The sequence below is a fragment of the Hylobates moloch genome, unplaced genomic scaffold, assembly GCF_009828535.3.
Source record: "Hylobates moloch isolate HMO894 unplaced genomic scaffold, HMol_V3 SCAFFOLD_14, whole genome shotgun sequence".
Lineage (NCBI taxonomy): Eukaryota > Metazoa > Chordata > Mammalia > Primates > Hylobatidae > Hylobates > Hylobates moloch.
In genome coordinates this window covers 4,761,715-4,832,731 of record NW_026652289.1, presented here as the reverse complement: position 1 = coordinate 4,832,731, position 71,017 = coordinate 4,761,715, and the positions used below count along the sequence as shown (strand labels likewise).

General features: G+C 48.9%; 2 protein-coding genes across 8 annotated transcripts in view; one reads left to right on the top strand and one right to left on the bottom strand.

The window, feature by feature from the left end:
• MX1 (MX dynamin like GTPase 1) overlaps positions 1-18,581 on the top strand; it is a 36,536-nt gene extending 17,955 nt beyond the window's left edge. For 6 of the 7 annotated variants that reach the window (XM_058427536.1, XM_032174258.2, XM_032174260.2 and 3 more), the window contains 7 exons: positions 635-713; positions 2,286-2,408; positions 2,836-2,977; positions 5,961-6,119; positions 8,010-8,086; positions 9,503-9,751; positions 17,898-18,581. In XM_058427536.1, coding sequence (XP_058283519.1) covers positions 635-713; positions 2,286-2,408; positions 2,836-2,977; positions 5,961-6,119; positions 8,010-8,086; positions 9,503-9,751; positions 17,898-18,128 — 1,060 coding nt within the window. In that variant the 3' untranslated portion in view covers positions 18,129-18,581. The remainder of the gene's footprint in view (positions 1-634; positions 714-2,285; positions 2,409-2,835; positions 2,978-5,960; positions 6,120-8,009; positions 8,087-9,502; positions 9,752-17,897) is intronic. The other variant, XM_058427538.1, reaches the window with a different exon arrangement.
• Positions 18,582-23,918: 5,337 nt separating this feature from the next.
• Positions 23,919-65,977, bottom strand: TMPRSS2 (transmembrane serine protease 2). The gene is made up of 14 exons (XM_032174256.2): positions 65,862-65,977; positions 56,033-56,103; positions 52,002-52,224; positions 47,173-47,259; positions 46,036-46,155; positions 38,106-38,232; positions 36,799-36,909; positions 34,212-34,255; positions 32,618-32,789; positions 31,182-31,357; positions 30,007-30,102; positions 27,766-27,908; positions 27,101-27,253; positions 23,919-25,519 (listed from the first exon to the last, which is right to left on the bottom strand). The coding sequence occupies exons 1-14, from the start codon at positions 65,914-65,916 to the stop codon at positions 25,508-25,510; spliced, it is 1,590 nt and encodes a 529-aa protein (XP_032030147.1). The 5' UTR covers positions 65,917-65,977; the 3' UTR covers positions 23,919-25,507.
• Positions 65,978-71,017: the final 5,040 nt, after the last annotated feature.

Here is a 71,017-nt window from a genome sequence, read left to right as displayed (position 1 = left end):
TTAGGTATGAGTATACTCTCACAAAAAGGCACAAAAACTCATGCTTCACTGCTGCCTTTATCCTAAAATGTCCTATAAAATGTGGGAAACCCTGTAATAACTCACTCTGTGAGCACAAATTTGGATCAAGTGAGAAGATGCTTGAATTCCTTCCTCCAGGCAGCCCATGGTTTAAGTTTTTATCTCGGACAAGATATCTTGTGTCTCTTCTCCTCAGTGTTCTGCTACCCATTTATCTCAATATGCTTCAATGTATTCGTATGAAGATAGGTCTCTATCCATTATGATTATCTACACATATTACACATAGAAGGGGGTATGTGTTATAAAAACATATCTATACATGTCTGTGTATTTTTGTGATGACCAAGTCTATAGTCAAACACCATGATACACATTTATTATATCAGCTGGAAGGGCTCATTCCATATCTTTGTTGAAATATCCTAGATTGCTAAAATTCAGTCATAATCCTATTCAGTCCAATTCTGAGTATTTGTTGGGTACCTATTGCAAGACATTCCATCCAGTTGTAAGCAACTGAAATTTGCCTTGACTTTCCCCAACAGCAAAAAGGCAGACATGCGTGTTCTGACTATATCAAGGTGGAAATTGGTCCTGTGTTCTCTTCTAGGGATCTGCTGGAGGAAGGAAAGGCCACGGTTCCCTGCCTGGCAGAAAAACTTACCAGCGAGCTCATCGCACACATCTGTGTAAGCACGGGCAGAGCTGTGGGTTCTCTAAAAAGAATACTACAAACACAGAGCTGAACCTTGCTGGCTTCTTAAACATCACTGTACACACAGATCTTCTGAGGATCTTGTTAAGATGCAGATTCAGATTCTGTGGGTCTGGAGTGGGGCCTAGAATTCTGCATTTCCAGCAAGCCCCCAGACAATGTGGATATTGTTTTTCAGGGGACCACAGTCTGGGGGGATGCTGATAGACTATATCTACTGGGCCAAAATAAAAATTAAAATCTTATGCACAAGCTACTAACTCTTCCTTTCTCGTTGACAACCACTATTATAATGTCTTAGTCATTCTAATGAACATATTTTTTAACTTCTAAAAGCTTTGTAAAAGCTCTCTGTGGTTCTTTTTAAAAATCTGCCTGAATGTAGTCTCTTCCTTTTTCAAATTTTCTTTTCTTTTCTTTTCTTTTCTTTTCTTTTTTTTTTTTGAGATAGAGTCTCACTCTGTTGCCCAGGCTGGAGTGCAGTGGCATGATCTCGGCTCACTGCAACCTCCGCCTCCTGGGTTCAAGCAATTCTCCTACCTCAGCCTCCTGAGCAGTTGGGATTACAGGTGCACACCACCATGCCTGGCTGATTTTTGTATTTTTAGTAGAGACAGGGTTTCACCATGTTGGCCAGACTGGCCTTTTTCAAATTTTCAACTTAGCACCAGAGTGCAAGGTCTTCCACGCAGTCCCCAGGAATGCAGGTGTAGAACGGGGTGGTTTCCAGCTGACCGTGATGAGCGTAGAGCTCTTTGGGGTCCCACTGTATGCAGAAAGGGGATGCTTCCTTATTAGATTCCCCACCTCGAGCAAGCCCATGGGGGTTGATTTTTTGCCTCTGCACCAAGTCAGGCTCATAGGTTCCCGTTCGAGTTTTCTTACCTAGACAGATGCCCTTGTGGCTGAGCCGGGCTCCACTGCTGCCTTCTCCTTGAGCCCCTGCCTGGCCACTATTACTGGGGCTGGCCTCTGACTGCCCCTCACTAACTTGTGAGTCCACCGATACATTTAAAGGTGCAGCTTTCACATGTCAGCCGGCATTTTTAGATGTTTGCCGTGGAAGGGTAAGCCAGCATACGGCGTCAACCGTATTGTTAAAAACACAAGTCTCTGATCACTTTTTATTGATTGCAAACAACATAAAATTTGTTGAATCTCAAATTGCTCCAAATGCCACTTTTTCAGAACCTACTAGACAAGTGGATCTCTCTAGTCTCCCTCCGGAGAGTTTACCTAATATGACCACAGAGGAACTGCTCCTGGGTCACTCTACCGGGGCCCAGGACCCATGCACAGTGGGTGCCTCAGTGTTGCTCATGAGGCTGCTGTCTCAGGAGTGGGGAAGGGGGAAGACCTGGGCAGAAAACAGTGTCCCTAGTGTGTGCCCCCCGCCCCCACCCCCGGGTCTGGAAAAGCTTCCTTTTAGAGGAAGCCAGGAAGTCAAATGGCCCACACAGCTCCTCTGCAGAGGGAGGCCCGGAACCTCCTTTTCATTCTCTGTTCATCTTTATAAATTTCCATTATTTCTCTCCATTTTCCTCAGAAATCTCTGCCCCTGTTAGAAAGTCAAATCAAGGAGAGTCACCAGACAATAACAGAGGAGCTACAAAAGTATGGTGTCGACATCCCGGAAGATGAAAATGAAAAAATGTTCTTCCTGATAGATGTGAGTGTTGCCAGCTGCATGGAGCTGGAGAAGCACTTGTCATGGTCAAAAAAGGGACCCTGGGCCTTATGCACTTCCTTCTTCACTCCCCTAAGGCTGGTCCAAAGACATCTGGCCCGTAGCACTCAAAGGGTGGACAGGGCTGAGGGAGGCAGGGCAGGGAGTGCGGGTGTGGGGGTGGAGTCAGCAGCGAGGGATGCTCAGGCTGCATTGTGCCCCCTCTGTCACAAGCATCACCCAGATCCCTAAGGCAGTAAGGGGTGGGATAGGATTTTCCGGTGCCAAAACCTCTTCTTTCCCCTGATCCACAGTGTCCCATAAGAAAGCAGAGTGACTCCCCACCCTCCACATAGGCACGGCCTCCAAATGACCTTGACACTTGGATTTGAAGTCTATCCACTTATACTGATGTTTTTCTTCTTGACAGAAAATTAATGCCTTTAATCAGGACATCACTGCTCTCATACAAGGAGAGGAAACTGTAGGAGAGGAAGACATTCGGCTGTTTACCAGACTCCGACATGAGTTCCACAAATGGAGTACAATAATTGAAAACAATTTTCAAGAAGGTGAGTGTCTTAGTCCCTTCTTTTGGGCTGCTACAACCGAATACCTGAGACTGGGTCATTTATAAACAATAGAAACTTACTGCTCATTGTTCTGGAGGCGAGAAATCTATTCTTAAGGAATCAGGAAATTTGGTGTCTGGTGAGAGCTTGTTCTCTGCTTCAAAGATGGCACCTTCTAGCTGTGTCCTCTCATGGGATAAGGGACGAACAAGCTTCCTCAGACCACTTTTTTACAGGGGTGCCACAGGCATACCTCAGAGATATTGTGGGTTCAGTTCCAGACAAAACGAATATTGCAATAATGCAAGTCACGTAAACTTTTTGGTTCCTGGTACATAAACAATTCATTTATGCCATACTGCAGTCTATTAAGTATGTAATAGCATTAGGCCTCAAAAATATGTACGTTCCTTAGTTTAAAACACCTTATTGCTAAAACATTGCTGATACAGAAACAAAAAGTGAGCATGTGCTACTGGAAAAAAATGGTGCTGATTTGCTTGACATGGGGTTGCCACAGACCTTCAATTTGTAAAAAATACGATATCTGTGAAGTGCAATAAAACAAGGTATGCCTGGAATCCCATTCATGAGGGCAGAGTGCTCATAACCCAATCCTTCCTAAAGGTCTCCTCTGTTGATACTATCACACCGGGGATTAAGTTTCAACATAGGAATTTTTAGGGGACGCCAACATGTAGACCATAGCAATGAGTCAATCGCCTGGTAAACCTGATACGTTGGCTTAAGACAGAGAAGAGTGGGGCAGTTGGGGAGGATGGTCAGGATAAGGACCTAGTGACAACTAAAGCCGTGTTTGCTCTTCTATATCACTGAACCCAAATGACCATCCGCTGATGAATCGATAAACCAACTGGCGTGTGTCTGTGTGTAGCAGTTGGCCTTGGCTGTCATAACAAAGTACCACAGATTTGTGGGGGCTTAAACAGTAGGAATTTATTTTCTTACAGTTCTGGAGGCTGGAAGTCCAAGATCAAGGTGTTGGTGGAGCTGGTTCCTTCTAAGGCCTCTCTCCTTGCCTTGCACGTGGCGTCTTCTCGCTGGGTCCTCATGTGGTTGTCCCTCTGTGTGTGTGTCCTCATCTCCTCCTGCAAGGACACTAGGCAGATGGCATGAGAGTGCACCCTAGTGACCTGATTTCAATTTAATTACCCCTTTGCCTGTCTCCAAACACAGTCAGATTCTGAGTTTCTGAGGGTTAGGACTTGAACGTAGGAATTTGAAGAGGTCACAACTCAAACTCAGCCCATAACACCAAGCCCTGGAATATTTCCAGCCACAGACAGGCACAGAGTGCTGGTCCACAGCACCCCATGGATGAACCTTGAAAATGTCATGCTGAGTGAAAGAGGCCAGCCACAAAGGCCACAGCCTATGATTCCATTGATAGAAAATGGCTAGAACGGGCAAACCCAGGCAGGCAGGAAGCAGAATAGTGGCTGCCAGGGGCTGGGGAGGGAAAAGTGGGAAGTGATCCCTGATGGGTGATGGGTGTGGGGTTTGGGAGTTATGTCTGGGGATGGTTGCACAACTTTGTGAATATATTAAAATTCACTCACTCATACACTTTTTTTTTCTTTTTCTTTGGAGACAGGGTCTCGCTCTGTTGCCCAGGCTGGGGTGCAGTGGCTCAGTCTCGGCTCACTGCACCCTCTGCCTCCCAGATTCAAGCGATTCTCCTGCTTCAGCCTCCACCTCCCTAGTAGCTGGAATTACAGGCACCTGGCTAATTTTTGTATTTTTAGTAGAGATGGGGTTTCACCATGTTGGCCAGGCTGGTCTCAACCTCCTGACCTCAGGTAATCCACTGGCCTCAGCCTCCCAGAGTGCTGGGATTATGGGCGTGAGCCACCGCACCTGGCCTGAACCATATATTTTTAATAGAGTGAATTTTATACTATGTAAATGACATCTCAGTTAGAAAAATCCTTATGGAAAAGTATTTCCTGACTAAAAAAGTGTTCTAGATTACCATTCAAAAAGGAACTCAAACCCTCTGGACTTATGATGGGGCTAACTCTCTATGGTGTGGACTGTTGGGAGTACAGATAATTCCAAAAGTTTAAAGAAAAATGCAGCATCTCACACAGTGAACAGTGCTACTGTATCACATTCATACAAGTTGATGTGCCTGGTTTACTCTGTTATCCCATTTGACTTGTAAACACTTTCTACACATGGCAACACTTTCGACGCATGAATATGTGATGTATTGTTAATTCCAGAAAGTGTTCATGCTCATTTCTAATGGGCGTGCAGTTGAGGGCAAGGAATGTATTATGGTACAGTTTCTTTGGTAAAACTAAAATTGGATTCACAAAACTTCATACTCGAGTACGTTTTTAAGAAGGGGTCTTGACCGGGCACGGTGGCTCACGCCTGTAATCCCAGCACTTTGGGCGGCCGAGGCGGGCAGATCATGAGGTCAGGAGATCGAGACCATCCTGGCTAACATGGTGAAACCCCGTCTCTACTAAAAATACAAAGAAATTAGCCGGGTGTGGTGGCGGGCACCTGTAGTCTCAGCTACTCGGGAGGCTGAGGCAGGAGAATGGCGTGAACCCGGGAGGTGGAGCTTGCAGTGAGCTGAGATCATGCCACTGCACTCCAGCCTGGGCGACAGAGCGAGACTCTGTCACAAACATACAAACAAATGAAAAAAAAGGGTCTTAGTCGAAGTTTCTGCATGTGCGGGTTCCTGGCATTGTACCTGGCTCTGCACTCTCCTTCCTTAGATGACTAAGGAAAATTATCTTGAGATCTGGCGTGTGTGTGTGTGTGTGTGTGTGTGTGTGTGTGTGTGCAATCCCTGGATATTTTTAGTTTACCAGTTAGATTTGTTTTGATACCACTTTTTCTTGCCATTTATATTTTCAGAAAATTTAGAATGCTATTGTGTTTAGAAAAATGTGCAAGATTATTTTTGTAAAATAATTTAGAGGTTTTTTTTTTCCTGCTATAGGCCATAAAATTTTGAGTAGAAAAATCCAGAAATTTGAAAATCAGTATCGTGGTAGAGAGCTGCCAGGCTTTGTGAATTTCAGGACATTTGAGACAATCATGAAACAGCAAATCAAGGCGCTGGAAGAGCCGGCTGTGGATATGCTACACACCGTGACGGGTGAGTGCTTAGTTTCACTTCTGAGCATTGATTTCTAAAGAAGGGAAAGGTTCGAACCAAAGCCAGCACCAAACTTCAGCACTTTCCTCCTGGGGTGCATCCCACACCAACGAGCAAACCTCTCATTCTCCAGATCCCAAGTTGGTGTTCAACAATTCAATTCAATTCTGGCACTAACTACCCTGAGTCAGTGTGGACCCCATAGCTTAAGGGCTCAGTCCCATAACACTGGCCCCAACTACAAATGCTGGTCACAAGCCCCAGACCTCCCATTCTTCTGACGGACTGTTTATAAATCAGGGTTCTTGTGATCCATTCCTCAGGTCAACCAAGAACTCTGGAACACACTTCACTGACATTTACTGGTCTATTAGAAAGGATTTGATAAGGGGCACAAATGAAGCTGTTGGAGAGGCACATAGTAGGGGCCTGAACACAGAAGCTTCTGTCCCCACGGGGGTGGGGGTACCACCCTCATGGCACAAGGATGTGGTCATCAACCAGGGAGCTCTTAGAACCTCACCACTGAGAAGGTTTTATGGAGGATTCATCATGAAGGCATGATGGAGGATTGACTCAATCTCCAGGCCCTCCCTCCTCTGTGGAGCTGGAAGTTCTAAGTTTCTAGCCAAGGCTTGGTCTTTCTAGTGCCTGGCCCCAATCCTGAAGCTATGTAGGGGCCCACCAGGCATCATCTCTTAAAAACACGAGATACTCCTAAGGCCGGACATTCCAAGAGATGTAGGGGCTGTGTGTTAGGAAATGGGGACAAAGACAAAATATTTCTATTTTTCCTGTCATACCACACCTCCACCCTGTTCCACTGCTCTGCTGGCTTCATACTCAAAATTCACACTCAAAATCGGCTGTTTATTTGAAGTCTCCGAGGAGTAAAGCCAATGGTGACATAACTGCACATGTAGACGTGTTTGGAGCCTTTTAGAGTGCTGTAGGAATCTAGGTGTGTCGCGGATAGGTAGGAAACTAGATCCTACTGTGCATCCACCCCCTTCTTGAAATGCTTTGCTTTCTTGATTTTCCAGATGTTATTGAATCTCTCTTCTTCATCCTCTCCTTGACTGACAGCGTCCTTACTCACACTTCAGCTGCCTCTTCTTAGCAGTAATTAATAACCACTCACGGATCCATGAACTAAGGAGCTGGAGATAGCCTCAGAACAGCTCATTCAGAGGTGTATTTCCAGTAAAATTGACCTTTTAGCCCTAATAATCATATACCAAAACCTGCAATCATGTTGTTTTGGTCCATTGTAGACTCTTAACTCATTCCAGAGGAAAGTTTGTAATACTTAGAGCCTTATAGTCATAAAAACCAATATAGATATACCTGTTTCTTTTTCAGAAATGTATGACATGGAGATCCATAAGAGGTTTTCAATCATAAAGATACTATACATTGTATTACAATAAAATTCTGTGAGGAAGTAGAATAGAAATGAGTTTCAAAAATAAAAGATAAATAATATAAATTTTTTAATCTAAATAAGAGCTTGTTCTTGTATGTTTTTCAAATGGATAATGTAGACATTCAAATTCCATTGATATACTTAAGAGTGATTTGACTTATATTGAGTTGTGTTATAAAATATTAATATTTATAATTTAACGGAAATTACATTCTTTGCAACTACTTAGGATAAAAAGTTTAAATATCAAATAAGTGTATGCCAGGGGTCATTTGCTTTTAAGATTCTCCCAGCAAATTATTAAGCAAAAAGACCACGCCTTCCTTTTTCATGGTAAAGCGAAGAAGGGAGCAGGGAGAGGGGAAACTTTACTTCATACCATTTGATCCTCGTATTTTTTTTGCATCTTAGGAAGACAACAAATGATCCTACCAACATTGAACTATTTTTCTCTCTTTGATTAGATATGGTCCGGCTTGCTTTCACAGATGTTTCGATAAAAAATTTTGAAGAATTTTTTAACCTCCACAGAACCGCCAAGGTAAAACCAACCATGTGTTATTTAAAAAAAAAAAAAAATTAAGCTTGACACTAGAAAACAGATTTCTTGGATGAGGATTATTTCAACTTTATTGTATACATTTAGAGCAGCAAATAACGTCACTCACTAGTGCTTCTTCTGATGTTACCAGTGATGTCTGGTTAAAAGCAATAAAGGAGGGATTGCTTAAACGCATAGAACAAGAGATCCACAGTTAGTGGAGAAGATTATCATATCTAAGAGCAATGGCTTCAAATCCAAAAACTCACTGAGGAAGCTACATATAAAAATAGAATCTTTCTGGCCCGAGTGGGCACAATAAGCCTGTAATCCCAGCACTTTGGGAGGCTGAGGCCGGTAGATGACTTCAAGCCAGGAGTTTGAGACCAGCCTGGCCAACATGGCAAAACCCCATCTCTACTAAAAATACAAAATAGTAGCTGGACGTGGTGGTGCATGCCTGTAGTCCCAGCTACTTGGGAGGCTGACACTTTAGAATCGATTGAGCCCAGGAGGCGGAAGTTGCAGTGAGCCGAGATTACACCACTGCACTCTAGCCTAGGTGATGGAGCGAGACCCTGTCTCAAAAAAAAAAAAAAAAAAAAAAAAAAAAAAAAAAAAAAAAAAAAAAAAAACAGTCTTCTTCCCATCCAGAGTGAGGAAAGAGCCTACAGGAAATGAGCCTGGGGGACAGACTGGGCCGAGAGACCAGACTTAGCCACTCTTAGAAACAGGTGTCCCCGGCACAGATGAGGAGCCTGACCCCATGATTCACCAGCTGGAGGCCTTGGGATGTGCCACTTCCAGGCTGTGCCCCTGACTCCTCATTCATAAAATGAGACTAATAAGGCCTTCCTCAGAAGGTCGAGATGGACGTGGAGTAAGGTGTTTAGGATGCACCTGCCACTGTGCACTGTGCCTCTCATCGAGGCCTGGAGGGTCCAGGGGTGAAGTTTCTCCTCCTCAGGTTTTGGCAACCAGTTTCTCTAAACCCCGGGAACATCAAACAGAATTTATCTGACTTAAACATGGCTCCCCTGCTCATCCCTGTGGATTATCTGATGGCTATGACAATCCTTGCCATCAGATATAGAAGCCCCTAAAAGAGAAAGGAAAGAAGCTGAGTTACGGGGCCTGAAAGCAAGCCTGTGCAGGTCCCCAGGCCCCGGGATGGGGGTCCGGCCCATCTGTGGCTCAAGCCTCCTGGGAAGCTCTGACCCTCAGCCAGGGCTAGAAACATGCCTTAGATACACCAGGGCGCGGCCCAGAGGGCTGTTCCAGGAAACGTGCTGTTTCACTCACAGTGGGTAACCTGGTATTTACAGACTTCTTACCTACTTTCCTGTGACTCAGGAATTTGTGTCTTGAGGGAAACTGAGTTGTGTTTTTTTTTTTTTTTTTTTTTTTTTACTGTAGTTCAAAATCGAAGACATTAGAGCAGAACAAGAGAGAGAAGGTGAGAAGCTGATCCGCCTCCACTTCCAGATGGAGCAGATTGTCTACTGCCAGGACCAGGTATACAGGGGTGCGTTGCAGAAGGTCAGAGAGAAGGAGATGGAAGAAGAAAAGAAGAAGAAACCCTGGGATTTGGGGGTTTTCCAGTCCAGCTCGACAACAGACGCTTCCATGGAGGAGCTCTTTCAGCACCTGATGGCCTATCACCAGGTACGTCTTCGCATGGTTCAGGATGGCAGCTTCCATTCTTTCCTTTTCTTCTGAATGCCTCTCTCTTTAGTCTTGCTCTCTCTGTAGGTGACGTTGGTCAGCTCTGTCGTTTACCTCCTTGTTAGCCTCCTGTATTAGTCCATTTTCATGCTACTGATAAAGACATACCTGAGACTGGGCAATTTACAAAAGAAAGGTTTAACAGACTTACAGTTCCACGTGGCTGGGGAGGCCTTCTACCATCATGGCAGAAGGCAAAGGGCACTTCTTACCTGGTGGCGGCGGCAAGAGAGAGAATGAGAGCCAAGTGAAAGGGGTTTCCCCTTATCAAACATCAGCTCTCATGAGACTTACTACCATGAGAACAGTATTGGAGAAACTGCCCCATGATTCAATTATCCCCCCCTGAGTCCCTCCCGCAACATGTGGGAATTATGGGCGTACAATTCAAGATGAGATTTGGGTGGGGACACAGCCAAACCATATCGCCTCCATAGAAGCAGCTCAACCTCAGACAGAGAGATGGTGGCTTAGAGCCACTGACATCTGCTTTTGATGGCTGTCTAGGTCTGGCCAAGTTACTTAACCTCTCTGAGCCTCAGCTTTCTTTGTAAAATGGTGTCTCCTCATAGATTCTAGTGCATATTCCAGGAGATGAGTGTGGATGATGATCACGGATTGCTAATGGAAAAACCAAACTCTGTTAAAATATTTGAAAGAGGTTTATTCTGAGCCAAATATGAGGGACTGTGGCTCTGGGAACAGTGTCAGGAGGTCCTGAGGAAGTGTGCCTGAGGCTGTCAGGATGCAGTTTGATTTTATACATTTTAGGGAGGCAGGAATTGTAGGTAAAATCATAATACATGGGAGGTGTACCTGCCCTCCCTAAAGAGGCAGGACACCTTGAAGGAGGGGGAGCTTACCAGTCATAGGTGTGTTCAGAGATTTTCTGGTTGGCATTTGCTTGAAAGAGTTAAACTTTGTCTACAGACTTGACATCAATAGAAAGAAATGCCTGAGTTAAGGGCAGTGTTGGAGGCCAAAGGTATGTAGATGAAGACTCTGGGTAGCAGCCTTCAGAGAGAATAAATGGTAAATGTTTCTTTTCAGGCCTTAGAGGCAGCAGCCTCTCAGTTAATCTCTCATAGATTCAGGGAAGGCCTAAAAGGGGAGAGGTCTGACTGCATTGATGGAGATTCTCTACAGGTGCGAATTCTCCCCCACAAAACATGGCAGGGCCATTTCGATCTGTCTGTCCTGGTACAGCTGTTTCAAAATATGTCCAAAAAATATATTTTTAGGTAAAATATTTGTATTTCCTTTAGGATCTGCAATCTGTCTTGTGATGCTATACCAGAGTCGGGTTGGAAAGTAAGCCACTTTACACTGAGTTCATGAAAACTCACCCAAGCAGATTTTATGGTTTGTGGGGTGTGTGTGACTTAACCCCTGCCTTGCATGACTTTATAATATGGTATCTTACTACCCCAGAGTCTTTTTGGCCAACTTATGATCTCAATTTCAACCTAAACTCCAAAAGGGCCTGGCTTCTCTTCCTGTTATGGCCAGGAATTCAGATTTTCAGGTTTCTCTGGGGTCCACTTGGCCAAGAGGGGGTCTGCTGAGTTGGCTGGAAGGCATAGGATTTTATTTTTGGTTTACAACAAGTTCCTTAGTGCAGCATTGGAATGCAATGGTAGCAGACTACATGGAAGCTATCTCGTAGACACATGCTTTGGTTGATACTGCACGATTCAGTTAACCTGAAGTACAATGTAATTCATCCTAGGGAAGGAGGCAGTGAACACAGGCACAACTCAGGTAGAGCCCTTGGGATGTGTAAACACCTGAGGAGGTAAAGCAAATTGTAATCTCTCGGTTTATCAGATGTCCCCATTGCCTTACTATTTGGATGCTTTAAAGCAGTGCCTCTCAAACTCCACCCAGCACAGAGGCCTCCTGGGATCTTGTGGAAATGCAGATGCTGATTGCAGCTCAGGATGAGGCTGAGATTCTGCCCTTCTTTTTTTTTTTTTTTGAAACCAAGTCTCACTCCATTACCTAGGCTGGAGTGCAGTGGCACAATCTCAGCTCACTGCAACCTCTACCTCCTGGGTTCAAGGAATTCACCTGCCTCAGCCTCCCAATTAGCTGGGATTACAGGCACCTTGCCACCATGCCTAGCTATTTTTTTCTATTTTTAGTAGAGATGGAGTTTCACCATGTTGGCCAGGCTGGTCTTGAACTCCCGACCTCAAGTGATCTGCCTGCCTCAGCCTCCCAAAGTGTTGGGATTACAGGCGTGAGCCACCACACCCGGCCTCTGCATTTCTAATGGGCTCTCAGGGGTCGCCATACTACTGGATGGAGACCACACTTTGAGCAGCAAGGCTCTAAACCGAGGCTCAACATCCATTCCTCCAGACACTGGGAGCTGCAGCACGTGCGTGAAGCCAGTGAAGGGGAAGACAGGCATGCACAGCAGCTTCTCCTGCAGCCAGGCTCACACCTGTCTGCTGCTTCCACTGCCTCCTAGAATGAACAGTTACCTTGAGAGTAGGTGAGGCATATACATGCACAGAATCCAAACAATAGGATGAGTGACAATGGCAAAGGAGTCTCCGAACCAAGCAGCTCCCTGGACAGAAGCAGCCCTTCTCCAGGTTCATTTCTGTCCTCCGAGGCTGACTCATGCACTCAAAAGCTCCCGTGCACATACATTTTATAATGGTTTTTACACAAAGGTTAGCAGAGGAGTGGACATGCTGCTCTTTACCCTGCCTCTTTTGCTATACCTGGGAGATTGTTCTGCCTCAGTTCTGGTGGGGCTGCCTTGTTCTTTTCAGTGGCTGCTGAGTATCCCATTTTATGGATGTGGTATATTGAGCCAGCTCCCTTTAAGCGGACAGTCTGTTTGCAGTCTTTTGCTAATGCAGGCGTGTTGCTGTGAATAGGCTTGTTTGTATATCATGTATCTGGAAGCATCAATTCCCAGAAATGAGATTCCTGGTATATTAGGATTGTGCAGGGAAACAGAACCACAGATATATGTATGTAAAGAAATATATTTCAGCCAGGCATGGTGGCTCACGCCTGTAATCCCAGCACTCTGGAAGGCTGAGGTGGTTGGATCTCTTGAGGCCAGGAGTTTGAGACCAGCCTGGCCAACATGGTGAAACCCGGTCTCTACTAAAAATACAAAAAAATTAACTGGGCGTGGTGGCCTATGCCTGTAGTCCCTGCTACTTGGGAAGCTGAGACATGAGAATTGCTTGAACCTGGGAGGCAGAGGTTGCAGTGAGCCAAGATCACACCACTGCTCTCCAGCCTGGGTGACAGAGCGAGACTCCATCTCAAAAAAAAACAAACAAACAAACAAACAAAAAAAACAGAAGGAAAGAAAGATACATATATATTTCAAGGAATTGGCTTCTGCCATTTTGGGAGCTGGCAAGTCCACAATCCCAGGGCAGGCCAGCAGGGAGAGCTGGCCAGAAATTGCAGCAGGAGCTAAGGCTGTGTCCATGGCAGAGTTTCTTCTTTTTAGGGAAACCTCATTTTTCTTCTTAAGACCCTCAACTGATTGGATGAGGCCCATCCACATCATTGAGAATGGTCTCCTTCACTTAAAGTCCATGGGTTACACATGTTACCCACATCTACGGAATACCTCCGCAGCAATACCCCCGCAGCAATGCCCCCGCAGCAATGCCCCCGCAGCAAGGCCCCCGCAGCAATGCCTCCGCAGCAATGCCTAGACTCTTGTTTGATGGAATCACTGGGGACTCAAGCCTAGCCGAGTTGATACATGAAACAGACCATCACAGCTGGGGAAAGGATGGCTTGTTTTAGACTGATAAAGATGACCCAGAGAAGGCCAGCTCCATCCACACTGGCCAGTTTAGTCTGCACTGAAGTTGGTTTTTTTCTTTTTTTTTTGGTGACAGAGTCTCACTCTGTCACCCAGGCTGGACTGCAGTGGTGCAATCTTGGCTCACTGCAACCTCTGCCTCCTGAGATCAAGCAAGTCTCCTGCCTCAGCCTCCTGAGTAGCTGGGACTACAGGCACGTGCCACCACACTCGGCTAATTTTTGTTTTTTCAGTAGAGACGGGGTTTCACCATATTGGCCAGGCTGGTCTTGAACGCCTGACCTTGTAATCCATCCACCTCGGTCTACCAAAGTGCTGGGTTTACAGGCGTGAGCCACCGCGCCCGGCCTTGTTGGGGTTTTTTGACAGCCTAATAGGTGAAAATGACATCTCATTACAATTTTAATTGGCATTCTCTTATGACAACAAGGTGGTGCATCTTTTTGTGTGTTGAGAGTTATTTCTGTTTCTTGCTCAGCAAACAGTTCATCCAGGAGGAGCTTCTCGGTGAGATAGTAGACCTCTGCGATTTCCGATGCAGACGATCTGAATTTTATCATTTGCTTTGTCATTTTTGTCTATGGTGGTTTTAGACTATGCTCAAGTTTTCTAGAGCAGAAAACTCGAGTTGGATTTGGGCCTCAGTGGTTTTCGTCATACTTTAAAAGGACTTTGTCTCCCTGAGATGATAAATGAGGTGGACAGTATTTTCTTTAAGTAATTTCTTATTTTAACTGTTGCATGATACCTTTGGTCCATTTGGAGTTCTTTGATGTCAAGAATGAGGCAGGATCCAGATGGCAGCAGAGGTCCCAGTCCCATCCTGGAAGGGTCATCTAGTTCCCGCTGGTACTCCACACGCCCGCTCAGGCACTCACTTCCCCTCTGCGTTGGGTCCTGTCTGCATCCTGTCTTCAGCCCTGTTTTCCTTCTTTTCATCCGTCAGTGTCACCAAGGTCTTACTGGTACATCACTCTCTAGTGCAGCCAGCACCCCCATATCACCCTCACTTTTTCTTTCTTTAAATTGTGCAGAAATATTCATCATGTCTATTTTGCCATCTTAACCATTTTGGGGTACATAGTTCAGTGGCATTAAGTACATTCATATTGCGCCAGCATCACCAGCAGCCACCTCCAGGACCCTATCGCCTTGCCATGCTGAAACTCTGTCCCCATTAAACACATTCCCCATTCCCCGCCCCCGAGTCCCTGACAGCTACCATCCTACTGTCTGTCTCTGTGAATTCAACTAACCTAAGTACCTCATAGGAGTTGTGACTGGCTTACTTCATGCGGCACCATGTCCTCATCTAGGTGGTAGCAAGTGTCAGAGTTTCACGCCTATTGATTTATTATTATGAGACAGAATCTTGCTCTGTCGCCCAGGCTGGAGTACAATGGTGTGATCTCAGCTCACTGCAGCCTCCCCCTGCCTGGGTTCAAACAATTCTCCTGCCTCAGCCTCCCGAGTAGCTGAGATTACAGGCGTGTGCCACCACGCCTGGCTGATTTTTGTATTTTTTGTAGAGACGGGGTTTCACCATGTTGGCCAGGCTGTTCTCGAATTCCTGACTTCGAGCGATCCACCCGCCTAGGCCTTCCAATTGTATCATTATTTTTAGAGACAGGGTCTCACTGTTATTGTCCAGGCTCGAGTGCAGTGGTGTGATCCTAGGTCACTGCTACCTCAATCTCCCAGGCTGAAGCCATCCACCAACCTCCGCTGCCCAAGTAGCTGGGACCACAGGCGTGCACCACCGCACCCGGGTAATTTTTTAATTTTTTGTAGAGACGGGGTGTCCCTGTGTTGCTCAGGTTGGTCTTTGAACTCGACTTTGACAGCTCAAGCAGTCCTCCCACCTCAGCCTCCCAAAGTGCTGGGATTACAGGTTCACTCCTTTTTATTGAAGGCAGAATACTGTTGCGTTGATAGATACACCACATTATTTTTACCCATTTATTTTATCCGTGGATACTTGGCTTGTTCACCTTTTGGCTGTTGTAAATAGTGCTGCTAAGAACATGGGTGTCCAGTTACCTGAGTTCCCACTTGGTTTTATGTAGAGATGTTCTGCCTCTTTGTGTTTGTTCAGTTTCAATATGAATTTCAGAATTAGTGTATCCAGTTTCTCATGAACGAGGAGAACTGCTGCTATATGTACTGGGTTTGCATTCACTGCATAGCCCTCTGTGGGGAGAGCTGACGTCTTGCTGACACCATGTCTTTTTCCAAGAACATCTTCAGCCTTTCCGGTTTTTTATTGAATTTTTTTTTTTTTTTTGAGACAGAGTCTCGCTCTGTCACCCAGTCTGGAGTGCAGTGGCTCGATCTCGGCTCACTGCAACCCCCATCTCCCAGGTTCCAGCAATTCTCCAGCCTCAGCCTCCCAAGGAGCTGGGAACTACAGTTGCGCACCACCATGCCCTGCTAAGTTTTGTTGTTGTTGTGGTGGTGGTGGTGGTGGTGGTGGTGGTGGTGGTTTTATTGTAGAGATGGGGTTTCACCATATTGGCCAGGCTAATCTCGAACTCCTGACCTCAAGTGATTCACCGGCCTCAGCCTCCCAAAGTGCTGGGATTACAGGTGTGAGCCACCATGCCCAGCCCTAGTCTTTCCGGTTTTTGTTTTGTTTGGTTTGGTTTGGTTTTTTTTTGAGACAGAGTCTCGCTCTGTCACCCAGGCTGGAGTGCAGTGGCCTGATCTCGGCTCACTGCAAGCTCCGCCTCCCAGGTTCACGTCATTCTCCTGCCTCAGCCTCCTGAGTAGCTGGGACGACAGGTGCCCGCCAACACGCTCGGCTAATCTTTTGTATTTTTAGTAGAGACGGGGTTTCACCGTGTTAGCCAGGATGGTCCCGATCTCCTGACCTCGTGATCCACCCGTCTCGGCCTCCCAAGTCTTTCCGTTTTTAAGGCTTCCTTTTGCCGGGGCCTTAGGAGTATTTTAAAGTTTTCTTTGTATAAGGTGCACATCTCCGAGGTTTATGCCTACGTGTTCTCATCGTTGTGTACTGTAAAGGGGTTTTTCTCCCTCTGTGTCTCCTGTTTGGTGGTGGTAGATGTGATTTTGGTGTGTGAGCTTTAGATGTATCGGTGCCACACCTCACACCCCTGCTGACTCTTACTGTCTGTAGCAGTTTTGCAGCTGATTCTCATCAGTTCTCCTGGTGAGTACTCACACTGTCTGCCCCCATCTGGGGCTCTAGCATTGCCCTGAACGCCTGCCTTCGGCCTGGTCCTGTCTCCTTACCCCCATGTCCAGGTGGTGACCACCCCGCCTCTCGGTCACTCTGGTCACAGAACACGGATTGGGAGTTCCGCCTCAGTCTCACCAATACTGAGTACTTATTAACATGCCTGGCATCTTTCTAAACTTGCATCTTTTAACTCCTTTAATCTTTTTAACCACCCCATGAGACCAGTGCCTCACATTAGCCCTGTTTTATAGAGAAGATACCAGAACCTTGCTGAGGGACCAGTACACTGCAACTTCCTGAGAGATCCACCCATCCTGGGAAAGAAAAAAGTTTTGCTAATAGGTGGGACTTGGGGAGGGAGAAAGGAAGAGGTGGAAAACGTCTACATGCATATAACTCAGACAGCTCCATTCTGTGGCTTTTGAAAGCCCAATGTCTTTTCCGCTGAGTCATTTGAGTGTTGATTAAAAAGAAGAAGAAACCTTCAAATCTCTTTGGCAGGCTTGTAAATAATTTGGAAATGCAGTTTTTTTCTTTTTTCTTTTTTTTTTTTTGAGACGGAGTCCTGCTCTGTCGCCCAGGCTGGAGTGCAGTGATGCAATCTCAGCTCACTGCAACCTCCGCCTCCGGGATTCAAGTGATTCTCCTGCCTCAGCCTCCTGAGTAGCTGGAACTACAGACGCATGCCACCACACCTGGCTACTTTTTGTATTTTTAGTAGAGACGCGGTTTCACCACGTTGACCAGGCTGGTCTGGAAATGCAGTTTTTGCACTGTCTGCATGCTTACCTTTATAGAGCATATTTTGCCTTCTTCCATCAGAAGTACCCATTTAATGGTCAGGAAAAGCTGGTGGGAATATGACTCATAGCTGGGACATTCTCTGCACTGTGCAGAGTTCCTCTCTGCCACCACCATGGAGGAGATTGATGGGTTTGAAACCCAGGGGAAGGTCCTTGCCCTGGGAGGGTCTCCCTCATTGAGAATCTGGATATCCTCATGTGCACATGGTGAGGTCAGAGTCCCCTCCTCACAGTGTCCCCTCCACCCTCCTGTGAACTGTTCTTTCCTTCCAGGAGGCCAGCAAGCGCATCTCCAGCCACATCCCTTTGATCATCCAGTTCTTCATGCTGCAGACGTACGGCCAGCAGCTTCAGAAGGCCATGCTGCAGCTCCTGCAGGACAAGGACACCTACAGCTGGCTTCTGAAGGAGCGGAGCGACACCAGCGACAAGCGGAAGTTCCTGAAGGAGCGGCTTGCACGGCTGACGCAGGCTCGGCGCCGGCTCGCCCAGTTCCCCGGTTAACCACGCTCTCTGTCCAGCCCCGTAGATGTGCACTCACACCGTCTGCCCCCATTCCCGGGTAGCCACTGGACAGACTACTTGAGTGCTCAGTAGTCAGACTTGCTAGTCAGTCTCTGCTTATCCATTAGCCATGGCGATTTAGCAAGAAGCTGTGAGAGCAGTTTGGTTTCCGGCATGAAGACAGCCCCACCCTCAGATGCACATGAGCTGGCGGGGATGAAGGTGCTGGCTTCGTACTGGAAAAGGGATTTTCAGCCCTCAGAACCGCTCCACCTTGCAGCTCTCCCCTTCTCTGTGTTCTTAGAAACTGACACGTGCTGAGCATCACAGCTTATTTTTTGGTTTTTATAATGTCTCTTCACAAACCCAGTGTTTCAGGAGCATGAGTGTCATGTGTGTGAGTCCTGTTGGAGCCCTGTCTCCTCTGTTTGTAATAAACTCATTTCTAGCAGACACTGCTCTGCCATGTTTTGTATTTTGGCGAGAAGCCTGAAACTAGCAGGTAGGGTGCAATGGAGCAGTCGGCGCTAAAGCTGCCCTCTGGCGGGGCCAGGTAGGAGCGAGCAAAAGAACAGGGTCTGATGATTTCCTAGAGACTGGAGGGAAATGGGGGAACACACTTTAAAAAATGAAACAGAATATGAAGCCAACGGTGCTAACTCTTAATAATGTGCATTGATCAAATGTCCAATCTGTTGAGTCACTGGGTACCTGGCATGGAGTTGAAAAGCACAAGGCCCAGTCAAGAAGTGGTTGCCAGGCCAGGTGCGATGGCTCACGCTGTAATCCCGGTACTTTGGGAGGCCGAGGCGCGTGGATCACCTGAGGTCAGGAGTTCGGGACCAGCCTGACTAATGTGGTGAAACCCTGTCTCTACTAAAAATACAAAAATTAGCTGGGTGTGTTGGCGTGTGCCCATAGTCCCAGCTACTCGGGAGGCTGAGACAGGAGAATTGCTTGAACCCGGGAGGTGGATGTTGCAGTGAGCCCAGATTGTGCCACTGCACTCCAGCCTGGGCTACAGAGCAAGACTCCATCTCAGAAAAAAAAACGGTTTCCCAGTGGGACTTACCTGCAGAGGCTGTGGCTGGGGGAGTGGTCTGGGAAGCAGAGAAGGCAGAACACTAACCTTGGAGGAGAACCCGACGGAAGGTCTCTTTGGTCTAGCCTGGTGGGGGGAGACTCGAGCCACGCTCCTACGCCCTGACTCTGACAACCATGGCTCCCAATCGGTGCTGCTGCTGGGCCTCCTCACCATGAGGCCAGGGCAGGCTCAAGGGCAGGAAATTGAACAGTGGACTAGATGGATTCTATTTTGCTGTTGTTAGAATTTTGCTAGTGATAACCAGACGGATGGGACAGGAGAGGACCAGACACTCTGTCCCTTAAGGGGAGAGTTGAAGGATCAGGATTGCCCGAGCCTAGGAAAGAGAAGGCCAAAAGGCAACAAGAGAGATGAAGCGTGAGCACCAAGGTGTGACATCCTCTGGGGAGGTATGTTCTAGACGATCAGTGTGGGGAATGGGGATACTTTCTACAGAGGGGCCCCCGGATGCCATGGCTTCCTCAAGAGCTGTGAGGTCCCAGGCAGTGGGGGCATCAGGCCAAGCTGCACAGCTGCTTGTCAGGTTGGGGGTGGGGGCTGGACCAGCAACACCATCCTCTCCCCTCTGGACCGCCCCCCTATCCCAGATCTCTTCTGACTCTTGGGACTGTATAATTCTCAATTCTTCGGGAAGTTTGAGAATTCATTTATAAGAGAGGACGTCCGGAGAGCAGTGGACATTTCACAAGCCCAGATCAGCAGCTGCCACTGGACAGTAGCTTTATGGCTCCCCCAGGTGCTGAAGTGCACCTGCAGGTTGACTTGATCTACTGTTAGCAGAGGCTGATCAGTTTGACTCAGGCTTAAGGGAGAGACAACACCAACACACACACACAGGTTTGCAAGAGTAAGGCTGGGCGGATCCAAGCATTCTTAATTGAATACTAGGCACGGGTTCTCGCAGCGAACATGGCCCAGGTCCTCTGGCTGTGTTGGTGCGTCAGACAGGCCGGCCCTTCCATAAGGGGGGTGCCCTCTCGTGGCAGGCCTGGGAAACTTCTCCACTATAAGACGTCCCTTCCTTCCACCACCACCCAAGTCAGTCTTCCACCCGCCTTAAGTTTCTGCTGCGCGGGAAACAGAGTCAGAGTTGTCAAAGTGTTGCACAGGATTCTATTTTGCTGTTGTTAGAAATTTGCTAGTGATAACCAGAGACGACGGAGGAAGAAAGTTGACAGTATGTGTCCCAGAGAAGAGCAATTTCAATTTCCCCAGCAGAGTGAACCTGCTGGGGATGCCCCAAGGTGCCCGCAAGGACGTTCCTTTCAGACAAAATGAACATGTGTGGTGATCCCCCAGGCCTGTCCTAACTAGTCATCCAGAGCAGAGAGGGGAGAGGCCCCAGTGGCCAGAGCTCGGAGAGAGCCCTGGAGACCACTTTGTGTGACTCCTTCCTGCACTTAGAGGGGCCCTGGGCTCAGGCAAGTGATGGACCTGCCCCTCCCTACCCACCCCTCCATTCCCACCCATGATGGGCAGCGCCGGGATCAAAGCCTGCTCTCCGGCTTCTGTGGCCTGCCCTGTGAGGCAGGAAAATCGGATCTGGAGGCAGGAATGGAAGGCTGATTCACACTTCAATTCTAACAGGAACTATCCCCTCCACAGGGTGTATGCCGAGTAAATGACTTTGTAACTTTACTTTATCCTCTTCATTTACATAGGGCCCCCAAAGTAACCAGTGGAAACCTCTAGAGGGTATTTAAACCCCAAAAAAACTGTAATGGAGCCATTGAGCCCCTAGGCCCGGGCCCATTCCCACCCTGTGGTGTGTACTTTATTTTCAATACATCTCTGCTTTTGTTGCTTCATTTTCTTCTTGCTTTGTTTGTGCGTTCTGCCTAATTCTTTGTTCAAGACACCAAGAACCTGGACACTCACCACTAGTAACATAAGCACTGGCTCAATGCTCCATTGGCCTGTGCAGAACAGACAGGATCATAATGATGTCTGCTCAGGCACCTTCGCTCCAGGCGCGTCTGGGGCTCAGGGGACCCATAGGATGGGGTTGAGTTAGGAGCAGAGCAATGACAGGGCCAGGAGTGTATTGAAAAAACCGAAGCAGAAAGCTCCAGTTTTCTGGAACCCAGGGTCTGTCATGCTGCAGGTGCTTAATAAATGCTGTGGTGCCATCCATGTGAGATGTGACTTGCTCCTCCTTGCCTTCCACCATGATTGTGAGGCCTCCCCAGCCATGTGAAACTGCAAGTTCAATAAACCTCTTTCTTTTGTAAATTGCCCAGTCTCAGGTATGTCTTTATCAGCAGCACAGAAATGGACTAATACAGTAAACTGGTACCAGTAGAGTGGGGCACTGCTGTAAAGATACCTGAAAATGTGGAAGCGACTTTGGAACTGGGTAACAGGCAGAGGCTGGAACAGTCTGGAGGGCTCAGAAGAAAACAAGAAAATGTGAGCAAGTTTAGAGCTCCCTAGAGACTTGTTGAATGTCCATTTTTTTTTTTTTTATTAATTAGATAGAGTCTCGTTCTGTTGCCTAGGCTGGAGTGCACTGACACAATCTCAGCTCACTGGAACCTCCACCTCCCGGGTTCAAGCGATTCTCCTGCCTCAGCCTCCTGAGTAGCTTACAGTAGATTATGGGCACCTACCATCATGCCTGGCTACTTTTTGTATTTTTGTAGAGATGGGGTTTCACCATGTTGGCCAGGCTGGTCTTGAACTTTTGACCTCAGGTGATCTGCCTGCCTTGGCCTCCCAAAATGCTGGGAGTACAGGGGTGAGCCACCATGCCTGGCCTTTTGAATGGCTTTGACAAAAATGCTGATAATGATATGGACAATGAAATTCAGGCTGAGGTGGTCTCAGATAGAGATGAGGAACTTGTTGGTAACTGGAGCAAAGGTTACTCTTGTTATGTTTTAGCAAAGAGACTGGTGGCATTTTGCTCCTGCCCTAGAGATTTGTGGAACTTTGAACTTGAGAGAGATGGTTTAGGGTATTTGGCGTAAGAAATTTCTAAGCAGCAAATCATTCAAGTAGAGACTTGGGTGCTGTTAAAGGCATTCAGTTTCAAAAGGGAAACAGCCTAAAAGTTTGGAAAATTTGCAGCCTGACAATGCAATAGAAAAGAAAATCCCATTTTCTGAGTAGAAATTCAAGTCAGCTGCAGAAATTTGCATAAGTAATGAGGAGCCGAATGTTAATCCCCAAGACAATGGAGAAAGTGTCTCCAGGGCATGTCAGAGGTTTTCACGGAAGCCTCTCCGTGGTTTCATGGGCCAGGCCCAGGGTCCTTGTGCTGTGTGCAGCCTAGAGACTTGATGCTCTGCATCCTAGCCGCTGCAGCCATGGCTGAAAGGGGCCAACATAGAGCTTGGGCTGTGGCTTCAGAGGTTGCAAGCCTTAAGCCTTGGCAGCTTCCATGTGATGTTGAGCCTGCCAGTGCACCGAAGTCAAGGATTGAGGTTTGGGAACTTCTGCCTAGATTTCAGAAGATGTATGGAAACGCATGGATGCCCAGGCAGATGTTTGCTGCAGGGTGGGGCCCTTATGGAGAACCTCTGCCAGGGCAGTGCAGAAGGGAAATGTGGGGTTGGAGTGCCTACACAGTCCCTACTGGGGCACTGCCTAGTGGAGCTGTGAGAAGAGGGTCACCATCCTCCAGACCCCAGAATGGTAGATCCACTGACAGCTTGAACCATGTGCCTGGAAAAGCCACAGACACTCAACACCAGCCCATGATGCAGCCAGGAAGGAGGCTATACCTTGCAAAGTCACAGAGGTGGAGCTGCCCAAGACCATGGGAACCCACCTCTTGCATCAGCATGACCTGGATATGACAGATAGAGTCAAAGGAGGTCATTTGGTGCTTTAAGATTGGACTGCCCTGCTGGATTTTGGACTTGCAAGGGGCCTGCAGCCCCTTTATTTTGGCCAATTTCTCCCATTTGGAATGGCTGTATTTACCCAACGCCTGTACCTCCATTGTATCTAGGAAGTAATTAACTTGCTCTTGATTTCACAGGCTCATAGGTGGAAGCAACTTGCCTTGTGTTGGATGAGACTTTGGACTGTGGAGTTTTGAATTAATGCTGAAATGAGTTAAGATTTTGGGGGACTGTTGGGAAGGCCTGATTGGTTTTGAAATGTAAAGATTTGGGGGGTGCAGGGGCAGAATTATATGGTTTGGATCTCTCCCACCCAAATCTCATCTTGTAGCTCCCATAATTCCCATGTGTTGTGGGAGGGACCTGATAGGAGATGATTGAATCATGGGGCGGGTCTTTCCCATGCTGTTCTTGTGATAGTGAATGGGTCTCACGAGATCTGATGGTTTAAAAAATGGGAGTTTCTGTGCACAAGCTCTTTGTATCCTGCCATCCATGTAAGATGTGACTTGCTCCTCCTTGCTTTCTGCCATGATTGTGAGGCCTCCCCAGCCATGTGGAATTGTAAATCCAATAAACTTCTTTCTTTTGTAAATTGCAGTCTTGGGTATGTCTTTATTAGGAGCATGGAAACAGACTAACAGAATAACAATAAGGAGTCATTCGAGGGACCTCTCCAACAGGACAGGCTGCAGGAACTGAGGGCACCAACCAGAGGAGCACCAAGTCTGGCCTTGCCTCACCTTTGGTCCTCTGACCAGCAGCCTCAGCATCACCCCCTTACAAGGAAATGGAAGCTGGTCCTACTCACCAGGCAGAACTTCAAAGATGCAGTAATTACTTTGAAAAAAATTTGCATAATTTATTTGCATGATATTCATTTTCACAATTGAACTTTACAGTTTAAAAAAGATACAAAAAAAGACAAACCGTTGCTCACATAAATAAAAAGGGGCAATAAAGAAGGAAGACGTTTTCACCATTACAACACCTTTTAGGATGTGTCTTGGGGAACAGGCACCTTACAGTGCCACCTGTTTCCCAGGTCCCTGGGAATGCTGCTCTCTACAGAGGCATGTGCACAGACGGATCCTGCAAATGGGATTGCATGACTTTCCATTTCAAGGTTAAGTCCTAGCAGTAGAATCATTCATTTCGTTCTTGCAAACCAGCCTGCTTGGCCAGGAGGCAGAACCATGGTAGAGTAGTGCTCATGGTTATGGCACTTGGCAATGCAAAAGGGACCCTTCCCCTGGTTGGCAACCCACAGCATTGGAAGGGACCACAGAGAGTCCAAAACAAAACACATCTTTCTCTTCTTCACCGCCACCATGGGCACTTTCCTTCAGCACATTCATTTATAGAACGTTAAGTCAGGAGCCAGTCATTTTGTCAAAGCAGCTCAAATAGGCCACCACTCTTACTTGGCAAAGATGATACAGTTTCAAAGAGTTAAATGAAGGTGGACTACTTGGAGACTTCAAAAGCTAAGATTCCAGGAGCACTGAGGTAGCAATGTGTAGAAACATAACATGGAAACAGTGTACCTTAAACTGAGCATCCTTGATTTCCCCCATGGACCTCAATTTCCAGTGACTAGCAGGCCTGAAGAGGCCAACATGGTGCCAGGCTTGGCGCCTGCCAGGGCCAAGGGGCATGTGCAATCTCCAGGGTGCTGGGAGCAGGGTCGGGGAGGATGAGGAGGAAGGCTGAGTCTCCCTCCCAGGAGCCCCACTCGATGTGCAGGTGGAGACCTGCACCAGGAGTGCTCAGGGCAAGTTCCTTTGCAATTGCTTCCCTCGCACCAAGGGCACTGTCTACATTCTCACCCCATAAGAACAAAAATGTTTCTGTTCCCCTTACAAGTGACTACCACGTCACCACCCATGAAGGGCTGGCCCCTTTATTTCCGGCCACCATCCAGGGCTGCTAAGGCTCTAAGAACAAATCAGCAAAAACCCCTTGTGGAGAGCTAGGCTGGGGACACTACCAAGTGGCCCCAGAAGGCAGCCACTGCAGGTGCCACCTGCCTGTCTCCCTTTCCATGTCTCTCCTTTTTCATCTCAAGCCGTCCAGCAGCTGAGAAGCGACAGCTCCGTGCTCATCCAAAATTGGCCCCTGGAAAGGACTCAGAAGGAAGATCTCAATGGGGCAGCCTCCACCCCTCTCCTCCACACTTGACCGCCAGTGTCCATAACCAGCCGGCCATCACCCCTTGTGGACAAGGGGTTAGGGAGAGCAGGCTGGGCAGGGGAGCCACTGCAGCCTGCACAGAATGGCAGAGAGTGCCAAAGCCAGACAAGTTCACTGTTTAATAAAAATGAAGTGACCTCTGAATCATCTCTAAGAGTAAATCGTGCACGGGGAAGCAAAACCAGCCCCTTTGTTTTCTTGTAGAACGACGTCAAGGACAAAGACCATGCGGATTAGCCGTTTGCCTGTTCAAATAGGAAAAAAAAAAAAGTGTGTTATTTTCTTAAGACAAACAAAGGTGGAAAATAGTTTTTTCCTCTAGGTTCGCATGAAGCACTTAGAAACCAAATAAGCAAGCTTAATAGCACAAAGGGATCATTTTTCTCTCCGACGTGTTGGTCAGAGTCAGGCTGAGCATGGCGGGGCAGGAGCTCCAGGAGGAGCGGGCAGCGGATGTGGAGGCCGGCGCCAGGGGCATCTCTTCAGCAGAGTCTGGGCCTCCCCCGGCTGCTCTCCTGCCACGCAGCCCTTCCCTCCCTGCACAGCCACGCGGACCCACCTGCAGCCGCCAAACACACCCGGCTCATTCGCTAGCCCCATCCTGGCTCGAGTCCGCCCCTCAGCCTGGCTGACCGTCCCAGCCCTGCCAGCTTCCCTCCTGCCCTGCCTCCCCCTGGGGTCATCTGTTTCCAGCACTGGGCCTTATGCCAGGCGAGGTCCAGCTGGGCCCCATGGTCATGGGAAGGCCCTGAGTCCCGCATGTCATTTGAAGGAGACACAGGTCGGGCCCTAGCGGGAAATGCCCCCTGGTTCTGCTGCTCCTTCAACAGACTGGGCATCTGGGAGACTCGAGAGAAGACAGAATAGAGTGCTTTCTTCCGCTAGCTGCCCAGCCCCAGAAAGCACAGAAATCTGAGAAAACTATAGGTCTGAGGTCCTGGAGATGAGAAGATCTGGTTCTCACCCACTATCTGGACAATGCCCAAAGCCAGGGCTCCGCTAAGCAGAGACGTCCATGAGGCTCACAGGGAACCCTTGAGACCTTCCCTCATGCTTGAGTCTGGGGCATCAGAGGACCCTGGCTGCTCCTGCACTTCCTAACCTTGGGGGCTGCCCAGGGGCCACTCAATAGCCCCAGAAAAGGATGGACACAGTCAGCTCTTCCCTCTGCTCTCTATAAGTCAAAAGTTTCATGTGGGGCCGGGCACCGTGGTTCACGCTTGTAATCCCAGCACTTTGGGAGGCTGAGGTGGGTGGATGCCCTGAGGTCAGGGCTTTGAGACCAGCCTGGCCAACATGGAGAAACCCCATCTCTACTAAAAATACAAAAAGTAGCCGGGCGCGGTGGTGCATGCCTGTAATCCCAGCTACTTGGGAGGCTGAGGCAGGAGAATCGCTTGAACCCGGGAGGCAAAGGTTGCAGTGGGCCGAGATCGTGCCACTGCACTCCAGCCTGGGCGACAGAGTGAGACTCCATCTCAAAAAAGAAAAAAAAAAGGTTTGATGTGAGGTGGCCTGAGTGGAACAACTGAGTCAGCTGAGCCAGAACTAAGTGTGGTCAGCAGAGCACCAAGGAATTTCACACAAGCCGAGCTCCAGCGCTTTTCATCCAAGCACCAGGAGAAACATGCAAGTGAAGCCAGTGAGAGGCAATGGGCAATGGGTGGACACCAGGGGGATGGGGCTGTGGCTGGAGGAAGCAGGGTTTGCTTCATGTTGACCAGTGGTCAGCAGTGAGCTTCCAGCAGCAGAACCATGCTTAACAGATGTCTGGCTTTGGCTCGAGGAATCAGAGAACACGGTCAGAAGGAGGACAGGATAGTTACCCTCATTTGGCGATAAATCCAGTCCGTGAATACCGTCACATTCCCGTATACTCCTGGTCTGTAAGCTTTGGCACAGCCAGAACCCCAGCTTGTATCCCCGATCAGCCACCAGACATTGTCTTTCGAAGTGACCAGAGGCCCTCCACTGTCACCCTGTGGGACACAGCAAGGTACAGAGAGCAGAAAATCAAGTCACAATCTGCCACACACCACTGACCAGGCCTAGAGGAGGTGGCGGTGGCGGGGGTGGGTGTCGCAGTGTGAGTTACAAGTGACTGTGTGGGCTTCGAATCTCCACCATCAAGGGGTGATGGTAACAGAGATGCAACCCCCAAAGAGACAGCCCCCATCCTGAATTTAATCTGTTCAAGCTAATAGTTACTAAATAAATTGGCGTTCATAATTTAAAATTGTCTAAATACTTGTTTCTGTTCCACTGGCACTTTTACCAAATATCAGTTTTTCAGAGGCCGTGTGTGATTTGTCGATTGTACTTCTGCCACCAGAAGCGTTCGCACTGTTTGTGGCCATCGCTTCCCATGACTGCCCCGAGCTGGCTCCGTGTCACTGAGGAGGCTCTGCTGACCCCAAGAATACCCTCTCTCTCATGGGGGGTTCAGTAGGATCTGGTAAGGGCCAAAGGTAGAATAAAAGTGTTGAATTACCTGGCAAGAATCGACGGTCCCCTGCAGGAAGCCGGCACAGATCATGGCTGGGGTGATCAGGTTGTCATAGACGTATCTGCTGTTGCATCTCTGCGTCTCAATGAGACGCACCATGGCAGCGTTCAGCACGTCCGAGGTCTTCCCTAAGGACAGGGAGACTTGTTGAGCTCCCAGTGTTGCCAGCAGCTCTCGCAGAGAGAGCACGCTTCGCTCCCTGAGACCTCCACACACACTACACAGAGGGTCACAGCCCCGTTCTCCAGCCCTGCCCCCGTCAGCTCATCCCAGCACCAAGCCCTCTACTTGGGAAACCTGGATTCTCCTTATAACTGGCAGTGCCTGTGCTGAATGCAGCTCTGGAGTTCAGCTTCAGGGAAAGAGCTTCCCAGCTCTGAAACTATAGGGCTCTATCAGTGCCATGGAATCCCTGTCTTATTCACCCAGTGGCTTGGTTCTGCTGAACCAATTTCCCACTCCTCACTGAACCCTACCCAGGACACACAGGCTCCTGTTTCCCCTCTGGCATGCACGCACGCTTCTGGAGCACACACGACCCTCCCTAGGCCGCCCGCTTCTCAGCTCCCCTGCACATTAGAGCTTCTCAAGACAGGGCCTGCACTTGCCGTCTCTGCATTTGCCACTCTCGCCTTGCTGCCTCCCCTCGGGTATCTTCTGGGCACTGTGGGCTTAATGTGCAAAACCAGAACCCTCCATCACACCTTCTCCCACCCCAAATTCTCACCAACCAATATTTCCTGGCTTGAAAAATGGCACCACCTGCCACCCTGGGGCTTCAGTCACAGAGTGGAAAGCCATCGTCCCTGACTTCTCACTCTCTCTCCCACAGACATGCAACCCATCAGTAAGTCTGGTGGCTCTAGCCCAAATGTACCCTCATCTCTCCACATCCACGCCCGCACTCTGCTGTGAGCTGCCTTCCCGTCTCAGGGAACCACAGCAATGGACTCGTCACCATCATCCTCGTCTCCATCCATTCATCCCCACTCCCCACACAGCTGCCAGGTCATGGCACTCCCCGGCTCATGATCTCCCTACCTCGAGCAGACGAGAAGCTGGTGTCTTCACCATAATCCACAAGGACCTATGCAATCTGGCCCCAGCCCACCTCCCTGGCTCCTTGACCGCATCTTAAGATACGTGCGCTAGCCTTTTTGATGTATACACATTTCTGCCATTTGAGTCTCAGCTCAAATGCCACCTCTTCCGAGAAGCCTTTCCTGACCACCCTGTCAAAGTAGCTGGGACCTTGCGATCCCCACCCTCAGATATTTGGAATCAGTTGTTTGTCTCCCATCTGTCTGACCACACCTGCCCCACCCCCACCACCCAAATCCACAAGAGAGGTAAAGCTCCTGACAGCAGAGACGTTTGTCTTACTCTGTTCACTTCTGCATTCCCGGCACCCAAGTAGCACCCAGCCTGATATAGGTTCAGGTGCGCACAAGTATTTGTTGATATTCCCTTCATCTTGGATTCCATGAGGTCTTTTGCCCAGCCTGTGGCTCCACTGTAGTAAGTTTCTGCTGATGAGGAGCCAGGATGCCCCCCACTACCTTCCCTGACGCTCCCCACAAATCACCCAACCTTTGTACTTTTCCCCTTGTTTGAAAGGATTTGTTGTCTGTATGGCCCAGATGCTTTTGAGAAGGATGTAAACAATATGTAAAATGAACCTTTGTGCCTGCCACTAAGCACTTCCAACCCTCCATAAAAATGAAGCAGCCAGGCTCCCTTCATTTGAAAGACTGTCAGAGAGAAACGCAGATTGCAACTGAAGGGGGTGGAGAGAGCCTCTCTCTGCGGTTATCAGGGCAGAGGACAGGCTTAGATGTGGCCACCACTGGTCCAGGACGCCCGTCCTCACCAAGCCCCCTGTCACTCAGCCCTGCAGGCCTTGGTGGGATCTCCAGGGCAGCTTTAAACTCACAATGAGTGCAACACAGGAGATCCTGCACCTCTAAACTCGTGTGGCCCAGATACTTCAAAAGCCATTCCACATGCTGCTCTGTGTGATCATAATAAGAACACGGTGTATTAGGTAGGCTGGGCAGGATTTCCCCCACTTAGCAGATGGAGAAACTGAGGCACAAGGACTGGGGGAATCAACCAAAGTCATCCAATCATTGAGTAGTAGAACTGGGATTAAAACCTGGACCTCCCACTTCCGAACCCAATGCTCCATCTGTGGGCCCTGCAGTCCTGCGTGCCAAGGAGCCTCACCTTTCTCCTCGGTGGCCCCCCACCCGGAAATCCAGCAGTGCTGTTCTGGCTCCAGCATCAGGCCTGGGTTGGGCAGACACACTGGTTTCACAAAATCTGTTTCAAGAAGAGAAAACACAGTAAGCCAGGCTGTTATCACCCAAGGCCTCGGGCTACGTCTCCACCTGGCCTTCCCACATGCAGGCCACTGGGCCTGGCACCCGGCCGCCCTGCCCAGAGGACCCTGCATCCCAACAAGTCCCACATTCTCACTTTCTCCCCCTGCCAGACCCCTCCTTCTGGCAGGCAAGAAGTTATGCTACCTATAAGTAGAATTATTTGCTAGCTCTGCTTATAAAAGGAATTATTTGCTGGCTCTGCTTCTAAAATTACATATCTCCAGGTGACCAAGATGGGAAAGACACACAGGAGGCAACAGCCAAAAAGCCGATGGAGTCAATGGAGTCAGCTTTCGCCCCAGAGGCACCACGCCGTTGCTCATGCGTTCACTCTTCTGTATGTGAACCATTTCCCAATGTGAATACAGACATGTTGTAGGGAGCACCAAGGTTTTGCTTCTTCTGTATCCACGTGGGGCTAGAACATTCCAGACCCTTGGATGGACCAGAGTGGGACCAAATAAGATGCTAAGAGAAAGTATGTTTGTCCTGAATTAAGTAACTTGGTTTTAGAATGCATCTTTAAAAATCAAGGCTCTTTACACATTTTAGGCCAGTAGTTCTCAACTGGAAGTGACTTTGCCTCAAAGGGGATGTTTGGCAATGTCGGCAGACAGACAACATTGGTTGTCACAGCTTGGTAGCTACTGGCCTCCAGTGGGTAGAGGCTGGGGACACTGCTAAACATCCTACAAGGCACAAGAGAGCCCTACAACAGAGAACCACTCCAGATGTCAAGAGTGCTGCAGTGGGAAAGCCCTGTTCTAGCCTTTTCCATGCCTGGCTTGAATCACCACCACTCAGTACAGTACAGAACAGACATGGTGGCTGCTGCCTCCCCCAAAATGTGGCAGGTGCTCTTAGCCTCTGTGAGCCTCTCCCATTGGCCACCCGCTGCACACCACCCTCGCTCAACGCAAATTCCTCCCTTCCATTTGGCATAGCACAAGTGTCATTTCCAATCAACATCTCTTTAAGATTCTGCCAACTTGCTTGCCAAGCCTGAGCCACGCGTACCATTGAAAGTCAGAGGCGTCTGGAGCTTCATCAGCGCAATGTCATTGTTCTTGGTCTTGGAGTCATAATTTGGATGAGAAATCACTTTTTCTACTTGGTGTCCGCTTTCATAGAACATGAAAGATTGTCTCAAAATCCCCGCAAATGCCGTCCAATGCCATGGATTGTTAAGAGGTCTGGGAGAGAAGGAGGACTCAGTATCTCAGAGTCGTAAACACAGAGCTCTTCTCAGTGGATGAACTTCCAACATCGGAAGCTGGAGGCAAGACACCCAGAGGCGGGATGGTTCACCAGAAACCACACAGGGAGATCGTGGAAGAGGGGCTCGGCCTCCTTCTCCCTCACACTCCCCCCACCCCGACTCCCTGCCTCAGCACCCCACATCGTCCCTCTTTCTGGCTCTTGCATCACCTTCAAGGAATCTGCAGCACCCACAATGGGCCGACATCCCTCCCTGGGGTTTCAAGGCCATTTCTAGCAGGACTGGCCCTTATTTTCCTTTGTACGCCAAAGCATTTCCTGGCACATGGTAGGTGCTTAATAAACAGATACTGATGAACAGACTTGAAGTCCAATATCAATCAAACCATTTACTTTATCCAAGAGTTTCCCTCTTAAGAGAATCCCAGCTCCTAGTGGGCCCAGTGCACCCGGGGCTGTGAAGAGGGGGAGAGAAGGGGGCACCCTTGGGTAACAGACCTTGCTTCCTTGACCTTCATAACAGCCCGAGAGGAGAAGGGCATGCCCATCTTATAGTTGTACACGCCATGGATCAGAGACGTTGAGTGAATCGTCTAAGGCCACGCAGCCAGAGAGGGCTGGGCCAAGAGTCAAACCCAGCTCAGCCTCTCTCTAAGGCAGAAAAATACATCCGCCAAGTGAGGCCTCCTCCAAAGCAGCATGTGATCAAAAGCACTATGTGTTTAAGGAAAAGGTGAGGGGGTGCTAGCTTCCATAAATGCTAACACTGTCACAGCTAGCCTCACCCCTACCTAACCCTCTGGATGAGCAATGCTGTGGCCAAGAGCACTTAACCCCAGGGACCTTCCAGCAGGGCAGTCTGAAGTCTGTCTGAGTGTGCCCTCTCCTGGGACTAGCATCCCAGAGACAGGATACCTCAGGGGGCGGGGGCTTTGCTCAAGGGCAGAACAGAGCTCAGAGGACAGTGGCTGGAAGGAACGCTGATCATGGTGACATCGTGGAGAATGTTCCACCTGCACCCTGTGCCCCTCGTGCAGGCGACACTCAGTGCATACAGCCATGCGCTGCCTGGCATGAGCGCACTTGGTGCCTCACAACCCTAGGAAGCAGGTGCAATACTCTCCCCATTTAAACACAAGGACGCCGGGGCTGCAAGGGTTGTGACCTGCTCAAGGTCACAGGGTGGCTGCAGGCCAGCCCGGAGCCCCCACCCAGCCCGCGCCGCCCCGGCATACTTTTCCACGCAGTGGGCGGCTGTCACGATCCACTCGGGGGTGATGATGGAGCCTCCGCACACATGGACGTTCTGGACATGCAGGCTGACCTGCCAGGGCCAGGCCCCCAGGCGCGCGCTCCCGCCGCCCACGATCCTGCTCTGGCGGCTTGAGTTCAAGTTGACCCCGCAGGCTGAGGACAACAAACAGGAGGCCAGTGGGGTGAGACCAGCAGAAGCTGCCCAGCCACCCAGCGCCCTCCCCTCCCAAGGGTCTCCCAGGCTGCAAGGACAGGGCAGGAGCACCACTGCTGGGGATGGACTCAGGGGGCTCCTGGGGGTCTCAGGGAAGGGAGGACGCCCCTCCAGCCCACCCAGACCCAGGAAGCACCACTTCCCTGAACACTCCTGTGATCCCATGGGGTCTCCCAGGACCCAGGTGGGGGTGTTCTCGACAACGAGGCCCTGGGGACTCCTTGAGTCTTGGAGGGACTGACACCACTCAGGGACCCCAGATTCTCACACAAAGAAAAGGAAGATGGGAGGGGCAGGGCTGGAAGTGAGTGAGGGGGTGAGGAGACGAGGAGGTGAGTGAGAGGGTGAAGGGGTGAGTGAGTGAGGGGGTGAGTAGAGGGTGAGTGAGGGGGTGAGGGGGTGAGTGAGTGAGGGGGTGAGTGGGGGGGGGGGGGGGGGGGAGGGGGGGAGTGGGGGGTGAGTGAGGGGGTGAGGAGGTGAGTAGTGGGTGAGTGAGAGGTTGAGGGGTTGAGTAGGGGGTGAGTGAGGGGGTGAGGGGTGAGTGAGGCCTGCTGCCTTCCCTGCTTCCTGTGTGTGAGCGTCTTCTCCACCAGGAGGTGAGTGCATGGGCAGAGGGCAAGATGGGTGCCACGCGCCCTTGGGGCTGTGCTGGACCCCCACTCAGGACATAAAGAAGACCTGAGCCAGCCCTGCCGGGATATGACTGTGTCAGCACCTTCCACCTCTTCAAATGAAAAGCTGAGCTCAGGACCACGGCCCCACGACAGCACTGGGCCATCCCGGAGGAGAGGGACAGTGGCTTCCACATTTGCAAACAGTTTGGAAACTGTAAGCACTCCAAACACAGAGATGGGGACACCCAAGTCTAAGCCACCGTCCAAACTTCAGGAGAGAAGAGGCAAGAGCGCTGTTGTTCTCCGGGCTTGTCCCTCCTCCCGGGTCCCACTGGCTGATGAGCACCTGGTGGCCACACCGTGGTGCTGGACCACAGCCCTGCAGATGCTCCAAGTCCACGTTAGGTGACTGCCAGGGCTCACTAATGCCACCCCCCTTTGCTTTCTGGAGAAAGAGACCTGCCGGACCTCCAGCTCATGGGTGGCATAAAGCATAGGGCTTTGTCAGCTTCCTGAGCCTGCCTGATCTCAGGGGGTGTCCCTTGGACCCAAGGCTGAAGGTGTCTACAGACCATGGAAATCAAAACCAGGACTCCTTGGAAAGAGTGAGACGCTGCTGGACACATCCCAACCCGTGACCCCACCTTCTTCCTTCCCACGCCCCCAGAGACACGGGGAGTAATGTTCTGAAAGCAGAGAGCTTTTCCTAGTTAGAAGCATCAAAAGGGGGACTCTAGATGAACTTACCTATACAGCGTAAAGAAACCACTGCTTTTGAAGAACAGGCATCACTACAAAAAGAACAGGGGAAATTCTGGTCACGACAGTGAGGAGTCACCTGCCTCTCACAAGCTTAGAAATCAGTCGTCTCTTCCGATGTTCCCTCTCCTGTCTTCTGAGACATAGAAGGGTCTGCTACTTACAACTCCAGTAAGGTAAGTAAATCCATATAGGGACAGTGGCAAAGACCAGACACTGAGCCAAGGCACGCGGCTCACATCCCCACGGTGTGACCTTGGGCAAGTTACTTAACCTCTCTTAAAACTGTACCAGCTCCTAGGGTGGTTGTGAGGGTAGGCATACAATAATGCTAGTTTTTCTTTTTCCTCTTGGAATTTAAAATCATCTTCTAATTTTGTAAGGAAGCCATTTGGAAACCTCTGGGCTCCTATGACTGCTTTACATCTGTAGTGTTGAAAGCAATATAACCGATAATTTCCCTAGGATTAGAAGAAACATAAGAGTTACTCATTTGGGAGTCAAACATCCCAGGTTATGGATGAAGAGAAAGTAATTGATGCATTTTGTCCTACAGTGAATTTCCCAGGCTATGCTGAGAAGGAAAGACGCAGCCCCTGGCATGCAGAGCTGGCCCGCCCCGACAGCTGGGCCATGTGCTCTGCAGAACCTGAATTATTTCACTGAATATCAATATCGGACTAGGCCCCTCCATGCCCGAGATGGGGCAAGAGACAAGGAGCCTCCTCTGAAATGATGTCTGAACAGACAGAACAGGAACCTTGTGGTCGCAACCACAAAATCACGACCTGATGTCTCCTCCTGTCCTGGCTAACTTGAGCGACGGACGTTTCTTTACCAATCATAGCTTTAGCCTAGCCTCATTCCAACCTCCTCCTAGAAAAAAAATAATAAAGCAGCCTCACAGAATTACCCCTGCTTCCTGACAGCATCCAATCCAGGGCAAATCTCTGCTGCCTCCAACGGCCCCCAAACCACCTTGCAGGAGCCCAGGCCCTACAATAATAGGTCCTTCCTGCCACCCTCTTACTGAGGCACCCCCCCCCCAGGTTCCCAGTGGCTACAGGTGCATTCCAGGTGGACTCTGGCTCTGGGGCACTGACATGGCCAAGCAAAGACATGTCCCCTTTAAGAGAAGACATTTCCTAAGAATCCTAAGGTCGGTAGGGATAGCCCTGTGTGGTCACAGCGCCAGGGCACATGTGGTTATTCACAGAAGCCCGACAGAAAACAACCAGAACTCAGGCATCAAAGGGCAACTGCTGCACAGAAAGAGGAAAAGAAGTGCGCTTCCCCCTACCGTCACCACCGAGACAGAATAGAGCCTACCAGACAATGGCCTTCTCTTCTTTCTTCCAAGCCCTCCAGCCTCCTTGTGGGTTCCCAAGGCTCTTGCCAAGGGAGGGCAGCACCTCCTCCCCTCCCCCCGCCCCTGCCCGGCTGGACTTGGCTCCTAACCCAGGAAGACAAAGAACCACTCAGCATCTACAAAGCGCCCAGGCAGCTGTGTTTAGCTTCTCCACAGGGACAAACCGCAGCCCTGCTGTTTTGATGGGTGCACCTGGCCGTGGACAGCCCTCCCCACTGGGCTTGCCCCGCCACATTCCCCAGGACAGCAGGCTGCGGTGGAAGTCAGGCCCCCAGACACCTCCGCCAGCGGCCACCAGGAATGCAAACCTGCCCCAGGCTCCCGCTCAGAGGAAAGGTGGCGCGGGGTGATTAGTTCATCCTCCCCCGAAATGCAGCACCTGGCACCTGGCGGGCAGAGAGGTGATGCCTAGACACCAGGCATAAGCCCTGGGGACCTGGGAGGCAAGGAGAGCTCATGAGCAAAGGACACTGTGTATCTTTCACATCGGAAAACACTCACATAACAGCAACAATCATCGCAAGTCTGCAAACATCCTAAATATGCGCAAAGCAAAAGGAATAGCCCAAGTCCATCCCCTCTTCCGCCCTCCCAGCCAGGTCAGCCACTCATCACGTGACCCGTGGCTTGTGCCCACTTCTACCCCCTGGACACACCATGACTCATTCCCAGGCCGCCAGAATGCTGCCCATCCCTCACAGAGCACCCTCTGGCACTGCTGTCCCAGGGTTGGGGCTAAGGGGACCAGCCAGCCCAGCTGCTGGAATGGAGCAGGACTTTCCTTGCTCAAGCCAGTGAAGTCCCTGGCAAACTGGGATGAGCCGGTCACCCCGGCTGGGACACTGAGATATTATCTTGGATTCCTAGAACCGTGCCCTGACAAAATAGGTACATCTCTAAATGTCTGAAGAGGAAAGAAAACTAAATAGAGTTGAATGTCAACGTTGCAGTGTGAGACGCTACCAACAAGGGCAGACGGTAGAGGCTGAAAATGAAATAGCAGAGAAACCTCAGCCACTTCCTACGAATAAACCAAGGGCTGCTTAGAGTAACCAGGCCTGGTCAGACTCTAATCTCCTCCCAATGCAAAACCCATCCAGACCGAGTATTGCAGCTCAGAGAAATCAGACGCAGGACAGCGATTCCCCGTGGTGTCTCCTAGTTGATTTCATTCCAAAATTTTTCAAAGAAGAAATTGCTGCATACCTGTGGTACAGTTTTTTATAGATATCGACATTGCGGGCACTTGTGTTCAGTTTCATAAAGCTGGTGGCTCCGCTGTCATCCACTATTCCTTGGCTAGAGTAAAAACTATTCCTAAAAAAGACAGAAAACCTTATTTATGATAATGGTTAAGGCATAAGCAAATACAAATCCTATGCTATGTCATAATATCTCTCATATGACGTTCAGAATAAGAGGGAAAAACCTTAGCATTTAGGAAAAAAAATCACACGTTCTAACCAAGTGCTATAATATTGTAACGAGTTTTCGTTTCAATAACCCTAAAGTGTCAGATAAAATTTCTTCATTGGTCATGTTTCTTATCCAGGTTAGGATCAAGAAACTATGAGAAGGACATAGGATTGCATAATCATACATACTTTTAATCTAATAAAAGGTACAGATGTTAAAATGGCCCCAGTTATCAATTCCACCAGGTTCCTGGACTGCGATGGGGGCTTTGCTGTGTAATTCACCCCTGCTGTTTAGGGATGTCATAGTGACTAGCTAAGATGCCAATTTTCTCATCAAGTGGTCATGCATTCTGAAAACTGGCATATTGAATATCCTAAAGTTGCATATAAATCACCTGGGGGCCCTTCCATGGAAAACAAAGTGGCAGTAGCATCCTACCACCCTCTTCCCCGATGCCTGAGGGCTGCCGCGTCTCCCCAGGCAGTGCTGATAAGTGGTAACCACCCCCCGCCCCCGTTAGGAATCACTGGCAAAGGACACACACCCCCTTAAGCCTTCCCACCTTCCCTCAGAGCTACAAGCAGGAATGACATTTTTTAAGTATAAATCTGATTGATTGATTGATTATCTCCCCAGCTCAAAAGTCTTCCATGGCTCCCAAAAGCAGTGAAACTGGCACAGGATTTGTCCCTGCTGCTCTCTCCAGTCCAACCCCCCTCGCTGGCTGTTCTGGCCCAACCTCTACCCAGGGAGGTGAATGGACCCTGGCTGAGAGGCACCTTGGAAAAAGAGGCACCTAATGCCCTCAGCCTGCCCCTTTGACCAGATGACCACAGCACTGGGCACTCCCGAGCAACAGGAGTCTATAGAGGCCAAGGAGGAGGCAGGGCAAGGTGGCAGGGAGCCAAGGTCTGTGTGCCGGGCACAGCCCTAGCAGGACAAGTCACACCTGCTGGTTATAGGGCTCAGCTTTTGGAAGGTGACAATTGTCCCCAGCACTCATGTGCCGGTGCTTTCACAGGGAGACAGAGAGAGGGTCTTCTCGTGTTTCTGCTGTCTGTTCCCGTCACACGGTGGTGCTGCCCCATACTCACTTATAACCCATGTCCCTGCAGGCCGCCCGCCCATAGTTCTCGTTCCAGTCGTCTTGGCACACAGGGTGCCAGGACTTCCTCTGAGATGAGTACACCTGAAGGATGAAGTTTGGTCCGTAGAGGCGAACTGCATGAGAAGGAGGATTATCCATGAGTTTCTTTCTTTTTTTTTTGAGACGGAGTCTCGCTCTGTCACCTAGGCTGAAGTGCAGTGGTCTGATCTCCACTCTCTGCAGCCTCCGCCTTCCAGGTTCAAGCAATTCTCCTGCCTTAGCCTCCCAAGTAGCTGGGATTACAGGCGTCCACCACCCCGTCCAGCTAATTTTTCTATTTTATTAGAGATGGGGTTTCACCATGTTGGCCAGGCTGGTCTCGAACTCCTGACCTCAGGTGATCCCCCTGCCTCGGTCTCCCAAAGTGCTGGAATTACAGGCGTGAACCATTGCACCCGGCCTTGTCCCAACTCGTATTGTCCTAGCTGCTACCCGAGCCCCACGCTCCCCGTGGCTCCGGAGGTGACAGCACAGAGTTTACTCTTCTCAAGGCACTGCCCACACACAAAGGGAGGCCACAAATCTATTCTTTTTCTGCTAAAAAGTGCTCTCTACACAAGAGAATTGAAAACAGGCATTGGGTCCAAAACTTGTACAAATGTTCACTGCAGCCCTCTTAAAACAGCCGAAAGGTGAAAACACTCCAAACACCCACCAATGGCTGGGTGAGCAGAATAGGATATGTCCAAGATACACAATGGAATACGATTCAGCCAGAAGAGGGAATGAAATTCAGACACAGGCTGCAACCTGGATGAGTGCTGAAGACCTTATGCTCAGTGAAAGGAGCCACACATACTACATGAGCCCACTCACGTGGAATGCCGCTCATATTGCGTGAGCCCACATATTGCATGATCCCGCCCACATGGAATGCCTAGAGTAGGAAATCTATAGACACCAAGTAGATTAGTGGTGGCTTAGAAGTAGGAGGGATGGGCTGGGAGGAGGGGTATGGAGTGACAGCTCAAGGGCTTGGGGTTTCTTTATGAGCTGATGAAAATATGCTAAAATTGACTGTGGTGATAGGTGCACATATTCGTGAATATATAAAAGCCAGTGAATGATACATTTAAATTTTATGGTACATACATTACATATCAATAAGCTGTTTTATATAAAAAATTATATATCAATAAGCTATTACATATATATGTTTTACATATAAAAGCACTGAATTATATGCTTGAATTTTATGGTACATAAATTAGATCTCAATAAGCTGTTTTTAAAAATAAATAAGATAGGCCAGGCATAGTGGCTCACACCTGTAATACCAGCACTTTGGGAGGCCAAGGCAGGCAGATCACCTGAGGTCAGGAGTTTGAGACCAGCCTGGCCAACATGGGGAAACCCCATCTCTACTAAAATGCAAAAATTAGCCAGGTGTGGTGGCAGGCACCTGTAATCCCAGCTACTTGGGAGGCTGAGGCAGGGGAATTGCTTGAACCCAGGAGGTAAAGGTTGCAGTGAGCTGAGATCACACCACTCCACTCCAGCCCGGGTGACAGAGCAAAACTCTGTCTCAATAAATAAGTAATAAAAGGTTTTTTTTTTTTAAATTGCTCTTTAAGAGAGCACTTTGAGCAACAAATTGTCCAGGAGACTCTAAATCAACATTCTGCTGAAATGATCTCAGCTCTTTTATTTAAAGAAACAAAACATTATAAACACCGTTGAAGTCGCTCCCTATTCCCAATCTCCTCTCCCTCCCTACAGGTAACCACCATCCAGAGTTTTGGGGACTTTTCGCTGGGCAAGATAATACGTGGGATGGGCATATTCACAGAACAGAATCCCATGCAGCTTAAGGGTTAAGCAGAGCATCATGAACAGGAAGAAGCTTGAAAACAGCGCTGCGGGAAAGAGAGCAAGTGCTAAATGATGCTTTCAGTATCGCGTTATTCATGCAAAGCTGAAAGCATGGAAACAATGCCGTGTGGTTTGGGAGAAATATACATGGGCTTAAAGTATGAAGTGAGGACCTGGCTATGCTCTGGCCTCTCTTCTTACTTCCTACGACTCACTGGACAGTCTGGTACCTGTGGGCTTGTTCCCCCATGAAATGACTTGGGTCTGATTATTTTCTAATGCCTCTGTGGTGAGTGATTCCACATCCTACCTGTGAGTTGGTCACAGGTTACATGAATGGATAAACATTGTGCTACATCTGGACAACGGAATATTATTTGGTGCTAAAAAGAAATGAGCTATCAAGCCATGAAAAGACATGGAGGAAACTTGAATGCATATTACTAAGCGAAGGAAGCCGACAAAGTGAAGGAAGGTGTATGTGGTGAAGGCTACATACTCCATGATTCCAATGCTACAACATCCTGAAAAGGCCAAAACTTTGGAGGCACTAAAAAGATCAGATAGCTGGGGTGAGAGGGGAGAGAGAAACAGGTGCAGCACAAGAGGTTTTAGGGCAGGAGAACTACTCTGGATGATACTATCTTGTGGCTGTACAGCATTATGCATTTGTCAAATCCCACAGAACTATACAAGAGAAAGGGTGAAGTCCAGGACTTTAGTTCATCATAATGTATGCATCAGGTTCATCAGTGTTAATGAACGCACAGCACTGATGTGGGATGTTCATAACAGGGCAACTGTGTGCTGGAGAGGAGTACAAGGAGCTCGCTGCACTGTCTGTTTCATTTTCTGTAAACCTAAAACTGCTCTAAAAAATAAAGTCTGTTCCCTTTTTAAAAAGTAACTGAAATGAAATACACTTCTTCTTCTTCTTTTTCTTTCTTTTTTTTTTTTTTCTTGTTGCCCAGGCTGGAGTGCAATGGCACGATCTCAGCTCACTGCAACCTCCGCCTCCTGGGTTCAAGAGATTCTCCTGACTCAGCCTCCTGAGTAGCTGGGATTACAGGCGTGCACCACCACGCTGGCTAATTTTGTATTTTTAGTAGAGACGGGGTTTCTCCATGTTGGTCAGGCTGGTCTCGAACTCCTGACCTCAGGCGATCCCCCACTCCCCGCTGCCCTCCGCCTCGGCCTCCCAAAGTGTGGGGATTGCAGGCGTGAGCCAGGACACCTGGCTCGAAATACACTTCTATGATTAAAAACAAAACTGCCACTGTGGCTCAAAGGGAGACACTTCATTCTTGACTTGTGGGTAATTTTAGGGAATTTCTTTCCCTTCCAGCTATCTGCATCCGGAAGAGACGGCAGCTGAGAAGCCTGAGAGCTGGAAAAGCTCTCAAGCTAGTCCTTTTTTTTTTTTTTTTAAATATTAGGATTTTTTTTCTCAGCTTTGTCAAAGTATAGTTGACAAATAAAAATTTTACATGTAGGCCCAGTGCTGTGGCTCATGCCTGTAATCTCAGCACTTTGGAAGGGCAAGGCGGGAGGATCACTTGAGCCCAGAGTTCGAGACCAGCCTGGGCAACATGGCAAGACCCCATCTCCACCAAAAAATATAAATATATATGCATTAGCCTGGCATGATGGTACATGCCTGTGGCCCCAGCTTTTCGGGAGGATGAGGGCGAAGGATGGATTGAGCCCAGGAGGTCGAGACTGCAGTGAGCCATGACTGAGCCACTGCACTCCAGACTGAGTGACAGAAGGAGACCTTGTCTCAAAGAAACACCAATTGTACATGGTTAACGTGTACAGCGTGATGACTGGATATCCGCTGTGAAATGCTCACCGTAATAAAGCTAGTGAACACGTCCACCACCTCACATAATTACCATTTTCTTTTCTCTTTTCTGTGGTGAGAATACTTAAAATCTGCCCTTTTAGCAAATTCCAGGTATAGAGTACAGCATTGTTAACTAGAGTGAACAATTTCATTTCTTTTCTGAGATTCTGAGACTCACAGAAAGGATAGCAACAGAAGTAGAAAGTGAATTAATGTTAAAATATGCACACACACACTCTTGGGAAGAAAGCGCTACACACATTTTTTAATGTTTTCCATGGGACGGGTCGTATTCTTCAGCATCCTAAGTTGTGCATTTCAGCAAAAACAATTTCTACTCTATGAAATGGACAAATTAAAAGTGCACCCTATGCCTGTTCTGGTCTAAGAGAGAATACATACACAGCGTTATGTTTGTCTGTTTCGTTTTATATGAATAATCAATATGGAAACTGGATAAAACCAAACTGAAGCCGGTCTAGGTCTGTCAGGTTACAGATCCACACACCCTCTGACCTAGCAATTCTATTCCTGGAAGGGTTTCCTACTGATATGCTCACACACTTGGAGCAGTGTGTGTTGCAGCAAAAGGTGGAAAAAACCTTAAGGTCCACCAAGAAGAGACAGGGGCAATAATGGTGCATCCATGCAAAGGACCAACTGTGCCATGGTGGGAAAAAACAGGGGGCTCATTTCCCTAAGAAATGCTGTCCAGGATGGTATCCAGTGCAGGAGAGTCAACCGGCTAGGAACCACTGGGAAACGGGGTCATGGTAACGCAGAAATACATGTGCTTCTTTATGCAAAAACTCTCTGGAAAGAGAAGCAACTCAGATGAGTTGCCTCAAGAAATGTGATTGGCTGATAAACAGGTGGGCATGTATGTGAGTGATGTGTGTGTGTGTGTGTGTGTGTGTGTGTGTCTGGGGTGTCTGGGGGGCATGGGCGGTAGGTAAGTAAGCAGAGCAAGGAAGAAGAGATTTTTCACAGCATACCCTTTTGTACTTCCTTGATTTTGACCTAATAATACTTTAACAGTTGTACACTATTATGTATTTTTACACTTTAGTGTACAACTATTAAAGTATTTAAACTAATACGACTTAAATATTAAGAAGAGAGCAACTCTTCAGGTAACATAAGGACTTTGTTGGTGTTTATTCACCCACACGTGCACATAGGAGAACACCAAAAGCCATTCCAGGCCAGGCGCAGTGGTTCACGCCTGTAATCCCAGCAGTCTGGGAGGCTGAGGCAGGAGAATTGCTTGAGGTCAGGAGTTCGAGACCAGTCTGGACAACATCGACGAAACCCCATTTCTACAAAAAATACAAAAATCAGCCGGGCATGGTGGTGAGCACCTGTAGTCTCAGCCACTTGGGGGGCTGAGGCTGGGGGATCGCTTAACCCCAGGAGGTTGAAGTTGCAGTGAGCCGTGATCACGCCTCTGCACTCCAGCCTGGGCAACAGAGTGAAACCCTGTCTCCAGGAAAAAAAAAAAAAAAACAAAAGAAAAGAAAAAGCCAATCCACGTGCTATCTTAACCTCACGCTACTCAATCTCAAAAACTCCCCACTTAATTTAAGAAACTAAATAAAGCAAAAGAACTATGTTCAATCAGCATATGCATCATTTTCAAGCGTAAACCCTTTCCTGGGAAGCAAGGCTGTGCTGGAGGAAAGGTATCAAGAACACGGAACACTTGGGCCAGCTCAAGGCCAGCACAAGGGCCGAGCTCCACGGGCCAGTGCCCCTCACCAGGAAATTCCACAGCCGGGACTGACGGTGAGGGCGTAACAGGAAACCAGTCCCCACCAAGGATGGCCCTTAGGAGAGGGGGGATTACTTTAGCACGGAAAATTCTTTGTCTAGAATTCTCGGCCAGCTCTGAGGTTTGTGGTTTCTACAGAAAACTCCAGGAGGTTAGGACAGCACTTGAGGGAGGGGAGGAGAACTACCTAAGAGATTGCTGGTAAGTCCTCTGACTCTACAATTCTGAAATTTCTATTTCTAGAAAAAAAAAAAATGGTTCTAGTGTAAACTTGTCAGAGTGTGCTTAGCAGGAACTAAGATATGAGAGCACACACCACCACCAACGCTGATCCGCAAGCCTGGAATACATGGCTGTGCTTGGGAAAAACTTCTTTTTTTTGAGATGGAGTCTCACTCGGTTGCCCAGGCTGGAGTGCAGTGGCGCAATCTCGGCTCACTGCAACCCCCTCCTCCCAGGTTCAAGTGATTATCCTGCCTCAGCCTCCCGAGTAGCTGGGACTACAGGCCCGCACCACCACGTCTGGCTAGTTTTTGTATTTTTAGTAGAGATGGGGTTTCACCACGTTGGCCAGGCTGGTCTGGAATTCCTGACCTTGTGATCCGCCCACCTCGGCCTCCCAAAGTGCTGGGATTACAGGCGTGAGCCACCACGCCCGGCTGGGAAATAAGTTTTAAAGGAAGAGGAAGAAAAGTAAAAGGCAGCTCTTAAAGAGAAACGAGCCAGCTCCCTGCCAGCTGCACAGCCCCGTTCCGTACGCAGCGGGCAGGAGGGGGATGATTAGCACAAGCCTCATACCTAGGCTCGTTTCCCTGTTCCAGCCACTCATTACCCTTGAAATCACCCTCAAAAATTCATGGAGAATACAAATAAAAATGCAAATGAAAACCCCAATGAGGTATCATCTCATACCTCTTCGAACGGCTACTATCAAAAAGATGGAACAACACGAGTTGGTGAGGATGTAGAAGGGAAATGGAGCCTTTGCACCCTGGGGGTGGGGGTGGAAGTTGCCATGGCCATTATGGAAAACAGCATGGAGTTTCCTCAAAAAGTTAGAAAACAGAACTGCCATGTGACCCAGCAATCTCACTGCTGGGTTTATATCCAAAGGAAAAGAAATCCGTGTGTCAAAGAGGGACCTGCACGCCCACGCTCACTGCGGCATTTTTCACAATAGCCAAGATACGACATCAACCTAAGTGTCCATCAGTGAATGAAGGGATAAAGAAAATGTGGTGTATATGCACAATGCAATACTATTCAGCCACAGGAAGGAAGGAAATCCTGTCACCTCCAACAACATAGATGAAGCTGGAGGACATTACGCTAAGTGAACAAGCCAGACACAGATACAAACACTGCATGAGGCCACTTACATGTGGAATGTAAAAACAAACTCACAGAAGCAGAGAGTAGAAATGCAGCTACCAGAGGCTGGGGGCGGGGGGTGACAACACTGGGGAGATGTTGGTCAGAGGTCACAAAATCTTAGTTAGACAGGAGGAATAAGTTCGAGAGATCTATTGTATATCATAGTGACTGCAGTTAATAAACTGTATGTTGCATATTTGAAGATCACTACGAGAGTAGGTTTTATGTGTTCTTAATAAGACACATATATGAGGTAAGGCCCGTGTTCCAGCTTGACTTAGCCATGCCACAGGCATACACATATCCAAACATCATGTGGTATGCCATAAATAGGAGCAATGCTTCCTAGTTCATTAAAATAAATAAATAAACCACAGAAAACAAAATGAAACAGATGAGCCCACTCTGTGACAACAGATAGACCTCTAAAGGCAGCTTGTTTTGAAAATAACATAGTGCATCTTCAATTTTGTTTCTAATTTATTTATTTATTTATTTATTTTTTGAGACAGCTCTGTCTCCCAGGCGGTGTGATCTCAGCTCACTGCAACCTCCGCCTCCCAGGTTCAAGTGATTCTCCTGCCTCAGCCTCCTGAGTAGCTGGAATTACAGGCACTCACCACCACGCCTGGCTAATTTTTGTATTTTTAGTGGAGACAGGGTTTCACCATATTGGTCAGGCTGGTCTCAAACTCCTGACCTCAGGGGATCCACCTGCCTCGGCCTCCCAAAGTGCTGGGATTACAGGTGTGAGCCACCGTTCCTGGCCTGCATCTCCAACTTTATAAACAGTTTGCTCATCTTAACTGACTTCCTGTGGCAGTTCAGAGCACGTGTGGTTCCAAGGACACAGTCCTCGGTGGCCCTGTCATCTCCCTCCCACCTGCTGGGTGAGGTTGGGCAGGAAACACAACCTCTCTGAGCCCCAGGGCTCAGCCTGGAGCAGGGATTCAATGACATCATGTGTCAGCGAACTGGACGCAGGCCAGGCCCAATCGCCCAAAGGCCCCTGGACCCAGCTGCTGTCTCTAAGGCGAGCAGAGCAGTCCCTTCCCAAGGCCAAGGCCGACTCACCACACCGGTTCTCGTCCTCCCCGCTGGGGCAGTGTGACACGCCATCGCACCAGTTAGAGGCGCTGATGCAGATACCTGAGGAGTCGCACTCTATCCCAGAGTCGGAGCACTTGCTGCCCACTTGGAGAGAAAACAGAAGAGAGGTGCCCATCAGGCTGAGAAACCAAAGGAGCCTCATGGAGTGAGGAACACGGTGGCATTACTGTAGCTCTCTGCAGCCTCCAACTCCTGGCCCCACTGTTTGTTTGTTTGTTTGTTTGTTTGTTTGTTTGTTTGTTTTGTTTTGAGATGACGTCTCATTCTGTCACCCAGGCTGGAGTGCAGGGGCACAATCTTGGCTCACTGCAACCTCCACCTCCTGGGTTCAAGTGATTCTCCTGCCCCAGCCTCCTAAGTAGCTGGGATCACAGGTGTGCGCCACTGCGCCTGGCTAATTTTTTGTATTTTTAGTAGAGATGGAGTTTCAACATGTTGGCCAGGCTGGTGGTCTCCAACTCCTGACCTCAGGTGGTCCACCTGCCTTGGCCTCTTAAAGTGCTGGGATAACAGGCGTGAGCCACCACACCCAGTCAATCCCCCACTTTAATAAGGAGGAGAAGTGTCCTTGCCACCAGCAAGTATAAGTGGAATTAGCACTGGGGCACCTTACTTCCGTGGGGGCAATGGGAAGGACCCTCTCAGTGTTTGGGTTTGGACGGCACTCACACGTCCTCTCTGCCACACAGGTAACTTCAAGGATCCACAATGGCGCATGGGTCTGCACCACTCCAGGCTGATGGGAAGGCTCAGGCTGCAGTTGCAGGAGGTGGGACAGGGAGGGGCGGGCCTGGCCCCCAGCAGCCACTGCTGTGCAGTGAGATACAGGTAACTGGGTGTGGCCCCAAGGTAGAAGAACCTGTGCTCACAGTGCTGGGTGGCACCAAGCACCCCAAAGCACTGGGTACGTTCTAAATGCTTTCCCCATGATGTGTCAATCTCATAGCTAAACAAGAGAAGGGAAGAGAGACAGCCTCGTTATGTAAGAGAGGAACCTCATGGAGGGCCTCCAGAGGTCTCAATAGCCCAGAGAGCAGGGTCTGGCTCAGAGCACTGGGGACTGCAGGAGCACATGGTGGGATCGAGGCTCCCTGCACTTACTGAACTTCCAGAGTAGGCCAGCGGCCAGCGCAGCTCCCACGAGGAAGGCCCCCAGGGTCAAGGTGATGCACAGTGCTTTCTTAGTCTCTGGAAGAAGGAGGAGGGTGCAACGTTCAGACTAGAGTTGTTTAGAAGTCATGCTCTCAAATGTTATCTGTTATTTTTATAGTACACCATATTAAGAAATAATTATTTCATATACACTTAAAAATGTGACTTTTAATTTTAAGAAATATCATGGACGATCCTACTTCTTCCATAACACTAAAGCTTATGCAATTTGGAGACCAACAGGAGGAAGCTGTGATCTTCAGCAAAGTACACAGAAGTTAGGCTCTTTTAGAAAGTATAGTATGCTTCGCTGGGCGCGGTGGCTCACACCTGTAATCCCAGCACTTTGAGAGGCCGAGGTGAGTGGATCACTTGGGCCCAGGAGTTCGAGACCAGCCTGGCCAACATGGCGAAACCTCGTCTCTACTAAAAATACAAAAATTAGCTGGGCGTGGTGGCAGGTGCCTGTAATCCTAGCTACTTGGGAGGCTGAGGCAGGAGAATCACTTGAACCCAGCAGGCAGAGGTTGCAGTGAGCCAAGATCACGCCATTGCACTCCAGCCTGGGCGACAGAGCAAAAACTGTCTCAAAAAAACAAAAAAGTATGGTATGCTAAAAGAGGGTCTTAAAATAGGCAGATGATTAATCTTAAAAAAAAAGAACTAAGACCTCATCTTGGTAATTATAAGCATAAGCAAAATAATAATACTGTCCTAAAATCTATCATCACTCTGTTGGTGGTACTCAAAGCAGAATAAATTGTCTTACCCAAGGCTGTTTAGCGAATGGATGCTACTGTCCCATTCGGACCTCCGCCAAAGCCACATGTGGCTATTTAATTAATGTTCCATGGAATTAAGCAAAATGATGTAAATTCAAGTGCTTAGTCATCACATGTGGCCAGTGGCTACCATGTCACACAGTGCAACTGTAGAACCTTCCCACGGCGTCCCTAAGTGCTGGACAGCACCAGCACAGGCCTTTGGGTCCAAGGGCAGAAATACCAAACTCAGAGGGAAGGCACATTTCAGAAAAAAATGAATTTGGAAAAGGTCACTGATTTTTCGCTAGTGAGACATAGCGTTATTGGTCAGAGGGTAAGCCAAAAGTCACACAGAGTTCAGAAGATAGTCACAGGCACCAGAGAGGCAAGGCAGAGTCAGACGCTGGGCTCAGCCAGCTCATGGGCCAGGAGAGAGGGCGTCCATCACCCCAGTGATGCCCAGCAGCCCCAGGTCCAGGAGCTCCCGGGAGCTTTCCCTGAAGAAAGGTGCAGAGGTGGAGGAGAAGAGAGAAGAAGGCATTTGAATAGACCCTCCCAGGCTGGAGAGGTGGTGTGGCAGCCTGGAACTCCCCACCTGGCCACACCTGTGCCTCCACAGGTCTGCCAGGGCGAGAAGCTCAGAGCTGACCCATCTGCTGAGGGCTCAATGCCAGGCTTCTCTCTTTGTGACAACATTCTGATAATTCTACCATCACTCTCATACAGGCTTAAGAATTACCTGGGGAACATGGTGGTTTCCATCACCAGAGATTCTATTTCAGTTGGGGGTCGGGCAGGAATCTGCATTGCATTTTTTTTTTTTTTTTTTTTTTTTTTTGCGACAAGGTCTTGCTTGTCGCCCAGGCTGGAATGCAGTGGCACGATCATGGCTCACTGCAGCCTCCACCTCCTGGGTTCAAGCCATCCTTCCACTTCAACCTCTAGAGTAGCTGGGACCACAGATGTGCACCACCATGCCTGGCTCGTTTTTGGTAGATGAGGTTTCACCATGTTTCCCAGGCTGGTCTCGAACTCCTGGGCCCAAGTGATCCACTCACCTCGGCCTCTCAAAGTGCTGGGATTACAGGTGTGAGCCACTGCGCCCGACCTGAATCTGAATTTCTAACAGGCTCACAGATGAGGCCAGCACCACTGGTCTGAGGGCCATGCCCAGGCACACAATGTTCTCATAACTCGGCTGCAATGATTATATATGACGGAGGCAAGCTGGGGCCAAGGTAGTTCATGAGAGAAATTCCAGATGGCCTCTCTGGCCCATTACCAAGGACACTTTCCTCCGTCGATGGCTTCCCGAGTGCCATTTTATCCAAGATAAAATAACTGGTCTGCTGAGATGAGGGCTATTCAATTAGGTATCCTGAACCTCACACTGAACATGTGCCGATCTGCACAGTTCTCACCAGGAGCGTGTGTAAAGCGGGAAGCCCTCAAGTTGACTTTGCTGGACAGGCATCTGTAGTCAGCGTGTGGTCAGTACACACACCACTGGGTCTTGGCTTGTCACGGCGGCTGTTGCACAGTTTAATTACAACTCACTGGCCCAGCATGGTGGCTCATGCCACCCATGCACTTTGGGAGTGGATCCCAGCACTTGGGAGGCCAAGGCAGGCAGATCACCCGATGTCAGGAGTTTGAGACCAGCCTGGCCAACATGGCAAAACCCCGTCTCTACTAAAAATACAAAAATTAGCCAGACGCAGTGGCACATGTGTAGTTCTAGCTACTCGGGAGGCTGAGGCAGGATAATTGCTTGAACCTGAGAGGCAGAGGTTGCAGTGAGCCGAGATCGTGCCACTGCACTCCAGCCTGGGCAACAGAGCGAGACTCCATCTCAAAAAACAAACAAACAAACAACAAAAAACGACGCACACACAACCCACTATCCATTTCCCTCAGTCATGACCAATTTAAGGTTGTCAACTCAGCCTTATGGTTTCTCGTGTTTAACTGCTTGTTTCATGAGCACATTTGGAGGACTATGGACCTTCGATTCTCCAAAGCCTAAGCTTTAAGCTGTGTATTCACTCCTATTCAATCATCAACCTTCTACGGCTGTTGCTAAAGCAAATAAATACATTAAGTCTGGAAAAAGTTCCTTATACTCCTGATGGGTGCTTCTGAATTGGTGCTACTCAATAACTGGGAGAAGAGTTTCAAAGCCAAACATTACACTTTCAAAATGTATACATTTCTATATATTAGATGCCAACAGTGTTTTCTTAAAAATAGCACCAGGGTAAGTTCAATTAAATTACTAAATTATTTTTGAGTTTATGAATTTGACAATGCAAAAATCACACATGTAGGTTTATATTCTTCCCTTATAAAAGCAACTGATAAGGGACTGATATATCCCAGTCCAACTCTGTCATCATCTAGTCTTTCCCGGGAAACGTGGAAATGTGTCCATCAGGTGGGCCAGGGGTTCGTTTGCCTTCCTGGGTTTGGCCGTCACTGGTGGGAACACCACCGTCTGGAGGTGCTGACTTCAGGAGAGGACCTTCACTGCCATTTCTCTTAGGGGGGTAGCTCACACAGACAGTTCCTTAACCCTTTCACCCTGGCTTCCTTCCCTCCCCACAATGGACAAAGACCAGGAGTTCCCAACCTCCACACTAAGCGATGTTTTGCCTGGAGGATTCTTTGCCGTCAGGGGGCTGTCTTGTGCCCTGCGGGAGGTTGAGCAGCATCCCCGGTGCCTACCTAGGAGCAGCACCCCCTCCCCACTTGTAACCACCCACACTGTCTCCCGACACTGCCAGTTGTCTCTGGGGGTCCAAATTGTCCTGACTGAGAACCACTGGCCTTGACCTACCCAAACACCCCCAGAAGAACGTCAGGGCAAACACAAGGATCTGCTTGGTGGGGAGCATCGGAAGAAGGGAAAGAGAGAAGGAGAGAAAGGAAGGAAGGCTCAGGAAGGGGTAGAAAACTCAGAGACAGGAGGTGGCTGGAGAGGAACAGGGCGGAAGAGCCATTTGTGAAGGGTGAGGGGGTGAGAGGAGGGGTAGAAACACAGGAGCGACAGCACTTGTCCTGAGTGGGGGAGAGGGGGGACAGACAGGGCTTCACAGAGCACTGGCATTAATCACGCTAATGACTGATTATGTGATGTGGACACATGGTAATTCACATTCTGACAAATCTCTAACTGTACAAGTTGTAGAGACAGGACGCACATTTCACAAAATAAAATACAAACACTATCAATTAACAGATCAATGTAAAAGATCTTTGGCGCAGCCACTGCTGTGCAGGTTCCGCCTGGGCAATTCTTAGCACTGAAACTAGCCTGAATTAACAGCTGGGAGGCAGTGCAAGAGGGGGCGGACTGGAAAGATATGAGACCAAATGAAATGGCAAAGAAAGGAGATGAATGGGAGGGTGAGGAAGAGGAGGGACTGAAGTGACAGCAAATGAAATTTAACCTCCAGTCCTCCCACGCTCATTCTGGCCTGCTCCGGCCACCCGCAGGACCCTGAACCCCACTGAGACAGCTCAGACACTTCTGTGCGACAACCGTACCAGCCAAGCCAGGTCATCCACTAAACACAAAGTAACAGGGAGCATCTTAAACATGACCTGTCGTATCCAGGGGACTGTCTGACAAAGAAAGGTAAGATAGGTGATTTCTGCTCTTGGAAGCTTACCATTTATTCATGAGCAGCCATCAATAAACCACACAGCCAAGAAACCCAGAGAAGGTGATCTCGAAAGCCTACGCTGAGTAGAACAGGCAAAGCCGTACAGGAGAGTTAACGGAAGACGGAGGTCTCTGCAGGCCCTGGGCGAGAGGCTAGGTCTGGTGGCGACAGCTTTGACCCAGCAGGAAGAGAGTGGAAAGGCATGAAGACAGGCTGGCTCCGGCAGATGGAGGAGAAGGGTCAGACCAGGAGAGCTGGCGACAGTGGTGGTGGGAGCAGAGAGCCCACTGGGGAGGCAAATCCAGGACCCCGGGTTTATTATAGGAAATAAACACAAAGAGAATCCTACTTGAGGTGCACACCGTCCCCGAAGGGGATTTGGGCTGCGTGCGGACGACGGGGTTGGAAGCCTGCGTCAGGACCCTCGGGGCGTACTGGGGCACGGGGGACGGGTAGTACTGAGCCGGATGCACCTCGTAGACACTGGGGGCCGCAGTGGGCTGTGCGGGATAGGGGTTTTCCGGTTGGTATCCATGGTTTTCATAGTAAGGTCCAATACCTGGTGGTGACCCCTAAACAATTGAAAAGAAGATGAGTAATATAAAACTCTTATTTGCACTAAAGGGTTAAATATAAACTATCACATCATATCACAGCTATATCAATAATCTTTTAAATTGATAATGTTTTTATTTTGTGAAATATGCATCCTGTCTATACAACCTGTACAGTTAGAGATTAATAAGAAAGTGACAAGATATTAAAAAGGTACCACAAGGCTGGGTGCGGTGGCTCATGCCTGTAATCCCAGCACTTTGGGAGGCCGAGGCGGGCGGATCATGAAGTCAGGAGATCGAGACCATCCTGGCCAACATGGTGAATCCCTGTCTCTACTAAAAATACAAAAATTAGCTGGGTATGGTGGTGGGTGCCTATAATCCCAGCTACTCGGGAGGCTGAGGCAGGAGAATGGCTTGAACCTGGGAGGCGGAGATTGCAGAGAGCCGAGATCACGCCGCTGCACTCCAGCCTGGCGACAGAGCAAGACTTTGTCTCAAAAAAAAAAAAAAAAAAAATGCTGGGCGCGGTGGCTCACGCTTATAATCTCAGCACTTTGGGAGGCCGAGGCGGGCGGATCACGAGGTCAGGAGATCGAGACCACGGTGAAAACCCGTCTCTACTAAAAATACAAAAAATTAGCCGGGCGTGGTGGTGGGCGCCTGTAGTCCCAGCTACTCGGAGAGGCTGAGGCAGGAGAATGGCGTGAACCCGGGAGGCGGAGCTTGCAGTGAGCCGAGATCGCGCCACTGCACTCCGGCCTGGGCGACAGAGCGAGACTCCGTCTCAAAAAAAAAAAAAAACAGTAAAAGAAAAGAAAATGTACTACAGATTCTCCCTAGGTATCTACAACTATGTCAAACATTGAACTTACTTAGAATAAAAACTAACCAGAACTTTCAATTACCAAAGTTTTTTGTTTGGTTTTGTTTTTTACTATTCGTTCTTTTTTTCTTACATGTCCATTTATTAAACAGGAGTTCCTTCATGACAATTTAATACAATATTTATTCACGATTACAGTTGAGAAAATTATTTCACTCTACATACAAAAATACAGATTTGGCTGGGCGCGGTGGCTCACGCCTGTAATCCCAGCACTTTGGGTGGCTGAGGCAGGTGGATCACCTGAGGTCAGGAGTTTAAGCCCAGCCTGGCCAACATGGTGAAACCCCATCTCTACTAAAAATACAAAAAATTAGCAGGATATGGTGGTGCACACCTATAGTTCCAGCTACTTGGGAAGCCGAGGCGGGAGAATTGCTTGAACCCAGGAGGCGGAGGTTGCAGTGAATGGAGATTGTGCCACTACACTCCAGCCTGGGCGACAAGAGCGAAACTCCCGTCTCAAAAAAAAAAAAAAACCACTATGAAAACAGTCAAGACAAGTACCATGAAAAATGGGTCCTTCAAAAGAAAGAAAGAGGGAAAATTGAGGTCATTGTGAGGCTTTGTCTGCTGTTGGGGAGAAATCAATGGCAGCAAAGCTCTGGGGCCCCCTGAGCCACTTGAGACGTACAGACTCAAACTCGAGAACCACACGAGCCAGGGCAAAACCACCCCAGGGCTTCCGCATCTGCTGAAATCCAAGCATGCAAGTCCAAGTTTGCCCAATGGGCTATATATTCTTTAAAATTACAAAAAAAGTGGCAGACATTGGAATTTAGTAAAATATAGTAATAATTTTTAAAAGTTGTGTAGAGGTCTGGAGTTAGAATCCATTAAGCCAAAATCCTATACTTTTAGTTCCTCCAGTCTTTTCCTTGAATATTGATATACAAAATTGTAAACTAGCAATACCATAATTATAATGAGAAGAATAATAGCTAACATTGGAGAACTCAGCTGCCGCCAGGCTCCTGTACTCATAACCTCCTTGATGACTCACCATAATCCCTCCTGCTGCCAGCAAGACTGGCGCAGGCACAAATTAATACAACCATTTTGCAGAGAAAAAAATTGAGTGAAGAAATGTGCCTAAAGGAGCACAGTCTCTGTGTTAACCTGCAAATACCTCTTCCGTATCCTCTTCTCTTATAGAAGGAATGTATCATCATTCACTCACCATCTGTTATTAATGGAAACTTGAGTGGTTCACAACATGGGCTGTTAGCAGCTCTGCTGCAATAAACGTTCTTACACATTACGTGCATTTTTGTGCAGAAGGTGGAAATGTGTAGCTACATCCCTTTAAATGAAATTTCTGGGTCAGAGTGTGGCCATACATAAATGTGAAAGGAACTGCCTAGAAGTAGTATTTTATTCTCAGCTCCACCCTTCAGCTGGTGCCTATCTTCTTAGAATGCCCACCTCCCCTTCCTCAGCCTACTTAAAAACTGCCTTCCCAAGGCCTACCCTGTCAAGACTCGCCCCGAACAGGCCACTCTGGGCCCCACCAGCCCACATCTTCCCCTTCTTTCAGCTCTCCCCAGTTACCTGTTGGCTGGGCCACTCCGGGAGGCCACGTTTTTCCTCTTATCTGTATCTAAGGGCCCCCATGCAAAACTTTTTCCCATTCATTAATTTCTGCCCCTTGTCTCTCTCTCTTTTTTTTTTTTGGTTGAGATAGTGTTTCCCTCTTGTTGCCCAGGCTGGAGTGCAATGGCGCGATCTTGGCTCACCGCAACCTCTACCTCCCAGGTTCAAGTGATTCTCCTGCCTCAGCCACCTGAGTAGCTGGGATTACAGGCATGCACCACCACACCTGGCTAATTTTTGTATTTTTAGTAGAGACAGGGTTTCTCCATGTTGGTCAGGCTGGTCTCGAACTCCCAACCTCAGGTGATTCACCCGCCTCAGCCTCCCAAAGTGCTGGATGACAGGCATGAGCCACTGCGCCCGGCCTGCCCCTTGTCTCTTATTGACCTCAGAGAACGGCAGCAAGTTTGTACTCTACGGACAGGTGTTCTGAGCAGAGGCAGCATAGCTCTTAGAACTTTAAATGAGGCCTCCAGGGGAGTTGATTATAATGGAATGAGCCAAACAAGGCCCTCAGAGTTCACCTCCACTTAATAACTCACTAATGCTATCCTTCAAAAGTCCGAAGATTACAACTCTGAACCAGAGCAGCACACAGAGGGAAAACACAAGGTAATCTCTCATCTAAATGAGGAAGCCAGAGGCTGCAATCTCAGCCATCTAAGAACTTGCCATCCACTAGCAAGGAGGTTTGTCCCTGAAAATTCCTGAGCACTGGACTTGAAATTAAACACAGACCAGTAAAAAATGAGTATCAGTAACAAATAAAGGGGAAAACAAGGTCTATTTTCCAGATATACAATCTAGGAAGTGTTTAAAACTCTTTACTAAATGCACTTATTTTAGGTATAAGGCAAATGGGTCAGTTACAATGGGGAGCAGAGATTAGCCACATTTGTCGTCAAAGGGAGTGGGCTCCAGGGAGAGGGAGGGCCTGCCCATGCCTCATGCAGTTATGACTTTTCCTAGTCCTTCAGTTGAGCCTCGATGGGATCCCACGTGGGTCTCTTCCCTGGGACATACCCCTGTTATCGCCATCCTGCCTCACCTGTCCCCACTCCTTGTCCCTGCCCCCTGCCCCGCAAAGCAGGAGGGGACGAGGTCAAGGTGAGAATGTGTATCACCCACATCTACCCAACAGCCACGGCTTTTGCGACTCACCTGGGCAGCTGTGTGGCTGCGCACCTGACTCACTCTTTCTAGAGGGTGCCTTGAACGGCATCAGCGTGGCCCAGCATTGCCTACAAATAACCCTTGCAATTGCTGACCCCAAACAATGTTGGGAATAACAGAAGGGAAAAGGGAACAAAGAAAAGGCCAGGAAGGTAATAATTAACCACTTACTGAGTTCAAAGCCATCTTGCTTTTATCAACAGCATCGAGTAATGATAGGTATCTGGAATGTTCAATATGACCTAGAAGAAAGAATTACAGGACTGTAATATTTCCATACCAGTTAGTTTTTAGAAGATAAATCTGGAAAGAACTAGAAGAATCTCTAGATGAAGGTTACCTAGAACAAAGACCAGTGTTGCCTGCTGACCTTTGGCCTGCATCTTCACCACTGCTTCCCCATATCCCTCCATATTTAAGGACTTTGGGACCCATTTGTACCTTAGAGGTTACAGCAGAAGCACTCTCCTCTGGGATCAGAGTGGGTAGGAGGATGGGGTGCAATTGTAAGTGCTGCGACCAGGACAGCCTGACCAGAAAGAAGAAAGAACACACTCAATGACTCAGACATCCATCGGGAAGGGCTCTCAGGGGACTGCCTGGGGCTCAAAGCCACCCACAGCTCCACTGCCACTAAGCCCAGGCATCCTGCTGGACTTAACCCAGTTCTCACCAGGCAGCTGTGATATCCCCTATACAGAACATCTACTCAAGGGAGACTGCATGGGATAAAACACTGAAGAAACACGACAAGGTAACTAAACCCATCAAGGTCGGCAGAGGTTAAAGACAAGATAGGCCCAGGAGGGAAAGACCTGGGCAAGTTCCTGGCAACACAGCTCCCTGGAAGTGTCGATGGGTGAGTTACTGAACCTTGTTGACATCTCAGGGTCCTCATGGGAAAACAGACAAAGGAATCACCACCGTTGTGTGAAGCTGAGAGTTCCGGGAGGGTGAGGAAGGAGTGCCTCACAGTACCAGGAACTGAGGAAGAGCAGGTGCAATCAGACCCTCTTTCCCCGAGAACGTCCACAGGCACTACCAGTAGCCACCCACCGCCCAGCAGGTGGTCCAGGGCTCAGCACCAGATACAGCTCATGGTTGACTTTTTAAAGCAGGCCATGTGGGCCCTTTCAATTTTTAATAGATATATACGTTTAAAATAATCCATAAAACATGTCCACAGTCACTCCATTTACTACCCCAAACCCAAAAAAGAAAGAAATTCAGAGCCAACCATTTTCACCATTGCTAAGATTAGCAGTAATGAAAAGAACGCTGTGGGTCATTTCTTTTGTTGTCCTTTGTGTTCAGTTAACAATAATAGCTAGAGATGCCGTCAACATGAAATGCTTTATAGTAAAGCCACATTCTGACATCACTCTCCATGGACAAAGATTCTTTGCTTGATCAAACTTATATCAAGCTCCTGAACCTTCTAGGCCATCTGTGCATTTCCTTGTAAAATCCAGTTTTAGCAAAAAACCTTGCTCAGTCAGTTTAGCCGGAACCTCCCACCCTCAGTATCTGATCACTCTGGATATCTGATTGGGTTCCTCAGCCTCCACCGTGCCACAGGTGATGCCTGATCACCCAGCCTGTCTTCAGCAAGAATCCTGTTTGGTTGGTTTAGCCAGAATCCCCCTCACCCTTGATGTTTTCTCTTAGTGATTTTTCCACCCACCAACCCCACCCTGATCCTTGGTTATAAATTCACAAATTAACTCCCACTTGCCCATACTGTACTCAAGCGGATCCCAGTCTCTTTTTCCCACTGCAAAATCTGCTGGCTGTGGTCCCTGTACCTGTCTCTGTGGTCCTGAATAAAGTTCACCTCACCATCTTTAACAAGTGTCATTGAACGATTTTTTTTCTTTAACATGCACTTCTTGAGCAAATAAAGGGCTTTTTTCCACCCCTTCCCACTTGGCTTTAAATGACTAAAGAATATTTTAAGAAATGGGGTTCAAGATTATCCGTCCACAAGACCATGTTCCCAGTGAGGGAACAAGAGCCTGGAGGAGGCTCTGGGCTTTGGAGCTGGCCAGACCAGGGTCCACTGCCTGTGACATGCCCATAGAAGAATATTTCCCACCTGCTGGCACAAAGCAGGTGCTCAAACAGCAGCAGGCAGCACTGGGCAGTGGTTCAGCCCCTGACCTCTGAGACTAGACTCTAGATCCAAACTCAAGCTCAGCCACTCACTATCCATGACCTGGAGGAAGCTATCGAAGGTTCTGTGCCTCAGTTTCTGCATCTGCAAATGCAGATAATAGTAACACCTACCCCCAAGGCATTCAATGAGTTAACACTAATGAAGTATTAACTTCCTGCTTAGCATAAAATGAGTGCTATATAACTTTCCATTAAATAAGAGGGATTATAAAGCTGATAAACATTTAACAACCTGCTGAAGGAAAAGAGGGCTGTCTTGATTTGCAGGTTTGCATTCAGTAAGTACTCCCAGGCTACCAACATGAAGCCCACCACGGAGTCAAGAAGAGTGGGGCCGGCTTCAGCACACCATTGCTTTCCTGTGTCCTAAGCAGAACTAGTTGCTGAATCATTAAACTATAAAATCCCAACAGCCTCCCATGAATGAAAATGAGTATATGGCTTTTTAGTCTCGAGAAACCTCACCAAACAGGTTACGACAAACATGCACCGATCATTTATTTACTCTTCACGTACAGATAAAAATATAAGAACCAGGTCATGTTGTAGCTTTGGGATTTTTTCTAGGATTAAAACTAAAGTTCACACCTTCCTGGGTATGAGGAAAGGAAAGTGACTAATATACAGGTGGGAAGGATCACCATTTAAAATGTATCGAAAACGTTTAAGCCTTTTAGTCACATCTTAACAGACCTTGCCTATGTCTGCTTTGTGAAGAGAGAGGATCCTCAGGCCTGACAACACAATAAATCCCGCATTCTCGTCTCATAAGCAGGAAAGAACTCAGTACCGTGCTAAGATTGCTTTCAAAGAGTCCTGCCTAACCAAACACATTCTCACGCCTCTGGTTTCTCGGCTTTCCTATCTCCCGAGTTACAGGTTTGGTTGAAGTTTCAGGAAGTGAAAATTCGATGCCATTGGCGGCTCTCCCAGCTCAGAAGCCCTCCGAAAGGAGTGAAGAATCAATACTCAAAACCCACACTTGCTATTCATTCACGATCCCTAACAAGGAAGCCAGGGAAGGAAGGAACACCGGGAGCCACCACCATTAATTGTCAAATAAAAGCCACGGGACCCAGAGGCAGTCAGTCGCAGGATAATCCTATCTCTTCCAGCAATCAGAACATGATAAACAAAAATATTCAGTGTGCCCAAATCAGCTACCACGGGCCTTGGAATGGAAGACCAGAGTGATGCTGCCAATAACATTCTCCAGCTGGGCTGGGCGCAGTGGCTCACGCCTATAATCCCAGCACTTTGGGAAGCCAAGGCGGGCAGATCACCTGGGGTCAGGAGTTCAAGACCAGCCTGGCTAACATGGTGAAACCCCATCTCTACTAAAAATACAAAAATTAGCTGGGTGTGGTGGCGGGTGCCTGTAGTCCCAGCTACTTGGGAGGCTGAGGCAGGAGAATCACTTGAACCTGGGAGGCAGAGGTTGCAGTCAGCCAAGATTAGGCCACTGCACTCCAGCCTGGGTGACAGAGAGAGACTCTGTCTCAAAAAACAACAACAAAAAACCAAAAACAAACAACAACAACAAATACATTCTCCAGCTGGAAAGAAAACAAGGGGGGGCATGTCCCGCTCTGACATTAGATCTGCAAGGGGAGGCACTGCTGTCCCAAAAAGACCAGGAAATCACACTCAGTCCTGTTCATCCTCAAAACAGGCATTTCCTCATTCACACAAGCTTGTACATCTCATTAACTCGTTTCTGAAAGGAGCAAGATGTAACGTAGATGGCGAGAGACAATGCTGTTTAGCGAATGCTTGCTCCTGTCATTTAAAGGACCGGGATGATGGCTCTCAATTCTGGAAAGCCAGCCACCATGAACACTTGGGGAAATTTTCCTTTAAGTGTGAAAGAGCAACAGTGGGTGGCCCTCAGGCTCCATTCCTGGCTGGCAGGGAGCTCCTCGTTCAATACAGACAGTGTCAGCCACTTGAATCTCACAATGGCACACAGCTGTCCTCGCACTGTTTTGGTCCATCCTGGGCTGAGAGCTGAGTCAGCCCATGAGTCACCTGCCTGGCCGCCATGCGGCAGGACGACGCTGTGGCATCGTATCCGCATCCCATGACATGAGGAAGTTACTGCCAAAACAAGAATCTTTTATCCTAGTTTCTATCCTCTGGAGATCTCAGGACCTGTTTACCGGAGACGTACTTTCCAAACAACCAAGCCAACGCGAATGAAGTTAGGCTCGTAGACACTGACTCCCACCCAAGAGCCAGGGATATTCTCTGCAATGAAGTCTCCACTGACCTCACCGTGCACCACTGTGCACGCACCTCCTCCTTCTTGAAGCCCCCACATGTGACTGGTACGGTTTCAGTTGCTGGAGGTGTGAGAGGGAACAGACAGCTTCAGACTCAGTGCCCCTTCTTCAGACTCCAGACACCACTACCACCATCCACGGACATGTTCCAGCCAATGACCAAATCATCAAAAAGAGCCCTTTATGCCAAAATAACCGCACTAACATCACATTATACAACGAGATGTTCTATCCTCTTAAGGATAGAATGCACGACTAAATGAAAGTTAGCCAACGGTGGATTTCAGTGGCTGTTCAGCAGAAACTTGTTTATGTATAATCAGGTAAATTGAATACACAATGATTGGCACAAGAGTTCTACTGAGAGAGAAAGGTTGAGCGAGAAACAGAAAGATCACCTCAGGAGAGGTATTGCCTGCATCATCCAAGTTTCTTTTCCTGTGAATGATTCATTGTCCCAAAGAGATTACAAACTTTTTAGGGCAGAAATCAGGTCTGGTTCTCTCTCTTTCTCTTCGTTTTTTAAATCTAGCTTTGCAGCTTACAAAGACAGTATTTAAATATTTTTATGGAGTTCCTACCACCTGTACCCCAAAAACTATTGGGGAAAAAGTTAATAAGCATGTTTGGCAAAGTTGAGGGATACAAGATCAATATAAAAATCTATGTGTTTTTATACACCAACAACAGATGATAGGAAATGTAAATTTGAAATACAATGCAATTTGCAGGAGAAAAAATATTTTTTGAGTTCCAAAGGCCAAATGAGTAAGATGAAATTTAGCAGAGGGAGATGAGATGCCCACACCCAGACAACACCAGCATCCCAAGTCAGGACAGCGGGTGACCTCCCAGGAGTCCAGGTGCCCCAAGCTGAGTGCAACCTGGCATGACAGGCAGGCAGGCGGCAGAGGCCCTCAGGTCACTCCAGGCGGAGACTTCAACACCACACACAAGCCACTGGCTAAGGTTTAAAGAATTTGTCCAAGTCAATCTGTAAAATGGGGATGATACAGAAATAGGGTTGCTGCAGGGATTCAGTGAGAAAGCAAGGCCGTAGCTCAGCGCCCAACCCATGCTGAGCACTCAATAATAACACAATGATGGCAGATAAGGTTTATCATCCAACACCTAAGAGCCGGCTACATGGAAAAGGAATTCAATGTATTCTGCGTACATCCAAAGGACAATACCAGAATCATGATCAGAATTTCCAGAAGAGCAGGCTTGGATTCTATCTGGAGAAATCAAGGTTCCAACAATTAGAAAGTATACATATGGCCTGGAGCTACCTTAGAATGTACCAAATTCCTCAAACCTAAAAATGTATGTTTCAAGACTGGAGGATCATTTCTCCAACATATTCCAGAAGAGAATTAGGCTTGAGCATTGAGACCAGACATGGTGATCTTTCAGTATTACTCCCAACTCCTTATAAATGCATCATCGACAGTGAACTTGAAAATGTCAGCAAATTCTCTGTTATCAGAATTTTGCACAAAGAAATCCAAGCCCATCGTCCCTAGAAAGCATGGTCTCCCATGACCCTTGGGCTATACTGCAGTGGGGTCAGGCTGAGTGCCCTGCCAGGACAGCCCCTTGGAAAGCAATGGCCTTAAAGGGAATTTGACACTGCATTGTGCACCTCGTACAAACAAGCAATAATAAAAAGCCTCAGCTTAGTTCCATCTGCCAAGTCAGACCTCACTTGAAAATATTTTTCTAACAAATCCAATCATCACAGCCTCTCATTCTGAGTCCCACTTGACAGCCCCGATTCTTTCACCTAGTCTGCCCTTGAGTGAACTCCCAGACTTCTGCTGCCACAACCACAAGCCAAGGTGCCCTTCAAACACTTCCTGCTTTCTTACCACAACTCTGTGCCCTAAACTCCTCTTGCCCTCCTGCCATGGATGCCCAATGGCTCAGCGCCGTCCACACATAGATGTCAGAGTCCTCACCTCCCTCTCCCGAACTCACCTCCAGGAGGATGAAAAGCCTGTCTTTGAGTTTCCTGCCCTCTCAAACTTCACTCTGTTTACAACAAAAGTAACTACCCACACCCCTGCCAGAAAACCAGCCTCGACTCCCAACCAGCGCATTTCCACTCATTCAGTTCCTCTCTCCTGACCATTGCCCAGCGACCAGGAATAACCAAGTCCCAGGTCAGGCTCTGCCTCCTCCCGGAGCCCAGCCTCTGTTCTAGGTCATCCTGAAGAGCTGCCTGTGTGCTCAACCAAGCTGCTACCCTGTCACAGATCCCCCTTTTGCTCCTCCTTGGGTGTCCACAGGCTAGGTGGGGCCAGGGTGGTCATCATAAACCCCTCCTTCACACTCAGGCCCATACCCCTGGTACTTGCAAGTCAGTGCTTCCCAAGTCACCCTTAGGGCCAGGAGGGGCCCCACAAAGGCTGACTCCATGCAGGCCTCAGATCTCAACATAATGCTCCTGCACCCCAATCCTGAGGCCACGCAGTGCATCCCATATTGGAGGATCCCCTGGCAGGTGTCCTGGAAAGTAAGGAGGAGCGGGGAAGAGTAGCAAAGGCCTGGTGACTGTGGGATGAGGGACACTCAGGGAGTGCAGAGCAGGAGGGACCAGAGAGCAGAAATGCACCTGGGCCTTCAGTGCTCCTGGGCTCTCTGGCTCCTGGCAGGGAGCTCCCCGTGGCCTCACTCTCCCCACCAGCAAGGCCACTTTCCAAGTCTTCAGCAACCAAAACTGAACAACCACTCCGTTGACCATTCACCTTTCCTTTCTACCTCAATGTCCAAGGCCTAGATCTGATCGGTGCTCCCCAAACCCAGAATTTTCGAGAGGGCTTAGAAAAAAAATAAATAAATAAGTTGCCTGGGCCCCATTCTCAGAGTCTGATGCAAAAATTGGGACCAAGGCAATGATCCCATATTATTAGGAAGATCCCCTAGGGAATCTTGCCACAGATTCAGGTGGAAAAGAATAAGAGTTATCAGCCAGACTTCTGGTTTACATTTCCTGGTAAGGGGACAACACACTCCCATGACGATGGTCGTGGTGGTGGTGGTTACTGGCACAAGGTACTGCATGCATCTACCTTTTCACCTACAGGACATTTGCACCAACGTCTTGTCACTCAATGTCCCCATGGCCTGGGAGGTCAGCCCTCCGCAGGCCCCCTTTCAGAGTTCCAGGCACTCTGGCCATGTCATACTGCTAGAGGGGGCGGCACAGAGCCTAGGTGGGGCTGTGGGCAGGGGTTGGGCTCTTTCAGGTCAGGGAGAACCAGAGCCCGGCCCAGGAACAAGCCCTTTTCAATCAGGATTCTGGGCGCCTTGTTTCCAGCTTCCTTCTCTCCTTTCCTCCACTTTCTGGTAACATTCCAACATCCTGGAGGGAGAACCCAGGGAAGGAGCAAAAAGAATCGATACGGTGCCGATTGTCACTAAAGCCTCTTCTAAGCATCCTGTGTCTCCAACTCAGAGCCCGACACTGGAAGCACTGACCTAGGGAGCCAGACAGGCCAAGTTTATCCCCAGTTCTGCCCCTTACAGGTTACAAGACCTCGGACAAGCTACCCAACCTCTCTTCCCCAGTTTCCTTACAATTGAGTTAAGTATATTATAAAGGGTTTGCAATGATGCCTGGCTGAAAAAAGTGCCACATCAATGTCTGTGGTTATTATTATAATGCCAGTGCAGCCAAATATACTCCTACAATTAAGGTGACTTGAGTTCAAGATACAGTGGCCAACGGTGCCAGGCAGGCCAGCACCCAGCAACCTGGGAGGCCCTGCCTGAGGCTCCAGCGACAGCACAAGCTTGTTGTTAGAAGGTTGTCCTTGGCTGGTGGGAATAAGGGAAGCTGCTGGGGACCAAACAAATGTCCGCGCAGAGAACAAAAGCCCAGTCAGCTCACCAGTTGATAATTAAAAATAACCAGAGGCCAAGGTGTAGATGGTGGTCTCCAGGCAGAGGTCTCAGCCGGTAGGATGCAGCCCGAACTCTCCAGCCTAGTGTGTCCTTACCCGAGGGTGTTGCTAGATTTCATTCTAACCTCATCTGTCCAGTAGTTCTGCAGCGGAGCAGGGCAGGTCCCAGTTTTTCAAAAGCACTCATTAAAGGTGGGGAAGTCCTGAGCAACCTCCAGTGACTTTCTAGGGGAGCTCCTGGTTACCTGGCCCGCCAGGCCCTCCCTTCACAGCAGCAGCTAAGGAGCCAGGACTGACTTAGCTACTTGCGTCCCCAAGGCCCTTTGCGCTGGTAAACTCTCCCTGCCACACTCCCAACCCCCATCCTTCCTGCAGGGGAGGCTGGCTCCATCCCCACTTCCTGGAGTACCTTCCCAGATCTCCTGGGACAGGTCAACAACCTTAGTCTCACTTCAGGTTTTCCTAACGCCCCGTAACTGGGCTGCGTAGCCTTTGTAATTTTCCATGATTCGGGAGGTTCTCGCGGCTGGAAGCTCCGTGAGGTCAGGCATTGCCTTGGGCGCAATGCGCTCATCTTTCCCACGGGACCACTGCACAGGTTCCCACGGAGGGGAGGGCTGGACAGCCTCGAAGCCGAGCCCCGGGTGCTCCCTGCCCACAGGGCTCACCTCGGGCCACCGTGCTATCCTTTCCTTCCCAAACAAGCCACCAGGATTCCTCGTGACCAGGCCTGCCACCAGGGCGTTCTGAACAGGATTCAGGGCGACCGCTCTGTGCCCTACGGCGGAGCGGGCGAAGGCCCTCCTCTGCCACAAGCGCTCAGGGCTCTCGGCGCACAAACTTTCTGGACATGGAGCAGTTTTTCAGCTGGACCCGTGCTCAAGCACAGCTTCCACTGCCAGACTGGAGCACTTGACCACTCAGGGTGCCACTGTGCCGAGCCGGGCAGGACAGGAAGAGGTGGACCGAAGCGCCCAGGTGACCCGCCTTCCCCCCAACCCGGCACGGAGCGCAAGCGGAGGAGCTAGACCGGCTCCTCCCGAGCGGGTTCCTGCCGGTGCCGGGTGTCCAGGAGGCACCGGCCCTGATCGCCGCCAGCGGGTCGCCGCAACGGGGCCTGAGTCGCGAGCAGTCCCTCCCCGGAACTGACGGGCCGTTCGCACCTCGCCCGGGGGCCCTCCAGGAGCCTGGCCCAGCGGTCCCCGCCGCGCCGGCCGTATCGTTCCCGGCATCTAAGCGAGTTTCCAGTTTCTCCCTACCTCAGTAGGGAACCAAGAAGCAGAAGGAGTTCAGGTAACACTGCGGGACTGCAGAGATTTCCCCCAAACAAAGAAGCCAGCCGACAGCACTCCCAGACCTCGTCCCCAAAGAGAAAAGGCGCACCGGTGTTCCCAGGCGGGGGCAGTGGACGGCAGGCGGACTAGGAGCCAGCCTCGGGGACCCGGGGGGACTCTCTTCCACCAACTGGCTAGGGACTCGCAGGACCACCTGCCCCAACCTCGCGACGCCAAGCCAACATGGGCCACCAGGGTTCTCGGCCGTGCGCGAGGGGTCCCAGGCGCCCAGCACTCTCCCAGCACCCCCTGAGGCGCCCTGCCCGGCTGGTCCCAGCGCTCGACCTTCGGGCGCACTCACCTGCCGCGCCGCGCTCCTCACACCCGCTTTCACCTCTGGGCGGGGCAGGGGGCATCGGCCGGTCCCAGGCGCCCAGGTTCTCCTCCCCAGCCCGGACCCCGATCTCGGACCCTGGTACCGGCGCCGCTCACCTGCCGCGCTCCAGGCGGCGCTCCCCGCCCCTTGCCCTCCTCCTCCGCCGCCTGCTTAGCTCGCGCCTACTCGGCCCGGCCCGTCCTGGCTCTCGCTTTAATCTCAGGAGGCGGTGTCCCAGGGCCCAGGGCGACACCCCCAAGCGGGTCTCCGGTCACCCTGGGCGGGCGGGGGCGGGGGCGGCGGGAGGAGGCGTTTCCCAAGGGAAGCCCGGGACGGGTTCTCAGCTTGGCTCAACCCCGGCTGCGGCGGGACCCAGGAGGGACCCTGGGGCGCTTCCCGGGCCCGGACCCCGCGGCCAGCCTGCCCCTCTCCGGTCCGTGGCGCCGCGCTGCCCGAGGGCTCGAGTTTGGGTTAAGTAAGGGGATTCTGGGGAGCGCTCCTCGAGTCCTGGGTGAGCCCCCGGTGCTGCCACCTCACGAGCTCCTGCAGGCGGCCGGCCCCGTCTTGGCCTCCGGGGAACCCACTGTGGCCTCTGTGCAAGGACCCAGGAGTCGGCCTTGGGGGACCGCTGGCCCAAGCACGAGTGGCGGGGACACAGCGCCGGGCGCCCAAGACCCTCCCCAGTCCGCCTAGGCTGGCCTTTCTTGGCCCCCACCAGCATACGGTGGAAAGGGCTCCCCAGGAGAGTCCCAGGTCTCTCTGCACCACCGGCCAGGGCGGGAGTGAGGAAGCGGTGGGACACACCTCAGCCAGGAAGACGTGGCTGCTCCCCGGCACTTCAGAGGTGCTTTCTGTTTGCAATTGTGGGGGCTCAGAATTCACCAGAATTTAACAGGACTGTAGGAGACCAGAATTCGTCACCCCAAGTAGGAATGGAGGAGACCAGAATCTGCTACCCCAAAATAGTCCTCTTAGGCACATTGATGATTTGGAACTGGTTATGTTAAGAAACTGCAGACACTGGAGTACCTCTGAGAAACTGCCCTTTTGTGAAGGAAATGTGCACCTATAAAGGAAATGTTCGTTGGTCAACAGATCTGTACCAGGAAGAGAGCTGTTCCCGGGCAACTTTTATCACCTGGGAAACTTTTATCTGCCTCACACGGCAAACTGCGTTCACCAGACACCTCCTCTGCTCACGCTCCCCTCACTCCTCCACCGCTCCCCAGAAGCCTCAAACCCCCATTTCTTTCTGTTACTCAGAGTGACAGATAAGCCTCAATCATCGGGCTGCTACACCTTTTTTTTTCTTCCCCACCCCGCCCCCCACCAGAAGGGGTCTCACTCTGTTGCCCAGGTTGGAGTGCAGTGGCTCAGTCATGGCTCATGGCAGCTTCAACCTGCCAGGGCACAAGTAATCCTCCCACCTCAGCCTCCCCAGTAGCTGGGACTAGAGGCGTGTGCCACCACGCTCAGCTAATTTAATTTTTTGTAGAGATAGGGGTCTCCCTATGTTGCCCAGACTGGTCTCCAATCTGGGCTCAAGCGATACACCTGCCTTGGCCTCCCAAAGTGCTGGGATTACAGGTGTGAGGCCCCGCACTGGACCCCTCGGTCACCCGGCCTGTTCTTTAAGTCTCATATTCTTGTGGGATTCCCATCTGTGAGTACATACATACATTAAAACAGCTTTTCTCCTGTTCATCTATTTGATGTCAATTTAATTTGTAGACTAGCTGAAGAAACTAGAAGGGTAGAGGGGAAGCTTGTTTTCTCCTCTCCTGCATAATATACAAATCAATATGATTTGCTTTAAAATGAAGTGAAAGCAGAAAAAAGCCCCATTCGGTCCCATCCCAGCTCCCTTCCCGGGAAGCTCTCCCGGAAGTCTCCTGTCAGGCAGGTCTTTCCTAGTAAACCCTTCCCTCTCACTCCCTCCTTTGGCTCCTTTTGTGGTCTGCTGGTGGCACCCACAACAAGGATTGTCCCCAATATGCCCCAGCCTCCCCATCCCCCACACTGCCCTGCGCTCCAGGCTGCCCCAGTGGGAGACCCTCAAAGACCCTCTCCAGCACACAGGTCAGGTCCAGTTGTCTTTCGGTGGCAACTCACTTAGTTCTGTCTTGACAGTGTGTTTGGTGCCTGCTAATTCCACCCAGAAACCAGGGAGTAAGTGCTGCCGCAGACTCAGGCGCCTTGTAGCGGTTGTTCATTCACCGTTTATTTTTCCTTTTATATTAATAATCAGGGTTCTCCAGAGAAACAGAAACAATAGGAGATACAGAAATATATACACACACATATATATGCACACACATGTATATTTCTATATATTATTTATAAATATAAATATTTCATATATTATAAATAAATACATATAAATATATACATAAACATGCATATTTATATGCATAATATAATACAAATATGATACATATTATGCATAGCTTATATGTAATAAATATCATTTATAATATATATAAAGATTTATTATAAGAAATTGACTTATACAATTATGGAGAGTGAGAAGCTCAACAATCTGCCATCTACAGACTGGAGACCCAGGAAAGCTGGTGTTGTAGCTTTCAAAGTCCTGAGAGCCAGAGAACTAGAGAGCAGATGGAACAGATTCCAGTCCAGGTCTGAAGGCCTGAGAACCAGGAGTGCTGAGGAAAGAAGAGGACCAAAGTCCAGCTCACACAGTCAGGCAGAGAGCAAATTCAACCTTCCTCCCCTTTTCTGTTCTATTCAGTCTCTCAACAGATTGCCCAAATTGAAGGCAATCCGCATTACACAGTCTTTTCAAACATTAATCTATTCCAAAAACACCCTCACACGTAGACACCCAGAAATAATGTTTAACCAGTTACCTGGGCATCCCATGACCAAGTCAGCTTGACACATAAAAGTAACCATGGCTGGATGCAGTGGCTCCCACCTGTAATCCCACCACTTAGAAGGCTGAGGTGGGAGGATCTCTTGAGCCCAGGAGTTTGAGACTAGCCTGGACACCATAGCAAGATCCTACCTCTACAAAAAGTTTATTAAAAATTAGCCAAGTGTGGTGGTGCGCACCTGTAGCCCAAGCTACTTGGGAGGCTGAAGTGAGAGGATCAGTTGAGCCCAGGAGTTTGAGGCTGCAGTGAGCTTTGATTGTGCCACTGCACTCCAGCTTGTATGACAGAATGTGACCTTAGTTTTATCTAAGCATGAACATATACATATATATACACACACATATATACACATATATATATACATACACATATATACACATATATATACGTATATACACATATAGACACATATATACACATCTATATATACACATATATACACATATACACATATATACATATATACACATATATACATATATACACATATATACACACATATACATATGTATATATATACATATATACACATATATACATATATACACATATATATTCACACATATACATATATACACATATATATACATATATACACATATATACATATATACCCATATATATACATATATACACATATATACATATATACCCATATATACGTATATACACATATATACACATATACATATATACGTATATACACATATATACATATATATACACATATATATACATACATATATATATATACACTGCCATAAGTTGACCCCTTGTCAACTTTGCACCCACACATCTCCTTACACCATAGTTTATCTCTGAAGACAATAGCAAAGTAATAATTTTGCCTAATGTGATAAAACTCTTCTGCATACGACCAAAAAATGCACTAAGCCCTTCCCCAGAAGTGGATGTAAAATTCTCAAGTGTTTACACTTCTCCTTGGTATTCCATAACTTAAATACCATAATATAAAATTAATAATAATACAATGATATAAAGTCAATACACCTTAAGTTATGTAATAAGGGAATATGAGAGAAAACAGAGATATATACTGTATATACAAATATGTGCACAAATGTATTAGAAAAAAATGAGAAAATTCTCGTGACAATCTAAGGCTTTATAACAGGTTGCATGGGCAATAGCTGGTGTTTGTAACTGTCTTCTTCCACTACCCACTCTGCGTTCCCTCTGCCTTCGGGAAGCATGGCAGCTGGTCATGGTTCTTAACCTGATGGAGTGATACAAACCTTCATTCCTCAAGGGTCTGGGCCATTAATAGCCTTGCCTGGATTGTGTTGTAGTTTTCCATCAACCTTAATCACAAGCATGGTAAAACTAAAAGATGCCCTAAGGAATCGTTGTATTCCAGACACACTCTTCCTTACCTTCCTGGTGGAGTAGTAGTAGTCTATCGCTTCTCCTTGGTAGTCCAGATCGGTCTCCCCAGCCAATGCATAACTCTCTCTTTGCCTGTTGATTCAGAGGCCTGTGGAGCTCAGCGTGGCCAGGTGGCAGTCGTAAATTCTAGTTTAATGGAATCATTGTTGTGTCTCCTGGTGGCAGCATTCCTCCCTCTGGAACTAAGACCTCTAGGTCAGCAGAGCGTAAAGTCACAGAAACAGCAAGCGAAAATTTTGCTAGTGGGCCACTTGGAGTAATAGTGCGTGGTGCCACTCCCATTTCCACCCCTTGATTCCTGGACCCGTGAATCCTGGCTATGGGAGAAACAGCACCGCATATTGGATGCTGATTTGGAGCATACACAGCTTTCTGGAGAACCTTGCCCCAGCCTGCAGAGAATTGTCCCCTAGCCAGCACTGTAACTGCGTCTTCAAAAGGTGATTCCACTATTCTATCAAGTCAGCTGCTTCATGGGGGTGTGGAATATGAGAAGATCCGTCGATTCCATGAGCATAAGCCCATTGCCATGCTTCTTTGAGAAGTCAGTTCCTTGGTCAAAAGCAATGCTGTGTGGAATACCATGATTGGTGGATGAGGCATTCTGTGAGTTCTACACAGAAGCACTGTGTGCAGGGAAGACAAATCTGTATCCAGACTGTCTATTCCAGTAAGGACAAAATGCTGCCCCTTCCATACTGAAAGCGGTCCAATGTAATCCACCTGACACCAGGTTGCTGCCTGATCATCCTGGGGAACTGTACCATATCAGAGCCTTGGTGCCAGTCTCTGCTGCTGGCAGATGGGCACTCAGTTGTGGCTGTAGCCAGTTTGGCC

Coding starts and splice junctions, on each gene's coding strand:
- TMPRSS2 (XM_032174256.2), bottom strand. CDS start 65,916: ATGCCCCCTGCCCCGCCCAGAGGTGAAAGCGGGTGTGAGGAGCGCGGC. Junction 38,233..46,035: donor GGAGGACGAGAACCGGTGTG/GTGAGTCGGCCT, acceptor CTTCTCATGCAG/TTCGCCTCTACGGACCAAAC. Junction 27,909..30,006: donor GGGGGCCACCGAGGAGAAAG/GTGAGGCTCCTT, acceptor CCCTGTCCTTAG/GGAAGACCTCGGACGTGCTG.